Source organism: Micrasema longulum, unplaced genomic scaffold (assembly GCF_059751315.1).
Source record: "Micrasema longulum isolate JH-2025_06_02 unplaced genomic scaffold, ASM5975131v1 h1tg000384l, whole genome shotgun sequence".
Lineage (NCBI taxonomy): Eukaryota > Metazoa > Arthropoda > Insecta > Trichoptera > Brachycentridae > Micrasema > Micrasema longulum.
This window is the reverse complement of record NW_028277585.1, coordinates 1-58633: the sequence shown is the minus strand read 5'-3', so window position 1 is coordinate 58633 and position 58633 is coordinate 1. Positions and strand designations below refer to the sequence as shown.

The window sequence follows — 58633 nt, the reverse complement described above, 5'->3', positions numbered from 1 at the left end:
CAGTTGTTTTCGATCACATTACCTCACATATATACTTTAAGCCTCCACGGTAATATTGTTTGTTCATCGACAATATTGTACAAAGTGGTTTTACAACCATTACACATTATACTTTTTTTTATCGGTTGAAATAATGTCTTTCGTAAATTAGGAAATACAAAAACAATTAAATTACTTATTTCAAAAGTTACAATCAATGTACTGACTTTCTCAATATAGGTATGTAAAATAAACTTATTGTTTTCCTTATGTGTAAGCGCATTTGTTTAATAGTCTAATCTTAACTTAAAGTAAATAATTATCATATCTTTGAATTACTGTTGTTCAGTAAAACTGAAGAAAAACAATCTTTAAAAAAAAAATATGATGTGTGTAATCAAATTATTACAGGCCTTTGATAAAATTAATAAATCTGCAATAGCAAAAACACATATTATGTTTGCATTGATTAATTACTCATAAATATAAATTAAAATGAATTCTACCTATAGATGAAAAAAGTATAAAAATTAACTAAATAAATCCTATATTCACCAAATTTCTTAAAGTACGCTATTTATTTCCCGGCTAAATGAAATGTTTCTATGATTTTTGTGAAAGCTTTACAAGCATATTGTATACAAGTTCACGTTAGCTCTGTATTTAAAATAAAATATATTGTAATTGTTAATAATATACATGGATTGTACGTTAGTGAATGTCCTTTGGACATATCAAAGGTACTAGTTGGTGATGGTGGAAGTCCCTGGTACGGTTGTTTATTGCCAACAGAATAGCCATCATCACCGGGATACCGACATCCCATCCAGAATGGGCCGGATAGAATTTGTTTCTCATTTTCTACTCTCATATGTAAATCGTTGAACTTCCAGAAACCTTTGCCCTTAAAAAAATATGTTTTCCCTGTAAAAAATAAAAAACATATGTAAATACATAACTATCCATCATACGAAATTATTTGTTTGTTTTATAATAAAGGCAGACCGTCAAACCATTTATTAAAGTTTTTGTCTGCCTAATGTGTCAAATGTACTTGGTGATAAAGATAGTCAAATACAAGCTTTCAAAAAATATATATTATGTGCCATTAGGTTTATATAGATGTACGGTTGGAAGTTAATGACAATTATTTTGCAGAATGTTATTTGAATATTTATTTACATATACATAATATAAATACATGTCATATTTATATAATACTGTACCTTCAAGGATTAAACCACGGGAGTCACATTGAACGAAATGTTCAGGAAACAATATTTTGTGATAGTGCGATTTTCAAAACATTAAAACCCTTGAACCAAGTGAGATAATTTCAATCTATAAAGAACTTTCAATGCAAAATAATAAGAGTATATATTAAAAAGGCATATCTGGGACAACTGATGTTTTTGCATTGTCATAAAAAAAACATTTTTATAACTAACGTGGACTTCTGTGTTTTATTTTCATGAATTTACTCATGTAGAATAGCTTATTGCGAAAATTTCTGCAATTTTGACTTCACAATGGCATAAAGTAGACTCCCGTGTTTTATCTTCTAAAGTACAGATATCACCAGAGCAAAAGTTGGGGCAATGTGTAAAAATTCCAACTACTAACAATTATGATAATCAATAATGACATCATTACCTACCCACCAACTAACTTCATAGATTAATTTGGTTTTGAGTTGTATGGATATTATTCAATACAATATGAAAGCAATTGACCAATAAACAAAGTTTAACTTAATTGAAACTACAATTTTATTACATCTTTTCAAAAGCAATACGAATTTTCATTTAGTTAAAATAAAGATAATTTTATTTGTATTTTTTTTAATATTGATAATATAATTAAACGATTGATTTTTGTTGTTTTTCTATACTATCTTCTTTTAAATTCTTCTAATGTTACTTTCCAAAAAGAGACTAGCTCTTGTGCTTGGAGAGTGATTTACACTTTTATATTTAAATAGTCATTTGAAGTTTTAAGATTTTTAATATAAATGGGAAAAAAATTAAAATTATACCCAATAATAAGAAAAACAGGAAATAATAATACAGTGATACTAATTAAAATAGAAAGCTGTTTTTACTCGGGTACAAAAAATTTCTGTCAATTGAATTTGAATTTATTTACTGATATATTAATTTTAATAGTTTTTAGTTCATTAGGGAGATTACTGTAATTTTTTTACTCCTTTGAAAACAAAACTATTTTGACTTGTGTGGAATTTAGGAATTTAGATATTATTTTGATTTAATTACCATCTTTCCATTGAAAAACAGAATCAATGTTGTTTCCAACTCCTTTCCACATGGACATGTCTCGAGGATAATCCAATTCAACTTTGCCAACATCTTCATCGTATCTGCAAAAAAAAAAAAATACCCATAAAATCAAAAGATAAGAACAAATCAAATTTTGATATAATATTTTAATTTGAGCCTTGATACAATATGCTATATACTATTTGAATATCAGAGTAACGATTTGCGACCCTCTTATAGGGACGTCCTTTCGCTCTATTGTATAGAGGGTTGAAATTTGATCATTTGTACTAATAAAATTATAAAATAAGACAGGAGTCCACTACAGGAAATACTGTTTATTTGATATTTTATAACTTTTTTGTTATTATTTATCAATTTTTCTAATTCTCAGATTTCAAAGTTGTCCAATTTTAATGTTATATTTTCAACATGTAAAACCTTTAATATCTTTATTTTTTATCAGATGGTTTGCAAATTCAGAAAAATTATCCTAATTTAGGCACCTTAAGTGTTCTTCTACTCAAATATTAATCTTTCTTTTAGTTTTTCCAATGTATTATTATATTATTATATTATAATTGAATCGTAATCATTAGAATTTAATGTATATATGTATTATGCCATATTTATTAAATTATTTAGGGACTATCATTGTGATTTTTCAACAATGTATCTAATTATTAGTTGTGTAGAATGCAGGTTTTATATTTGATGGAAGTGAATTAGATAATTGTTTAGAAAAATTGACATTTATAAAAATAATATGTCTCCATTATTGTGGGTTAGTTTTATTTATTAGAGGAGTAGAATATAAATATTTATTTATGGTTTTTTGCTTTTGATTTACTATGTCTATTATTAGCAATCTGTTTTATTGTATTGAGTTATTTTTAAACATTGTTATCAGATAGTTTCTAAATATCATATGTAGCAAACAAAAAACTCATTGAGGCTCGATTTCTAAGTTCTAAGACACTAGAAAGCAAATATAATATCTGTCCCCCTTTTCGTAATAGTTTTCATAACTGTATCTGGAGATAGGCGGTGAGTACATTAATTATAGTTCTAGAACTTTTAAAATAAAAAAATAGACTACGATGAAGAAATAAAAAGTAAGAATCAAAACGTTTCATGATGTAGATTTGCCAAAGATATAATTAAATATTGATTACAATAACATATTGCTGTGGGAATATCGAGTTAAAAATAAATATTTAAAAAAAATTCTGGACACACTTTAATGAATCCGAATGGGCACTATAATTATAGTGTTATTATACTGTTTTTGTTTGTGGGCCAATATACCTTGTGTTATGTATAAATGTTTTTAAACTAAATACATCTAATTATGTATCTATTTATGCTAATTATAGAAAGCGTAGTTAGTAATACAAAACAAGGAATATTAACTCACTTCCAATACATTGTTTCATTGTAAAAGTATGTTTTGCCATTATGTCCCCAAACCATGGCCGCATTCAAATGTTCCAGGGTGTGTGGGAGACCTAAGTTACTTAAACTCTTTGGATATCCATCTTCTAGGTTGCTGGCGTTGAAGACGTAATATTCTTTTCCTGAAAAAAATATCAATGGTTAAAATTTTACAGGTTTGCGTCGGAAGTAAAATCAATATGCAAGATATAATTTGAAATGACTATTTGGTAATTTAAAGCCTGACGTATAACCTTTCTCAACCACAACTATATTCAATTTTCACAGTTATTTATAGCTAGTAAAGTGTCTACCAAATTCAAAACTACAGTTTTGATAAAGTTATTTTAAAAGGATGCGTAAGCTATTTACATATTTTATAAACTTACCAATAAAGAACACAATTTTTCTGTCAGGTCTTTCATATACAGCATCAACATGGGTTAGACTCCCTGGTAATCCACTCCACATTCGGTTAATAAAGGTTGGGAAGCCTTCCATTACTCCCATGTCACCAATTCTCCATAAATACTGGAAAGTATTACAATAAAGAAACATTTGCATATTCAAACAAACTACATACATCACATAATAAGAATAAAAATATTTTAATCAAACGAATACTGCAAGTCAAATTGAAAACAATTATTTGTTTGTCTTTGACTCTGAATTTGTAATTATTATTTATTTTATTTTTTTTTTACACTTTATATACATATAATTTGTCTACCTCGGGAGCAAAATAACGTGGGACGGTCGGTCTAAGAGCGAGGCCGACAGCCGTATACATCAAGCTAGACTTACATTTAATAAAAGGTCAAAAATAATAGAATCAAATAATATAGACCTAAAACTAAGAATACTCCTAATCAAGACCTATGTATGGAGTATCTTGATGTATGGGCTGGTAGACATGGTGCCTATCCGAAAGAGATAAACGGAGACTAGAGGCTTTTGAGATGTGGTCCTATAGAAGACTACTAGGAATTTCCTGGAGAGACCACATAACAAATGAGGAGGTTCTCCAAAGAATCGAAGGTAGAAGGCACCTGCTCAGGACCTTGTCCGAAAAGCGAGCGAGATGGATCGGCCATGTAATACGTCAAGAAGGCCTCCTGCATGTCATAATGGAGGGGATGACCGAGGGGACAAATTCTAGGGGACGCCCACGCCGAGAGTACCTGGAGGACCTATTAGAGGACGTGAGCTGCTCATCATATGTTGACTTTAAAAGAGCCGCACAAGACAGGGAGGAATGGAGGAGAAGAATGATAGTAATTGCTGTCAGCCAATCCTAAGGTTGAGACCAGAGAAGAAAGAAAGGCCGGCAAATTGCCTTAAGGCAATTTCTTCCTACCTACCCAAACCGTTCAGTTTGAGAAAATTATAAGTACATTTGGTGTTTTCTGATTAAACAAATACTATATAATATAATTTTTGGATATATTATGTTTATTGCCTAATTAGGGTTTTATATCCCGTTACAAGAAAATCAAAAACAATATTATCATGTTAGATTTATTTATTTATTTATTTATTTATTATCATTATATTACATACACAAAATTATAATTTATGTAAAGTTGCTTTGACTGTTTAACTAGGGCTATTTACCCCGTTCTAAAACAGTCAAAAAAAATATAAAAAACAGTAATCAATTTATAGAAACAGTTATAAAGATACAGGACAAAGTGAAAAACAAAGTAAAAAATGGAGTAAAAACATGGTAAAAATGTAGTAAAAACATAGTAAAATTGTAGTAAAAACATAGTAAAAACATAGTAAAATTGTAGTAAAAACATAGTAAAAATGTAGTAAAAACATAGTAAAAAATGTAGTAAAAAAAAACGTAGCAAAAAAAATAAATTATTAAAACAAAGTAATAAATGCAGTAAAAACATAAAAACAGAATACATAGTAAGAAACATATTTAAAGTCATAATAAAAAAATGAATGTATGTTGTATAGCAAAAAGCGTATTTAAAGAAAGAAAAAAAAAAAACAGCATATTAAAGAATAAAGTAAAAGATGTGATAAAAATTAAAAAAAAATAAATACATAGTTAAAACAAGTTAAAAAGTCATGAGGATCTTAAAAGTTAAATCAGCAAAAAAATTAAATCAGCAAAAAACTAAAAATATATATTAACAATTTAAATTAAAACATGTGTTGGCCATCTAACAGCCGCCATTAACCCCTCAGACTCCCTGCGACCAATTTCTCCAAGGAAAGTAGCCAGCAACCTCTTTAGCTTGTGGTTCTTGCAACATTTCCATGACTCTGGCATTATATTATAAAGCTTTTGTCCTATGTAGGAGTATTGTCTCTGTGCCAAGGAAGTTCTAACTATTTGTCGAGAAATCAGATCGTTACTGGAACTCCGAGTCTCATATTGATAGGCAACTGATGGATGTATATCTCTGTTAATGTGAGTGACCACCACTGCTCTCAGTAAATATTGCTGTCTTATATCAAGCACTGCAAACTCCTTGAATAAAGAATCACTCTGATATCTAAAAGGCTTTTTTAGAATGGTTCTTATCAATGACTTCTGTGCTTTTGCTGCTGGGTCCAACTCTGTCTTGGTACAGCTACCCCAAGCAATTACACCGTACGTCATGATAGAGTTTGCCAGTGCAAAGTAGAAGGATTTTAAGTCTCTTTAATTTATATTATTCATTAACAATTCTTGATGAAATCCCATTATAATTGTACAATAACTTAAATTTTCGTATTCTATAACATTGTCCCTTTCATTTGCACAGAAACATTTTTGTAATGTTTTGGAATTTTTTGAAATGTACTTATTTTATTTTTTTATTAATATAATTACAAAATTGATACATGTTTTTTTAACTATAAAATCTACTTTTAATAATTTTCTTTAATGTTAAAGCTGTTACTTTCCGATTTACTTACGATAATATTTTGTTTTGTATAAATACTAATAACTCTGTATAATGTTTACCAGTCTGAAAATGCTTGCTAGAGCATGAAAACGCCAATTAGTCAACAAAATTAGTGGAAGTATACCAAGTATTTTAATTTATAACTGCCTAGGTAATTGATATTATCACTTGTCTGAATTTTACGGTAATTTGAAATATTGCTACTCACTTGTGATTTGAAAATGAAAACTTCCCCTCTGATTAATGCAACAGCATCATAGTTGGTGTTGCAAGAGTCAGGTTTTGGTGCTTTGGTTTCTCCAGTTGGAGTAACTTCAGTGGACGGTCGCTTCTCAGGCCTCCAAGCTTTGTCAGGATTGAAATACGGCTTCTTAGGAGAGTGGGGTTTTCTGGGAATTTCTGGCTTACTGGGGTGGTGAGGATATTCCGTAGAAGTTGTGTGAGGGACGTGTGGTCTTGCTGATGGATGGGGGTGGTGCGGTTTGGACTCTGGATAATATTTATGAGTTCTTCTGTCGGGGTTCTCCTCGGGAACTCTTGCGGGAATTCGTGGCCTCGGTGTTGCATAGCTCGGTCGTCTATCTGGATAGTTTCTAGGAGGAGTATACTCGGGTCTTCTAGCAGGAACGATAGGTCGTTTTTCAGGGTAATCTGGTCTAGGATCCGGGTTTTCTGGGTACTGCGGTCGTTGATCGGGGTATTGTGGCCTTCGCCCCGGATGTTCGGGCCGGCGGTTGGGTGGCCTTTCGGTGTAGGTCGGCCTTCGGGGCGCTGGAGTAGGTCTGTATCGCGGGTAGCTGGAGTCAGGGTATCTCTCTGGATAATGAACAGGGTACCGAGGCCTGTCCGGGTAAATGTCTGGTCTTTCAGTTGTGTATACTCTCGGGGCTTCAGTCGGTAGGTTGGGTGGAATTTTACCCCACATTCTGCCTTCTTTGATTCCTGTCAAATAATATACAAATGATAACAAGTCTGATATCATATTTTGTTTTAAATAGATATTCACATTTATATCAAATAACAAAGTGGTAAACAGGTTGAGAAATTCAATTAAGAGGTTCACCAATTAGAAGCACATTAATAAGTTTTGGTCTTTCGCATTATGATTAAAAGAATAATATTTTTTTGAATTGTTGAAACGAGTTTTTTTTCTAAATATTCGGGGAATAAGTAGGGTACCAGTAAGGTCTAATATTTAGAAATGATCAGTAAAAGATGCCAGCTTTCAAACATTGTTAAAACTAGACATACGAACGAAGATGTATAATTACTCATCGCTTAGTAGTTAAATTAAGGGAAAAATCTAAAAAAAGTTGTCGCGGTTTAGAGTAGGTAGCGTTCACATGAGGACGATACAATATTGTTTTGTCACAGATTGTGTCTATTGTCCTCGTTGTTACAACAATTTGGAAGACAGGACAATAGACCGAAACATTTTCCCAGACATAGACGGTAGGATATAACCACAGGACAATGGATCGTGTGATTGCGCACGGACAGGGCAGTAGGACAATAGTCATTTGCTCGACGTTTGCTTGTCGCTCGGGCGCTTTTTTCTGTTGTAAATGTACGTAGAAAAAATGCCTTTTTATTATTTTATTCGTCCTCCTTATTGTATCTCTATGCAATCCCAGCTTTAGAAATATGCCCCTGTGGACAGGACAGCGGAATGCTGAAGATCTGCTGCCATTTTGATATAATTATTCATCATGAGATGATTGTGAACTTATTGTTTTTTCTTTTGGTTGTAGGTGACTTAGAGTAACTCACCATACATGTTTTGAATACCGAGTCTATCATCTTCAGGCAATTGGAAGTTGGGTTTAAGTCCTTGATACCAGGGGTACATGAGAGCTCCTTCTACAGAGCTATGACTGAGGCCCAGAGAGTGCCCGAACTCGTGAGCCGCGACTGCGAATAATGATGTACCTGAAATTATATTTACTGCATTAATAATTATATTAAATTATATTTACTACAATAATAATAATTTGTATCGGGTTCTGGTCCCGTGGCAAGTGTCTTAGACTCACGGATCAAAAGTCCGCGGTTCGAACCCCACCCTAACAAAACTTGATTTTATAATAGTGAGTTATTTAAAACTCGTTGAAAATGGCCTTTAAAATTAAATATTTGGGTAAATTATAAGAATGCAAGCATTTATTTTTATCAAAAAAAAAATACAAATGCTTCAAAACATAAAAAAAATATAAAAAAATTAAGTCTCAATCATCTGAATCTTTAGTACCCGCGTACCCGGCAGTACTGGTTGAAATAGATTTATTCATCTCTGTTCAAAATATCTTGATTAAATCCCCAGCGGATCAAATCCAGTAGGTATCCATGTTTACAAATATTTGGATGTACTCAAATATTTGTTCTTAGGTATTTATTTTATAAGTGCCATGTGATCATAGTTTTTTTTGTTTTATGTACTTACGTCACAGTGATCACGGTTATGACATTTTTTTTTCGTTTTTGTTTATCAGCGAACAAAAAACGATAGAACATTGAGAAACATTATTTAATTATTTTTATTATTTTTTTTATATGGAGGTATATTGAAAAATGCTATTTTCAGTACATTTTCAAGCGAAAAGATACTCTATTTTAAATAAGTGCGAAGGTTTTCACGGTCACTGTTATCAATATGTTTTTTTTGGTGATAACGTGTGTGCTGGATTTGTTCCGACGTTTCGGCTACCATTGCAGGAGCCACCTAAAAAAAGCTTAATCTCAATGAGGGGCTTAAATTAAACTCAACATGGTTCCTAGCACTACATACTACAAAAATGAATAGAAATGTGCCTACTGCCGACTGCGACGCGGTACAAATTACTAGTACTTAAACACACACTTTTTTCTACAAAACACTCAGTTTACCCTGAAGATGGCTCCTGCAATGGTAGCCGAAACGTCGGAACAAATCCAACACACATGGTATCACCTAAAAACGAAACACGTTGATACTATAATTTCTACGTGTTAATGTTCCTATTTAGTATTAACTCATTTATAAAAAAAATATGTTATGTTAACGTATATTTATACAGATAAGTATTTTTTTCTACGTTTTATGTATTAAGAATTTACGCATAGAAAAACCTTATTGAAAAACGCTTTTTTCTGTGGATACGTTAAGTATTTACAAATATAAAAGCGCTATCTTCTGTAAATATGTTAACCACACATACGTTTTTCTGTTGATACGCTAGCGAATTTAAACATAGAAAAGTATTCTTTCAAAGTTTTATGTATTTAGTATTTACACATAGTTTTATTTACACATAATTTTTCACAAAAACTTTGTTTTCTGTAGATGTGTTACGTATTTATCAATAAAAAACGCTATTTTCTATAGATGTGTTACGTATTCAAAGACAATCATGATTTCACAGAATAAAACGTAATTTTCTGTAAACGCCACTACTTATTTGCACACAGTAAAGCGCAAATTTATGTAGATATCATGTCATGTACACATAAAAATATCATTATGCTTAGATACGTTAACGAATTTATATGTACCTACATAAAAAAACGACATTTTCTAAATGTTTTATATACTATCGTATACATTATCCATTAGATTCGTTTTTGAATTCCTGAAGCTTATTTACACAAACTTCGTAGATTAAAACCAAACATATTTCGACATTATTCGTATTATAAATTCGTAATGATGTAGAGGGGAATGTATTGCTTCTGACCTAATGTTGATAAACAAAATACTATAGACAGGTTCGTTTTGAAATTCCACTGCAAACGTTGGGGAAACATTTTTAGAACTAAATCTCCAAAATTTTATTATTAGAATTATGGAACAACACAAAATGAATTATTGATGTAAAAGAGAAATTGGAACGCTGGGATTTTTGCTAGATTTTTTTCACAATTACGAGGGAGTTTCACTGTAGATCTACTATAAAAGGATCAAAAACGATTTTGGTAAAAAAAACAACAATTGTTGTTAAGAGATTTAGCGTTTTCAACTATTTTGCAAACACGCGTATAACTTTGTGAGCGGATTTCGTGGTTATTTTAGTAACGAATTGGGTTGGGTCACGTGTTAATCGCGTTCTTAGTTCTGTCTATTTTTGTATTATATGGTTTCAGGAACTACTTCCTAAGCTTCTACAAGCTTCGATTTTTACGTATTAATTCGTCAATAAGTTAATTTCCACATTACAACCGATATGGAGGATATTTTAGAGAAGGAAATATGGAAGTCTAGGCATTTACAGGGCTTATGGCTCGTTTCCATTGATTGATTTAATTTAAGTTGAGAAGCTGAAACCTTTAAAAAAAATTGAATTACTTGAGTTCTTATTACTTACTAAAATATTTGAATTTTCAGACCATTTCCTAAAAGTCGTATATAACTTGTGCTGGAAAAATTTAAATTGAGTTGTGGTAGAGTTGGATTTGAACCCGAGACCTTTGGTCCGTGAGTCCACAATACTAACACGGGACCACTATCCGGTTCATATCTTTGTTGTTGTGGTTTCACTTTACTCACATATATTACGCACTAACCCTACGCACTCACAGTTCACATAATTACCCTACTCAATCACACATTCACACCTCACACTAACAACACACTCTTGCATCTCGCTCGCAATTCACCCTTAACTTAACTACCCAGCCTACTTGATGTAATCATCATCATCTAACCCTGATGAAATCCGCACCTGATGGTGCAAAGGGGACTGCATTGGTGAAGTAAATGCAACGTATCTGTATCATCTGTTTCGGGAAGATAATATGATCAGTCTTACGCTTCAGGTCCAGGGACAGTAAAATTTCCCAAAGTAAAACCATTTTATAAACAAATATTTATGTCGACCCTCCAAGGAATTGAACCCGGGACCTCTAGCATGATAGGCAAACGCGCTAACCATTACACTACGAGGCGGAGTTTTTTTCACTTGATTTCCTTTTTCAGGTTGTTTACCTGAGAATGACCATCGAGTCAAAAATACTTGTCCGGAATTTAGGTTCTCTTTCGCACACAGAACTGTACTCTTCATTCGCCTGGACACAGATAAATTTGGTGTAGAAAAAAAAATAAAGATCACTATCTGCAATGAATGACATATTTATTTAAATTGTGTAATGATGTCATTTAAATAAAAAACAAGACAAAGAATTTAGGAGAAAAAATCCTTATAATATACCTACAATACAGTATATTATTATGATTCTGTGATTATACATATTACAATATCTACCTATACTGCCTTCCATACTAATATTATAAATACAAAAGTGTGCTTGTTTGTGTTTCCTTCACGTCTAAACGGAGCGACCGATTGACATAATTTTTTGCACAGGGATAGATAGGGATAGTAAAATAGGATACTTATTTTTCAACCAAAATTAAAAATAATTACAATGAAAAAATACAATAATTATCAACAATGAACGCCATTATTTGAAAATGAGTAGGCGGTAAGGTAGGATGTCAAAAATAATAAATTTGAAATTAATTATTTTAATTTCTATAATTGACTTACTTTATCTATGGTTAGTTTTGTTTGCTTTTAGTTTTGGTTTGTATTAGGTTGATCTATTATGTTCCATGTATTTTAAAAATGTATAAAGTTTATCTGTTTTTTCCTCAATAATAATGCGTAACCTAGAGAGAAGCCCTATTACTATGTTTCATGGAACGCAAGCGATGTTGGTTTGTTGGTTAGCAACCAATTGGTGGCCATTTTGTTTTGTTTGACAACATAAACATAACGGTTCGATTGGATGCTTTTGTAGCTGTGCTTGGCTTTGTAAATAACTTGGATATTTACGTTGTAATAAATTATAAACGACTATGGTGAATTACAGTATGTTTGGTTGCAGCAGTACGAGCGTTAAAAGTGTTAAAGGAATCAGTTTTCACAGGTAATTGATTCAGAATATTTTCTGATGATTTACATTGATTTTTGGCATTTATTGTCCCGACACGAGTATTATGTTGCTTAAAAACTTTCTTTATATCAACATATTTACTACATATACTATTTTTTCTCAATTTAGGAGATAAATTTGTGAATTAAAGTATGTTTATTGTTGATAATGACAGTTGATTATGGGCAATGTGTTAGGGCCGCACTAGGCATCCATATAAAGTTTGAGTTTTTATCGAGTAGAGGTCGATTGAAATTTTACTCGAAAATAGCGACGTTAACCTTGAAATCACACCTAAAATGACGTGTCCAAATTTCAGGCCGCTACGACTCGCCATTTCGGAGATGTGACGGACAAACAAACAAACTCCGCGGCCTCCGTGGTGTAGTGGTCAAGACGCTTGACTCACGCACGGAAGGTTCCGGGTTCGATTCCCGGTGAGAACACAAAAATTAAAATGTGATTTTTCTCAAGCCTGGGTGCTCTGTGATGTAATTCACCACTGTAATTAGGCCTCCTGGCCTGTTGTGGTGCAAAAAAAAAATGTAAAAAAAATGTAAAAATGTAAACTCAACACAGGATTTTGGTTCAATTAAGTTGGGATTTATGTCTCAATAAATATAATATAAATATATTGTGAATAAAATGAATAAATAAATAAAAAAATAAACACAAACATGTATTTTCAGTTTTATAAAATAAATATAAGCGAATTATAGATAAATATATTAGAATAACCCTGCAATGACAAACGGTACATATTTAAAAGTAATTACAATGCAAATTAATATCCATTTGGTGATTCTCGACCTGAGTACGGCCCATTGTTTTGCTGCGAACTGTAGCTAACTTAATACCCAATAGTCATATAATGGTTTTCCTACGTTTGGGCTCCTCTCTAGGTTACGCATTATTACTCTGAGGTTTTTTCTGTCTTGTCTGTAATATTGTTTTGCTCCCATTTAACATATGTAAACACTGTTTGTATTACCTAGTATTACCAAGAATGGTAATGGCCATAATAAAGGAAAAAAAAGAAGAAAAAAAAAGGATTTCGCATTTGTGAAAAACGGATCATCGTATTTCTTTCATAGCGATAGTTGAAAGACCGAGCTACTTTTAATCCCGATAAAATATATAATTCCACCGGGAAAATGCTTATTGATAAACGAAAACTCTTATTGATAAATGACACATCCAATTCATTACCTAAATAATTTCTCCTAATACCACGTGAGCGAAACCTCGGGTAAAAGCTAGTACATATACTCGTAAAAAGAAAACAATATTACAAAATAAAAAAAAATGTGCAGTTCTGATAAAATAGTGTTAGAGATAGAATGATAAATAAAATTGAATTGAATTGAAAATGGTCTAATAACATTGAGGTATATAACTAGAGTAAGCATGAGCATTCGGAATATGGTCCCTCAACCCGCGGCCAATTAGCATATGTTTGATAGAACGGATTTTAGTCTGTTGCGAACATTCCCCGGCTACTTTTCTCCTCGCAATTACTAAAATGCCTATATGTACGCTTAGATACTGCACAAATCGATCTGGAAAAGCGAAGATTTAAACTTTCACCGGTAAGCAATGTTTCTTATCCTAATCAATACTTGTTTAAAATAGCTATTTCAATGTCAAAAAACGTCTTATTTATATGTTACCAATTCGTGAGTTATCTCTTGTCTCTGTCCTGATCAGTCATTCAGGGGTATAGTGAAACGACAAACAAAAGTGACGCGTATGGGGAAGGGAGCGATATACTGAATAGGACTTACAGTAGACCGATGTAAACAGTCCGTGCTTTTTACTGTTCTACGTGTTTTGCTTGCCAAAGTCGGCGTGATATGACGTGATGACACTTGCTCCCTCTGCTGGTCATTCCCTTTCCTTTAGGGACGACTTTTTAGCTCGGATTTGTATGGAGTGTCATCTCTATATATTACCTATATCTTAATGTCTTATAATAATATTATATTATGAAAGTAATATGGTAGGAATAAGTATTGGTATATGATTATCTTTTCCATTAGTTTTGTTAATTTCTTTTGACACTCGGATTTTCAGCATTAGTTATAAAAATGATTGCTACTTTCCTCTTGGAAAAAGACGGATAAATATCGCAACCCCAGAAGTGCACTGTGGTATGTCTAAATAGATCATTTTGCAAGAGAGCAAAAAAAAACTTTTAAAAATTATTAAATGATCGTAAAGTGTATATTGACACTATAATGACAGTATTTTTGTGGTATTTGCTCATTTGACTGTTAACTCTTGTGTCTATGATGAAACACGAATCTACATCGGATACAAGACTTGATATCTCTCTTATTTATTTAAATGATGAAGTTGTATTTTTTGTAATCATCAAATGGACGTTTTCTTTTGAGAAGCAACTTTTGAGAAGCACAGACGAGGCCAAAACATTTTGGAAGTATGAAACGCTGACTTATGAATTAACTCAGGCTCTCTCGGGACATGGATGCATGAGGGAATATCTGCATCGCTTTAGACTGCGAGACGATAGTTCCTGTCCACGTGATGGCATCACTGAGCAGACTGTAGAACATCTTCTTATATACTGTCCAATGTTTGATAGGCCGAGGTGGGAGCTTGCGAAAAATAATTATACGAATGAAAGTGATGCCAATACCACATTAAATCTGTATTACTGAATAAGAAAGAGCACGAAAATAAAACTATAGCAAGAAAGACAAAGGCGCTGTTCTGTGGCCGGTGCTTGTGTGAAAGAGACAAAAACAAAAGGAGAAATTCGTTCAATCAGTCAGTTGGTTATTGGCAATATGCGGGAGTGCGTCTTAGTTATATGACCGGCGTATTTATGATTTTTAATTTATTTTGCTACAGGAGGCCTTAATTATATAATATTTTTTTAAAAATTATGGAAAATGCATTATTCAACAGTATGCCTTTATTTTTATTTTAAATGTCTGAACTTCGGAATATTCTGTCATTTACATGAAGTAACACAATGTTACATCACCGCATGTAAAGGAATTTTTTAGCACAGCCTTTTAAGGGTCAAAATATAAGAATAACACTGTAGCATAATAATTCATGCAGTGTTCTTTACGATATTTTACTTAATTGATTGCAAAGTTTGTGGTATATTAAAACAGTTGCAAAGCACACTGTTGGATGCTCGATACCTTCGACCTCGGGACTGTAAAACAAGGCCTGCCCTTTCGCGATACGCGTGTTCGAAGAAAACAGGGAACGTTTGATTTTAGGTAAACTAATTGACGTTATGGTTTTCAGTGTCAATCCTGGAATTAATGAAAGGAGTAAGGACTTACGGTTTCCTCCCTTTGGCACTGGTCCAGAAAGACACCGTTATCGTTTGCACTGGTCACTTTGCACGTTTTCTTATATGTTGGTGATTCGAAATCACTGTCACGCTCGCGGTACGGTTTTCGTTGTTGTTCGCGGTACGGTTATTTGTTGTGTTGTCAAGCGTTGCTTTCTTGACTCGCCGTCAGGGAGAAGTAGGTATATTGGGATTCAAAACAAGGACCACCGGAATCAAAGGAAGGAATGGCTTGACACTTGAATAAAAGAAAATGAATCCGAAACATACTCCCCCGCGCTGCGGAATATGACGGCATATTCCCAGTAAATGGTTCTGTTTTGGTTAACGGTTAAAGAAATATGCCGACCGATGTGATGTATGATATGATGAAGGTTTGAATATTACGATTGTCACTACGTGAATATGGATAATAAGTGATGATGGGTGATTATAAACAATGTCTAACGAGGGATGATTATGAATGAGAACTCGATACTCATTCATCCGGAATAGGGCATAACTTTAAAAGTGGTCTTTTGAATAAACCACTTTCTGTTTGCACTGATACGATAAGATGTTTTTGAGGCAATACAGCTGGATGTTTTGCGTCGTATGATAAATCTGAAGATTTTATTCTCCCACCGACCCGATATATACCTTCATTGTCAACAAAGGGATTTAATATTCTCATTGATTTCGGTAAATCTTTTCCCAGTTTCAGAATCTGAATTTCCCAAATGAAGGCGGTGTTTTGAACAGATTTTACAACATACATCAAAGCCTTATGCATTTCCTGATCTGTAGGTTGACGAAGTGCTTTATCCTTTATAAGAGAAGAATTTATGAAACGTAATATGTATACTACGATACGTTGTATTTTTCTAAGTGAAGAATAACGTGTGATTAGCACTTCTAATGGACGCTGACATGAGTCGTTAACAAGTACGTTAGGTCGTTTTTCTAATTCAATATTTCTTGCTACGTCATTAGATTTACCAATTATCAAATTCGGTTAATCGTTAAGCTCCAATTTCAGCCATGAGGGGCCCATCCACCAAAGTGGATGATGTATCAGGTCATCGGGCAACAAGCCTCGACTAGCACAATCAGCTGGGTTTTGACTGGTAGGCACGTGCCTCCATTCAGCACACGGCAGCTTACGTTGAATGTTGGAAATTCGATTTCCAACAAAAACCTTATATCGGGTTGATTGTGATTGAATCCAAGATAATACGATAGTTGAATCTGACCATGCATATACTTTTGTTATATTGCTGATTTCTGAATGTGTTTTAAGAATGTAATGCATCAGATCAGCTAATAATGAAGCTGCACTGAGTTCTAAACGCGGTAACGTCATGCGCTTTACGGGCTATACTCGAGATTTGGCGCATACAAGTGCCACCTGGTGATGATGATTGGCTGTCGAGCTGCGTAAGTAAACAACTGCGGCATAACCAGATTCACTGGCATCACAGAATCCATGAACTTGATATTCATGAGATCCGTTGTTAGTTATACGTCGGTTTACTTTAATTTGTGTAAGATTAGGTAATTGCGTAGTGTACCTTACCCATAGGTTATGTATGTCACTTGGGACGGGGTCATCACAAGAGACCCCGAGCAGCCAAAGTCGTTGTATTAATAACTTGGCCAAGAATGTTAGAGGCGATAAAAATCCTAGGGGGTCGAATATACGGGCTAGTTCTGAAAGCATAGTCCTTTTTGTGCATGATCGGTTAAGTGGATTGATGTGATAAATAAATTGATCTTCTGCAGAATTCCATTCAAGTCCTAAAATTTTGATAAAATCACGATTAGAATCGAATTGTAGTGACGAAGCTCTGTGTTCTTCGGGTATAGCATTCAGAAACTGTGGTTCATTACTTGACCATTTTCTCAACTCAAATCCTCCAGAAGACATGATACCGTTTAATTGTGTCTGGAGACTCCGAGCTGATTCTAGCGAATCACAGCCCGATACTACGTCATCAACATACAGGTCTCTCATTATTACGCTAGATGCAAGGGGAAACGAATTTCTCTCATCTTGTGCTAATTGATGCATAGTTCTAATAGCAAGAAAAGGAGCCGAAGAAATTCCAAAAACAATTCGGTTGAGTCGATATTCTCGAATGGGTTCATTAGAAGAGCAACGGAATAGAATACGTTGATAATCTTGATGACCTTTAGTCATTTTTATTTGGCGATACATTTGACGTATGTCCGCCGTAAAGACGATTGCATGAAGACGAAATCTCAAAAGAATTTCTACGATATCTGTTTGTAGTTTACACCCTGTCAACAAGGTGTTGTTTAATGAAGAACCTCGCTCATCCTTGGCCGAAGCATCAAAAACGACGCGAAGTTTTGTCGTAAGACTTTCGGGTTTCACGACTGCGTGGTGAGGAATATAATATGCAGATGAGGATTGACATTCACCGGGAGGAATGGGCTCCATATGATTGCTTGATAAATATTCCATGATATGATCATTGTATTCCTTATAAAAAATATGATTTTTTAATAGGCGCTTTTCAAGATGATAGAATCGCCGCAGGGCAATTGAATAAGAATTGACGAACGATGGTGTCTCTGAATTGCGGAAAGGTAAATTCACTACATAACGCCCATCGGACTCTCTGGAGTGAGTGTTCTGGTACATCTCTTCACATCGTTGATCGTCCATAGAGAAATTTGATGACTCAATGTTAGGTATGTTTTCAATCTCCCAAAGTTGTTGCACAGCACAATCCAGTCGGGTGTCATCAATTACAGACAATGAATGTGACAGTAAATTGATTTGATTGCTCGAGTTAGCAGACAAGACTCTTCCCATCAAAATCCAACCGAATACGGTATTTACGGCTGTCGGAACCACTTCATCTCCTTCTAATTTGCCTGAAAGAAGAAACTTGGGAAACAACTCACCGCCTATTAAAATATCAATGGGACGAGGTTGGTTATAACGATTATCAGCTAACACAATATTTGATAGGTGACGATATTGACTAGTGATTTGGTGGGTTGGCATGTCACCGCAAATACGCTCTAGTGTGACAGCTTCGGTAAAATATACTGGATCTGGTTTACCCACTGGACGTAGTTCAATGCTTACTTTATGAGAAGATGTAGTAGGTACCTGACCAATGCCTGACATTGGGGTATCTACCTTACACCGTTTTAAACCTAATCTGTTTACGCAGCGATTTGAAATTATGTTGATTTGACTACCAGGATCGAGTAAAATACGAACGACTTGATAGTTGCCATAATAATCCCTTACTTCAACTTCAGCTGTCGCTAAGAGGACAAAAGAAGGTGTAGGGCGTGATGCCGAATGCATATTGCTAAGAGTAGTAGCTGGAATGATATAATTATTTTTAGAAGTGGAAGCGATAACTTCTGGTGAATTATGAACTTCAGAGACGTTTGAAGAACACAAGTTTGTATTATGACGAGAATTGCATTTTTTGCAATTGAAAGTTGATTTGCAATTTGATAAGTTATGATTTGATCTCAGGCAGTTTACGCACAGTTTTAGTTGCTTAACGACATTCCAACGTTCTTTCGTGGGTTTCTCCTTAAACCGTTCGCATGAATATATAAAGTGATTTTCCGAACACAAAGGACACGTTTGTGTATTCGCCAATAAAGTTGATGAGTATTTCGGTTTGATAAACAGAGTCTTCTTGGCGATGACGTCAGGAGAACGATCTCTGGAAAGACGCGATCTCTCCAAAGCCTGACATCTTTCTACAAGAAACTCTTGTAATGTTGAAAAAACTGGAAAATCTACCCCTTTAATGGATAATTCAAATGCTTCGCGTGAATTTTTATCGAGTTTAGTCAAAAGAGTGTGAAAGAGAATAAAATCCCAGTCAGATGTCGGAAGTCCTAATCCCTTTAGGATAGAAATATTTTCCATAAAAATGTCTAGAATTTTTCTTAACGCCTGAGGAGTATTAGTAGTAATTTGTTTATGATATAAAATCTCTTCCCAACATAAAAATGCAAGATGTCGTTTATTATTATATCGCGCTATTAACGCATCAAATGCGTCACGATAATTATTAGCCGTGATTGGATATGCTCGCATAATGTTTACAGGCTCCCCTGATAGTGACGATATTAAATATTGGAACTTTTCCACGTTCGATAAGTCGTTTCTACTGTGCACTAGACTTAAAAATAAATCATAAAACGCAGGAAACTCTTTTATTTGACCTGTAAATAGAGGTAATTTTATTAATGGCAATTTTGCGTAGTGCTTCTTTTCACACGTTTCGGACTGGACTTCTTTCTTCAATGGCGGTAAAACCAGTCGCTTGATGCTGAAAATCTCACACACGATTTCATCCATTTGTTCCTGAATCTCATTGTTCTCCCTTACGGCAGCTTCATCTTCAGAAATTTCAGACAAAATTTTTATTTGTGTTTCGTTAAACATATCCATTATAGGATCTAGCCGCTCGCACCACGATAAAAAACGTGGAATGTTTTCTGGATCGGACATAGCGTTTTTTCCCGATCGTAAAGCATCCTTCAATCTTTTTAGCGCGTGATTTCGCCTAGTTGTATAAACATTTACGCTAACACTCATGATTCTAAGTTAAAATAAGTGAAAATGATTTATAAGTTGCTAATGCTAAATGCTAAATGCTACTGCTAAAAATTATTGTTTGCTTTGCGGGACAGTACACGCGCTTATTATTGACGCGCGAAGAAGGTAGTTTAAAAGTTTTGATGCAAATAAAAAAAAGAGTATGACGAAAAGGCTCACAGAGATTTATGTAAAAGAATGTTGTTAATGTTTTTACGATGATTATAGGTTAATAATATATTATATATAAATATAAATTAATGATATGTTATGATACGATGAGAATTTAATCGTTAACCAATGCAGGTTTATTTTCATCGACAACGTGTCGCGAAAGGGCAAAATGTCCGAATATATTAATTATCCGGTTCGCAAGATAGACCAAATGTTGGATGCTCGATACCTTCGACCTCGGGACTGTAAAACAAGGCCTGCCCTCTCGCGATACGCGTGTTCGAAGAAAACAGGGAACGTTTGATTTTAGGTAAACTAATTGACGTTATGGTTTTCAGTGTCAATCCTGGAATTAATGAAAGGAGTAAGGACTTACGGTTTCCTCCCTTTGGCACTGGTCCAGAAAGACACCGTTATCGTTTGCACTGGTCACTTTGCACGTTTTCTTATATGTTGGTGATTCGAAATCACTGTCACGCTCGCGGTACGGTTTTCGTTGTTGTTCGCGGTACGGTTATTTGTTGTGTTGTCAAGCGTTGCTTTCTTGACTCGCCGTCAGGGAGAAGTAGGTATATTGGGATTCAAAACAAGGACCACCGGAATCAAAGGAAGGAATGGCTTGACACTTGAATAAAAGAAAATGAATCCGAAACACACACTGTTTCCTGGGTACATTATGAAAAGTATAATACAATAAGGATTTCCACAGTTATGAAATGAGAAGTGGAGGTCATTTCAGGCTTCCTAAGGTAATACTGACTAGATCTCAACACCGCCTTTACTATAAAGGTTTACAAATGTTTATTGAGTTGCCAGAAAGTCTCAGGAAAGCTGGAAGTATCTCAATTTTTCAAGTGAAATGTTATTTGCATATAAGGGATATAGATAATTAATTTGCGTATTATGCATGTAGACTTTTAGATATATTTAATTAAGGAATATTTATTTTCGGTATATTGAGTTTAATTATTAATTTATCTTATTGTTGTCCTTGTTAATCTGTAAATTTACCATCAAATGAAATAAACAAAACATATTACAAAAATTATATTTTTTAACTACGATATATGAAAAACAAAAATAAATGAAAAAAAAATAAAAAAAACAAAATTTTAATCAAACATAAAAAAATATGTAAAAAAAACAAAAAAAAAAAATAATTAAATTAAATTTAAAAAAAAAATTGCTTTCATAATATTAAAAATATTGGGTTTTGTAAAGGAGTAGTAATTTTACAAAACCAAAAGGGGGTTAGCTCTACGCAAAACTAATCCACAGGAGTCATTTAAAAAAAATTAATTGCTTCAAAATAGCCGAAACTACTAAAAAATGTCTAAATATGTACTGACAGCGACTAGTTACATTAAATTGATTCTCATATATGAGTTATTTTGGACCAGGACAAATTTGTGTCCCCAGGGAGCAAAGGGTTGTAGACTACTACAACTTTAATTATAAGACGCTTGACTCACGCACGGAAGGTTCCGGGTTCGATTTCAGTGAGAGCGCAAAAATTATATATGATTTTTTTAAAGCCTGGGCGTTTTGTGCTGTAATCCACTACTGTGATCGAGATAGGGTGTTTTAGAGCAAAAAAAAAAAAAAAGTATGTAATATTAATAACTCAAAACAGTCAAATTTAGACATACGACAGTGTACCTGTGGGGGTGCGAAATGCAATCTTTCGCTCGACGATTGAGTATTCAAAGTTCAATCAATCTATCAGATTACTTATTTATGGAGCGCCGGCGTTCGTAAAGATGCGCTAATTTCATTATTTTCCGAAGCGAATATAATAGGAAATTCCTTTGAAAATTCGATCCGTCGAAAGAAATTAATTCCTTTGTAAGCTGTGAGGGCGTGACTTGACAAATCTGTCGACCCTTAGTTCAAAATAAAATAGATTCAGCAACTGCACCGCGTTCTTTGTATTATTAGAAAAATTATAGGCCTGAGAAATCTCCCAAATATCACCTCAAATTACATTTTCAGAGGGTAAAATATACATTTTTATTTATCCATAAATAAAAATGTATATATAATCAGGGGGGCGATAGGGACCGAGAGATCTTTACAGTGACGGCATGGTTAAAGATAAATTCTCCCGTATCTTTTGTCGGCCCGTGGTGTCGTGGTCAGCGCATTTGCCTACCATGCAAGAGGTCTCGGATTCAATGTTCCTCATGGCTGACATGAAATATTAATTGAAAAGGGTGTTTTTATACTAGAACATTTTCTAATATCTGGACTGGCATAAGCGTAAGACTGATCATCTTAGCTTCATGGAGAACAACAAGATTAGATACGCTTCGGTTGGTGAACCGATGCAGTGCCCTATGCATTATTAGTCGACGCGGAAAGGGAATGATGATGATCATAAAGTGATTATAGTAAATTTTGATACAATAGTTTGATTTATTTTGCTGCCCTTTAATAATAAGGAATATTTTTGTGTTTTTTTTAATATTTTTTATTTCCTTTTTTAATTACTATAAAAAATACCATATTATCTTTTAAAGAATATTTTATTTTTTCTTTCTTATGTTATACAAAAATATTATAATTGTCCATTATTTATTATAGGAGCAAAAATTCAATAACATTTTCTTGTATTCCCACGAACCGGCCATGCCTTTGTGGGATTTTTTTGTTTAATATTTTTATATTAATATGTATTTCATTGATATGTAATTATGCTTTTTTTTAATACTCCATTTTATTATTATGTTTATTGTAAAAAAACAAAAAAAAATAAAAAAAATGTTCCAACTTTTCTCCAACAAATATAGGAATAATGATTTTCCGTTTTTCGGCCATCATCTTCATTCGGAAAAAAAGACTTGATTATGGTTCCCAGGCACCTATATTCAGAATAATCAGACTTGTTAACGAAAATTAGGATTTGAATTATTTTGGTTATAAATTGAATAACTTTACTTATCGATTAAAAAAATAATGATAATATTCAATAAATTCCTTACACCTTTAAGATCAGCCTGGATCACATAATGTTTGTGCATTACATATATTTGTCTTAGCTTTTATATTTATTGTTTCATTTTTAGTTTTATGCTACTGTACACAATAATTCATAAAAAATGTTATGTTTAAAATGGACTGAATGATACTAAATAACAATAAAATAAAAAAAGTAAAATTTTCGATTTCATCAATTTGTTTAAAAATCTCATTTACAATATGTAGGTTTAAAATCTAGGAAACTCGCGTCGTTCTGGTCCGTTCCAAAGTTAAAAAGCTAGCGAAAAAGGCACTGCAATTTTGTTTGTGTTTATGTATGTGATGTTGACCACGCGTTCAAAATGGCGGAACAGCAAAATACAGGAGAAATTACAGAAAGCGATAACAGCAAACAATGGCCGCTTCCTGTTGGCCAACAGCCATGGGAGATAAACAGTCAGAGGAAATGATAAGCCAGGAATATTATTACGAATCCTAACAGAAAAAATGGGCGAAAGCACGTTTCAAAATTATTACAATCTGCATTGTGCATTGAAAATGGTTTTAATGTTAAAAGTACATCTAAATAAATCTCCGTATGGATACATCATAAATTAGATTTAATAAGAACACTCTAAAAAGGACTATTAGTTCATTAATAATGGTGTGAAGAATGAAGAGAAAAAAAAAAGAAATCATGAAAGGATATGTAAGGTTCTTTTTCTGAATTATTTCAAAATTAATAAATTTTGTTATTGTTTTACGGTTTCTAAATAAATTTATTAACATTATTGTATTAAAAGAATAAGTCTCACAACATTAAGTTATATAACTAGTGTAAACACGAGCGTTCGACATATTATATTCCCTCAACCTACGGCTAATTGGTATATGTTTGATAGAACGGACTTTAGTCTGTTGCGAGCATTCGCCGGCTATTTTTCTCCTCGCAATTACTAAAATGCCTATATTCATAAAATAAATAAAACAAATTTGTTTTTAACCACTAATTTTTAATTTTCACCGACCGGTTTCAAAGCAAACAAGCTTCTTTGTCAAGGTTTACGTAATTAATGAATTGATTCCTTTTTATTTTATTTCCATCATGTTCATTAAATACTAAATATTAAATACCAAATATTTTTTAATACTAAATATTCACTAAATATTTTTTACTACTAAATATTCACTTAATATTTAGTGAACATGATAGAAATAAAATAAAAAGGAATCAATTCATTAGTTACGTAAACCTTGACAAAAAAGCTTGTTTGCTTTGAAACCGGTCGGTGAAAAATAAAAATTAGTGGTTAAAAACAAAGTTGTTTTATTTATTTTATTATAATGAATAACCACAAAGTTAGTGCCATAAATATAAACTTTATGCCTATATGTACGCTAAGATACTGCACAAATTGATCTGGAAAAGCTGGAAAAAATGGTATAACCTTTCACCGGTAAGTAATGTTTTTATCTTAATCAATACTCGTTTAAAATAGCTATTTTTATGTTAAAAAACGTATTATTAATAAGTTACCAGCATTCTCCTGTCTCTGTCCTGCTCAGTTGGTCGGGTGTATAATGAAACGATACAAAAAAGTGACGCGTATGCGGAAGGGAGTGACATATTTTTTATAACCTTCAGAAAACCGATGTATACAGTCTGTGCTTTTTACTATACTACTTGTTTTGCTTGTCAAAGTCGACGTGATATGACGTGACGATACTTGCTCCCTCCGCTGGTCATTCTTTTCCTTTGGGACGACTTTTATGCTAGGATTTGTATGGAGTGTTATCTTTATCTAGTATATCTCAATGTCTCACAATAGGTTAAATAAATATAATTCTTTTCATGTTGTATTTTTTAAAAATCTCCCGAAATGAATTACGGCTTCTAAAAAGGTTTCAGGTTAAAAAACTTACTAAAATGAGTAAAAGGAATCGGAAAAATCCATTTCGAAGTATTCTGAAAGATCTTAAAAAAGGATCGCTAAAATTGAAGAAACTTTCCGAAAAACTCTGCGGAAAACTTCTGAAAGAATTCCAAAAAATCCAAATGGTTAAAAGGTATCATAGTTCAACAATAAAACCGTGAAATAGGTCACTTTTAGCGATTTGGCGTAGAAATATATTAGCACTATATATGCTAAGATTAACAAAATAAATAATTGTCACAATTGATGCCATTTTACATTGGTATGATGACAGTCGGGTTCTAAATACGCAAATGCATATATTTTTGTAGGGGCAATTTAGTTGTAATTGAACCGGGCTGTGGTCCCGTGGCTAGTGTCGTAGACTCAAGATCAGAGGTCCAAGGTTCAACTACAACTATACCACAACTTGATTTTCATTTTCTTATAGAAATTTATTTGTAACACGGTGAAAATGCCCCCCAAAATTGAAATACTTGGGTAAATCATAAAAACACAAATATTTATTTTTTACATTAAAAAAAATAAAAAAATAATAACAACTATTTACATATTATGTAAGTGATTTGATCTGATTTGATCCTCTGGCCGATTTTTTTAGCGTCGAAATATTGTTTTTGAAAAATGTATTGTTGCATCGAAATGGTGAAGTCAATATAATTTACTATTAAGTTTTTTTTAAATTGACAAAACGTTGCTTTATCTAATCATTTTTCATGCAACTTTTTTGACGAAAATGATTCATCTCTATTGAGATTACATTCATTCGGAAGGTCTGTTGTCGAACGACAGCCTTCTCCTGGTAATTTTTCTGAGGTTTCCTCGTCACTGGAACAAATACGGAGAAGGCCACAGCCGAAATATGCCACCTGATTGTTACATATTATAAACATATAAAATTTATAAAGTTTTTCAATTAAATAAATTTAACATATTACAACAGAGATGAATAACATTTTAAAGAAGGCAATATAGATGTCTAGGCATCTACAGGGCTTATGACCTGTCATTAGCTGGTTTAAGTGGCCACTTTACACACTGTGTAACATTCACCATTCTGCCCATATTTGAACATCTATATTACTTCAATTCTTTCATCTGTTGATGTTTGTGAAGTTAAAGAGCTTAAACCTTTATTTATGTGAGTGAGATTCATCTAATTGAATTATTTCACCTACATACTAGGCAACGCCGAAATTTTTATTTTTTTAATTTCTATACTTATTCATGGACCAGGTGGATTTATCAACAATATTTTGAGTTTGTCCAAACTTTTGCAAACAAGGACTGGACTCAACTAAGACACTTTAAAATGTTCTTCATCTCTGTTGTAATATGCTTATGTTAACAGCTCCCCAGGGTGTTGAATCCAGTCCTTGTCTGCAAAAATTTGGACAAACTCAAAATATTGTTGATAAATAAATTTAACAGACAATTATTTACTATTCCTTTGAAGTAAATGTAAACCTCGTAAATTATAAGCTGGGCAAAAAATAAAACAACCCCCATAAAAAATATTTGAAAAATATAGAAGCTTACCTTCATCAGTTTCCTTGGCATCGCTGAGGAGCCAAACTTCTTCGTCGTCGAAATGGGCGTCTCCACCCCTTCCGCCCCCAGGGAAGAACGCGTGAGCAAGGATCTGTCCGCGCCCATCAAATGGGTAGTTGTCGTCGTGGTATCTCCTACGATACAATTAAAACACTATTAAGATTATGATAAAATTATAAATAAACTTATCAATGAAACTTCTTGGTTTAGTTTTACTTTTTATTATTTTGACCAACGAGCGCTTTCGCCTAAGTAGGCATCTTCAAGACTGGTAATAAGACAAGAAATATCAACAAAAAACATCAATGTTATTAAAACACTATTGTCAAACTTCAAACTCAAAACAACTTTTATCGTAAAGGTTTGGAACTGTTTATTGAGTTGCCAACAACTCTCGGGGACGCTGAAAGCGTCTTCACTTTTTGACCGCGATGAATAAGTAATATATTATGTAGAATTATAGATACATAGATAATATAGAATTTATTTATTTACACTTTTTATCAAAATACAATTTCATGTTCACTTTGCCCAACTAACAAGGATACATACCCCGTTCCAAGCTAGGCAATTACATTTTTATATATTATAATAGCTAACGAATTAATAGAGAGCACAGACATATAAAATATAAACCTATTCGTATACACATTTTGATACATATACATACACACATACACATATATACACACATATTAAAACATGTGAGTCAAGGTCCTGTAAAAAAAATAAATATATATATATATATACACACATACATACACCCATGCGCATACATAGACGTAGACAATTTATTTATGCGAAACTTCATGGTTTCCATCTATAAATATATTTTTAAAAATTATTCCTTATTTTTATATTTTATTTTCGACATCCAGTAAGAATCTCCAATCCGTGGCATGCATCAACTTTTCTGACTCCCTACGACCAATGTCATGAAATACAAATGGTGGCAATGATTTGAATGAAATAATGATGATTTGTGTGTTTTTGTAAATAAAGTTACTGTAAAACATAATTATGTATAGTCAAATGTAATGGCCAGCTGCGTATAATTGCTTAGATAGACGATTCGCCCCTGCCACATGTGTGTATAAAATAGTTAAATATACAAGTTTTTTTATTGACATCGATTCTCTACAAAATGTCGGCAAGAAAAATATGAAATCTGACATTAGCCTTTTTAGATCAAGCCACAGAGTTATTGTTTTTATATCAACATTTACTTTGTGGAAAAACATTTTAAATATCTTATTTAAAATAAAACACTTTGTATAGAAGCCACACCCGAGTATAATATTAGAACACAACTAGTTTCAGATGTTCCGAATAACCCATTATCAGGTGCAAATATCATATTCTATTACAAATAAAGACACAATAATGAGTAATTTAGAAAATATGAAAAAAAAAAAAAATCTAAAAAACTTTCAATGATAACATAGTATTTCAAAATTCTTCACCCCGGCTTCCAATATTCACCATAAATAGAAAAACCCTCCCTGCCTCCACCACATCCTGCCTTACGCCATTCATCAAACCCTATCAGTACCTAAGTACTATGCTGTATAATAACTTTGATTTGGTTGATATTTACACCTGATGATGGGTAATTCGGAATACCTAACTGGCTGTGTTCTCATATTAAACCCTTAAAAGGGATATAAGTATATATATATAATTAACATATTACAACAGAGATGAAGAACATTGAAGAGAAGGTAATATAGAAGTCTAGGCATCTACAGGGCTTATGACCTGTCAATGGCTGGTTTGAGTGGCCACTTTACACACTGTGTAACATTCACCATTCTGCCTATATTTGAACATCTATATTCCTTCAATTCTTTCATTTTTTTCAATTTCTATACTTCTTCATGGACCACGTAATTTATCAACAATATTTTGACTTTGTCCAAATTTTTGTAGACAAGAACTGGATTCAATTCCATGGGGAGCTGTTTATAATAACATATTACAACAGAGATGAAGAACATTTTAGAGAAGGTAATATAGAAGTCTAGGCATCTACAGGGCTTATGACCTGTCAATGGCTGGTTTGAGTGGCCACTTTACACACTGTGTAACATTCACCATTCTGCCTTTATTTGAACATCTATATTCCTTCAATTCTTTCATCTGTTGATGTTTGTGAAGTTAAATATAGATGTTCAAATATAGGCAGAATGGTGAATGTTACACAGTGTGTAAAGTAGCCACTTAAACCAGCCATTGACAGGTCATAAGCCCTGTAGATGCCTAGACTTCTATATTACCTTCTCTTAAATGTTCTTCATCTCTGTTGTAATATGTTAATATAAACAGCTCCCCAGGGAGTTAAATCCAGTTCTTGTCTACAAAAATTTGGACAAACTCAAAATATTGTTTATAAATATATAAGATGTAGGCTGACGCCACCAATAACAGTGGAACGCTTTCAGTTAATTATTTTTTTATTCAAAAAACATATAGTCGTACATGATAAGTATTAAAAACAAATATTTTCTAACATAAAAAGACCCATTAAGTTTTGTTAAGGTCTCTTTTTAAGTTAAAATTTTTGGGATCATCGATGGACCTCCAGATTTAAAGGAGTTTTTTACACAAGTAAACCCATCCAGCATTGTTTTTTTCAGTATACTTCTTTTACACGGTACTGCGTGGAATGCATCCCCCGTGTAAAAGGAGGCTCCAGTGTATTTTGCTATAGTTTCGGCAATATTCTTCTGGCAAGCACGCAGAGCTGTGTTCTTGGATCCGGAAAAGAACTCTACTTTAAGGAAAATATTTTCTGGAATTTTGCGTGACAAGTTGAGCTGACTACATTCGACAGACATCGATAAATCTTTTATGTCTCCTTGTAATCGAGGGTCTGATAGGATATATGATACATTTTATGACGTCATATGATACTCTCTCGCTTGTTAGTGTGATGGTGTTCTGTTACAACTAGGTACCTACTTCATTAGCATAAATTGCACGTACATACATACATAATATTTTTATTTTATTTATTAAATATGCGCCTTAAGCCAATGAGACTATAGAAAATAGTAAAAAAATAAATTGTTGCGTCATATTATCATCGCTACCTGCATCGTTTTAAGCTCTCCGAGATCGACAGCTGCCCATGCGACGATGAAACTCCTCAAGATGTCCTTTACCTGTTGATGCATTGCCCCTTTTTCAGTTTTTAAAGACAACAGTTGGAGGCGCGATGCAGAAGCCTGGGTGAAGATCTTTGCGACATCCCATTGGTGATAGATAATACAGAACTCATACGAGAGGTAGTATCATATATGATCAATCAATTGGTAAAATAAACCAAAGTAGGAAACAAAATGCCGAACACTCTTTTAGTGGAATGGAAGGCCTGTTGACAATTGTCAGCAGACCGGCTTCTCCTGAAGAGTTTTAAGTGGTTTCCTCTCCACATGAGCAAATGCTGAGAAGTACCTAATGGGCCCACATTAGAATATCCTTTCTGATCCCAACAGTTTAGCTAAAATAAAGTAATATAATAGCTGAACAATCTTCTTTTTGAAATATAAACCTTGTATATTATAAGCAAGGTAAAAAATAATGCGTCTTCCACATAAAAAAGTACAATATCAAAATAATCATCGCTACATTTGTATTTTTTTTAATTACTTCGTGCGTGACGTCACTAGTTCTCTTCGGTGAGTTGTCCTGATCGGTGGGTTAGCTTCCCGGAAACTGTAAATCTATCACAGCACGACATCATTGCTTGATTTAGAAGAACTTGTCACGTCATTTAAAGTAGTTTATTTTTATTTAAAAAATAAATATTTTTCATACATTTTAGAGAAACTTCGCAGTACAATTAAATGCTCTAATCTCTATCGCGCGAAAGAAAACATTTTTCATATACAATTTCTCGTAGCACTGAACTTCCTCATCACAACACTTGTATACAAAAAGTAAATTGTTTCTCTTAAATTATAAATTTCAAAAGTTTCTAAATTTAATGAATTTATTTAAAGAATCACTTTGTAAAGAGCTTTTGAGGTATTATATTATGAAAATGGCGCTATATCAGTTATCCGTAATAATAATAATAATAAAGAAACAATGTACAAGAAACTTAGCAAAAATAACATAAAATCAGGTAGCAAAGACAAACAAGGGTAATAAAATAATGGTATACAATATATTCAAGAACATGATCAACATCAAAGATCAAAGACTTCGAGCTAAGCCATGCCAATCTTTCTTTATCCCACACTGCGTTAATGGCACAGAGATCTAAGGAAAGCGGGAACATCCCACCCAAAGAATTCCAAGTTGTGCGACGAATGGACTAATCTACACATTCTGGACATTGCGGTATAAAAACAAAAGTTACAAAGATCTCTTAAATATTCGAACGCACAGTACTATAGCAGCTGTACTGTACTGTCATCGCTCTAATTTTCTTGCCTCCTCTTTCACAGTAGTATCCGCTCGATTGTGGAATAATCTACCCACTAATGTTAGAGATGCCTCTTCTTTATTTACATTTAAATCAATATTAAAATGTCAATATCTAAATATTGAAATTGTTCCTTTATCCTTCTTCTTTCCTTCCCATTCCCTCTCCACTCTTCAAAGTATAGTGTTAATTTTTTTATATATTTTTATTTTTTTAATATTCATTTTTAATTTTTGTATAAAATTGTTAGATTCAATACGTCCATGTTTTTATAATTTTCTCAAACTAAACGGTTTGGGTAGGTAGGAAGAAATTTTCTTAAAGGCAATATGCCCGCCCTTATATGTATATATATTGTATATGTATATAAAGTGTCAAATAAATAAATATACAAACGTAATTTTTTAAAGCAAACAAAGATGATGATTATTAATATCAAAATTTATTTCAACAGGGAGGGAAAACATTTTTGAGAAGGGAATATGAAAGTCTAGGCATTTACAGGGCTTATGACTTGTCATTGGCTGGTTTAAGTGGCCACTGTGAGTTTAGGAAATGTGGATGTTCAAACATGGGTGGAATGGTGAATGTTACACAGTGTGTAAAGTGGCCACTTAAACCAGCCAATGACAGGTCATACGCCCTGTAAATGCCTAGACTTTCATTCTACCTTCTCAAAAATGTTTTCCTTCGCTGTTGAAATAAATTTAAATGTGAATAACTCCCTAGGGAGAAAATCCAGCCAGTCTGCGAGCATTTGGACATACTCAAACATTGATGATGATTATTACTACTACTACTACTACTACCATCACGCCATTTCCCCGTAAGGGTAGGCAGAGAGAATGGACCGCCACACACGTCTATCCTGGCATACATTCCTAGCTTCCTCCACATTCATACATGCCCTTCGGTTCTGTCTGCTTTTGACATGACCAGACTTAAGATTTTGGTTTATATGATCATGCCACGTCTTCCTTGGTCTCGTCCTCGTCTCACGTTGCCGTTCATTTTCGCCATATGTACTTGTTTTACCATTATTTCGTCGTCCATTCGTTCCACTTGACCAAACCATCTCAGATACCCTTTCTTAATCTTATCTATTATACTTGACTCAGATTTACACTTTCGCCTGATTTCATCATTCGTAACCCTGTCATACATTGATTTCCCACACATTCGTCGCATTTCAACCGCGTTCACTCGGCTTTCATCCTTCTTCTGCCAGTTCCATGTTTCACTTCTATACATAAGTGTTGGGACTAAAACTCCGCTGTGCACTGCCAGTTTAGCTTCGATTGACATATTTTTATTAGAAATTACTGTGTTTAGTGCTCCGTTCATTTTGTTGCCCGCATTCACTCTTCTTTCAACATCTTTTTCTACTCTTCCATCTCTTGAAAACATGTTTCCCAGATACACAAATTCTTCTACTTGCTCGAGACATTATGATTATTATTAGAGATATCTTGGATCCTACGAAAATATAAATAACGGAACATAACGGATATATGACGTTGTTCGTTCCATAACTGATGGGTAGAATAAATATATATATATATCTCATGATGCGATGATTGTCAAAGTTGTTACCCTCATCGTCATGTTTAACTTCGACAGTATAAATATTTGACGACCATTCGCTGAGCGAAGGAGCGCGCGTTGATCGACTTTTGGCATTCCTTCAGAGGACTTTTATTGCGATTCGCGAGGCGTTCGCACTCGTTCCCGACACAAATAGTTTAAGAAATACTTTGTCAAACGATCGCCTGTAAATTGCTCGTAAGTTCGATAATTCTAAACCGATAACGACCGCGGTCGTAAACCGGGGACATCACCCGAGGACCAATGGGCTCGTGTTTTGATACCTATTCCTATGTTGGCCACGGATTATTCTAGATTTCTTCATTCCGCCGTGCTACACAACTATCTCCGCGCCCCGAATCAACGCCCCTCACAAAAATCTCTCAAACCTCACTTAAAATTTAAGCGCTTCCCCTTATACAAAACGCCATTTTGGTTTCGTGGTTGTTTTTTGCTCCCCTGTCATTCGCGAGCCCTCGCGGGGCGGTGCGGCCCAGAGGGTCAATCAGTATTCCGTCGACGTTTTAGACATCCGTTAGGGCGAGACCAGCTTATGTCTCGGGACTTACAGAAGACCCCTCCCCCCAAAGCACCAGTAAAGAAAAACTATAAATATGGCTCTAGGAATTGCCGGGACGCGAAAATCGGAAAACGAATAAAAAGGATTTGTGTATAGTTAGATTCTGAATTACGCCAATGTGCGATAATAGAAACTTATCGACAAGTTTCGGTTTTAGCTAAGACGGGGAAAGTATATCATTTTCAGTAATAAAATATAACGTGTTCGAGGCAATATACGGCATTGTGAACAGTAAAAAAATACTTACAAGGTGTGTCAATAAAATATTTCGAGAGAATTACTGTATAATTAAGGTCTGGGGAAGAAACATGTTTGTAAAAGTTTTACTGTGGGAAAATACGGTCCGGTAAATATCCATAAAAGTATACGTTTGCCTAATGGCGATAGTTTTACTAACCCCAAATTTATTAATATTACTTCTGGGGTGCTATATTGAATTCCCTCTACCCCTAGAGAGTGATTAATTTTGAGATTTTTATTTTTTGCCTGCGTTTACACTTTGCATCATATTTGGCAACACATTTTTTTTTATTTAAAAAATAATCATTCTTAAGTTAGCTTATATTACAATACATGGTATATAAACTAATATTTACACTTATTTAACTTACATATCTATTTACACAATTTTACAGTACACATCACATTTCTTCTTAAATTCATTAAACCTTTTTTTTATTCTGCATACATTCAGGCATCTCTTTACACATTTTCAAACCTTTATGCGTAATACAATTTGTAGATTTTGTTTTTTTTTTTAAAATGGCAGCCTTATTCTATCCTTATTTCTAGTAATATAATTATTAAAATTTTTGTTAATTGAATCGCCATACTTCATTATAAATTATTATGAAAATAAAACTTTGTTATTAGTGTTACACAATTTTTATTATTTTACAAGAACACTACTACATGTACTTTAGATAACTATCCATTTATATGCTAACATCTTAGATAAGTGGAATAAAAACCCCCCCGTTCCTAAGTTTCACTGACTAATTTCTTTATTTTTTGTTTAAATTCTATGACATTGTGAACAATATTCTGTGTTTACTATATTAGTTTTATATCACCTGTCGATGGGAGCAGTTTTCTCCCAAAACTGTTGTAGTGTTCTTGTAAAAGAATAAAAATTGTGTAACACTAATAACAAAGTTTTATTTTCATAATAATTTATCAAAATTTTTATTGAGGACTATCTTATAAATGAAGAATTTGAGTATTTGATTGTTCAAAAATTTAAATATAAAAACAAGCATACTATATATCAGTCTCTTTTTTATTGCTATTCAATTAAGACATTCTCTCGTTTTTTCTATTTTATTATATCTACTGTTCTTTATCACTATTTTCATGGCTCTGTTTTGAAGTATTTTCAATTTATTTAAATTTCCGTCATTGGCTAAAAATAAGACCGTTGAGCAGTTATCTATATAAGGAATGATTATTGTTTTATATGTGAGTTCTGCAGTATTTCTATCTAATTTATTTCTCAATCTAGCTAGAAAGAATATTTTTTCAAAAACATACTCAAAGTTAGCATTCATAGTTGATTTCGTGTCTAATATTATTTCATCCACGTTGTCAATAGTTTCACCATCTATATATACATTAATCATTACATACCAGGCTTGATTTCTTTGATAACGAGTTGTCTTCTTTTATACGATCACTGAATCAAATTAGAATATAAACACCTCTCTCCCGCTTCCACTCCCACCAAGTCTACTATATACCATTGTGTCTTTCTACTTTCCTTTAAAACAACTTTCTATGTATGAATATGTCCTTAAAAATGCCTATTGGGCGTAAATTAAAAAAAAAAGTAGATTATGCTTCGTTTTTTTCTTCCTATTTCGAGGTATTTAGTTTTTCCAACATTCAGTTTTAGCTTGTTGATTTTAAGCCATTTTGATATGCTGTTTAAGTCGTCATTTGATTTGTTGATGGTTTCTGCATAATCTTTACCTGCTGTATAGATTAATGTGTCATTGGCAAATAATTGCAATTAATGATTAAATATCAAATAAATATGACACGTGGAATCCAACATGTATTCTAGATTTAGTACACGCACAGGCCATGCCTATGTAGGATTTTTGTTTTTGTAAATAAAGTGATATGTTATGTAATAAAAAATTTAAATAAAATAAATAAATAAACACGGTGATTTTTATTTAGAACATAATTGTGATCTTAAACGTTACACACAACAATTAAATTGAATTGACTAAACCGTATTAGTGTTTTTCCGTTTTTAAAACAGTTTTTTTTATTAGTTTATTATTTTTAAAATCCCGTTAGGGTTACATAATATATATATTATAAGGTTCAGTCATGTTATGTTTCGTCTGATTAGTGTATTTATCATGTGCTTTTTCAGGTTCATTTTTAATTTGTCATAGTGCAATTGTTCGACTGGTAAGGTAAGTCATTATATTGTTTATATATTTATTTTTTATTTATTTCATTTTAAAATACGCCCAAGGGGTATTTACAAAATATATATATCCGTAAGTACAAACATAGTAAGTAATAGTTTTAAATATAAACAATACTTTTTTTTTGTTTACATGTAGAAACAAAAAAGCATGCTGCAATGCAAAATAAAAAATGAAACTTTGCCAATAAAAAAGACACTATAAAAAATATGGATATAAGAAAAATGTTAGAATTAAAAAGCAAATTGTAAATAACTTGTAAAGAAATTAAACAAAAAAAATTCCATTAGAAAATTAATGTCAAAAACAAATAATAAAAATAAGTTTACAGTAAGTATATATAAGTTTAAGTTTAAGACCATTGTTTGGTATTTTTGTCAGTTTTACGTTTGTCTTTGCTTTTTTAACGTAGTAGTGTTGTTTTTATCTTTTATTATATTTGTGTATGTCAGCATTTTTGGTTATTGTAATATCACAGTCTTGTATGTTTTCCTGTGCAATTTTATGTACAATTTTCACCGTTTCAACGAATTGTCAAAATTGGTGAAATTCATAATTAAATTCATCTTTGTGCTATAAAAAAAACAAATATACGCATTATTCAAAAAGAATTAGCATGATAAATAAATAATAAAATTATATACGATTGAAAACTATCTTGTAAAGTTTTGCGATACGATTTTGTAATACGTTTCTTTGTTCTTTGCTTTTATTTGTCTTACTTTAGTTCCAAATTCAAGATGTAGATAAATTCTAACCAACTTAGTGGATTTACAAGGATTTCTGTTAATTAAAACTAGTAACTACTTCGACCTCTTCTCGTAAACCATAAAACATTTCATTTTCATTCGCTCTTCGAAAATATTACGTTCTATTTCGAACTAACCTAATAACATTTAGGGGACTTATCACATTATAGTGTGATATGGGAAACGAGGCTGAAGAAGAAGTGTGAAATTAAATCACACTTATTTTAAAGAAGGAGATATGGAAGTCTAGACATGGCTTATGATCTGCCATTGGCTGTTTTAAATGCTCACTTCACTGTAACATTCACAATTTTTCCTATCCTATGTTCGAACATCCATATTTCTGCAATTCTTCCATCTGTTTAGTAAAATTAAAGAGCTAAAACCTTTATTGTTCTGAAGATATTCATCTGATTGAATTATTTATTTCACATACTAGGCAGCGCCTAAAAAAAACCAATTTTTAATCTACTTCTTGGACCAGTTGATTTTTTATTTTTTTATTATTTTTGTACATAAATCATATAACACAAAGTATTTAACAAGTATAATTACATTCCCAGGAGTTACAACAACTCAATTCGAGACATAAATAATATTAACATTTAGAAAATAACACATAATGAGAACAACAAAGAAACAAAGCAAGTTTGGCACCTTTATAACTAAATATAGCCCAACAATATTTATACCAAAAACCTTTTCCTTCACAAGCAGAATAAATATATAAAAAAACGCTTTTAAGAATAAAAAAAAATTGTGAATCTACTAAGGGAGATAAGGTCATTAACATCACATGCCATGCAGATAATGCTGCCATAGTGATGATGAGAACATATCCATCTCAGTTAGTAAACATCTGGATGCCTAAGAAATGTCGTATAGTACAATGAACACATGATTATTGAAAACATAATTCGGATATACAAAACGTGTGTCAGACCAAACCATGATGTTTACAACTAAGGTGAGGATAGATAGAGAGAAAATAAAAAATACGAAAAACAAAGTAGAAAAACTAAATTTAAAATTTAATTACAATATATTGAGTTTGTCCAAATGATTCACAAATTACAACAGAGATGGAGAACATTTTAGAGAAGGAAGTCTAGGTGTCCTTATAATGCCTAGACCAAGGGTGGCATACGGTCTGATCGCGATCCACGGGTCGATCGTAGCCATTAGTAATGTCGATCGCGACAAGGAAAATGAAAAAATAAACAAGGTTTGAAATAGTCGAAAACATTTCAGATGAAACTAGCTACTTACGATTTTTTAGTTATATTGCACATATAACACAAAATTAATTTATAAAATAAATGTCAATTGAAGTCCGAGGTTCGATTCCGAGCAGGGTCAATGTAAATCATTTGTTTAAAATGTGATTTTGCATTACAACATTGGACTGGTACAGCGGCATATAAACTTGGAGTGATACAGAGTGACATCACACATGCACATTTTTTTTGGCTTTGTTTTTAGTAATGCATATAGAAAATTACAATTGGTTCATTTGTGACGTATTTTTGTTGTAATTAAATTTCTCTTGAAATTAAAAAAAAAATATATATTTAAAATTTGACAGGTGATTTTAACAGTTTCAAGACAAGGATGTGGAGTGTAAGATTATCTAGCTGTCATAAAACAAATTGAACGTAGTTATGCATAAAGCAGCCAGCCATAGAAAAGTGAAACTGAGATAATAGCACCTTTGTGAAATGAGAGAAAAAACAAATCTACACAGCAGTTGGAATGTTTTTGACTTTAACAAATGATAAACACTGAATATATTTTTTGTATATTACAAACAAGAATCTAATTATATATTTGACCAGTTTCAGTATTTTTTAAAATTCGTTAAGATTTTTCTATTGCTGTGGGTGTTTTCTGCAAATTGTGAAATGCCGTTTTTGTGATGGACACCATTTTCAGAAGGTGATTAAAACAATTTTTTGTATGAAAGCGGTCTGGCTGTTTTTAGCAGAACATAGAATTGACCTTACTGCACCCGATAACATCAATGTTAAAGTTAATGTTAAGAAAAACTTAAATATTTTGGAAGTGGTATTTCAATCGTGATTAGAATGTACATAAAAATGGGGACGTCTGTGACATTAATGGAATCTTTATATCAGAAATTGGTAAGATTTTAAATATTTTAAACAAATAGATTTAAAAAAAAAAAACGTTTTTTTTTTTTTTTTTTCAAGAATTAACGGTACAAGTACCTTTTACATTACATACATACATAAGTATTTACAGTGGAGTATATACAGTAACAACTTTTTCAATGCTTACTTAGAAAGAACCTAATTAAAATATTGATTCCACACTAAAATGTTTTACAAGTAATTGTTTATAAGCTGGAAATTTCAATAAAAATATGTCACCTAAATCCGAATGTTTATTACCCAGCGCATGTAGACGATTCAGTACTGAATTGCTAGAATATATTGAGATATGATTGTTGCAGTGATAAAGTTGAACTAGCCTTGTCACTCTAACTGGTACTTTAAAACCAATAAGGGCCAAAATTTCAGTGCTGTCCGAAACTGAATTAACGATTTTAAATAGAACTAATAAACCATTAATAGTTCTCCTGTCCATTAATTTAATCAAATTTAATATATTTAATAATTAATCATATTTACGAAATTCTTTACGTATTCCTAATTTAAAATTAACATATCTCAAAAACTTATTCTGAACTCTTTCGATGGTAATTTGGTGAGAGGCATAATAAGGGCTCCATATTGTAGAATTATACTCCAAGATGCCTCTCACCAAGGAGGTGTATAAAAATGTAAATAACCACATTTGAACAAACACTCCTAAAATAACGACTATTAGTTAGTTATAAATAACTTCTAAAGTAGTTGTTACAAATACAGCAATGGCAGAAAATGGAAATCGAGTATTGGTGTTCGAACCTTGGACCTCTGATCCGCTGAACCACGATATCACCACGTGCCCATAACCCAGTTTATTATTTGTGCTCTGAATTTAAATTGTAAATGTAAATAAACTGTGATTGAATTCTGCACAAGTTTTGCGATGTAGCTGCGTAAAAATCTGATGGAATCATAAATCAAAGAAATAAATAAAACCCACTCCTACCCCGTGAGGACCAGTTGAGGGGGCATACGGGGGGTGTTCTAAAAGTTAAACACAAAGCTAGGAAGCTCCGTCCTAAGAAAGAGCTTTCGGAAAATCACCGAAGCTTTTTCGGTCTCATTACTCATGTTGACCGCCTTGAACGTGATCAAAAATACAACCCTTGTTTCTACGGAGAAAGGAATGACTAAGAGGCATGATTATATTTTCTATCTAACTTAACAGATCATTTTTTATTTAAACTTAGGAGTGTTTTAAAAAAATACTACACGTAATGCCGCGTGTTTTCTAATAATTATTATCGTCATTTCTCTATCGACACCTAATGGTGCATAGGACATGCATTGTCACGTTAATCGTAAAGTATCTATATCATATTTGTTACATGGAAGGTAAAGTAATAAGTCTTACGCTTACCAGTCCAGGGACAGTGCAATATTGCAGTGTTGAATCACCATTAAAATCAATACTTCTCGTCTATTCTGTCAGAAATCAAACCCGGAACCTGAAGAACAGTAAACAAATACGCCAACCACACTACGAGGCCGACTTATCCCCCCTCGATTTTATTTTTCAGGATTTTTACCTGAGAGTAGCCATTGAGTCGGCTCGTCCAGAATCACAGTTAGTCTATTTCACACAGAACTGTATTCTTCATTCGTCTGCACACGGTATAATAATAAAGAATTATTGCTTTATAAATTATCTAACACAAGGCTGCTTAAATTATTATTTTTCCATTTACCTATATTTCATGTTATACTTTTTTTTAAATATTATAGTTTATATTTTTATATGATTAAATATGCTTTCACTTTTGATTGCAATTTGTTCTAACTTATTCATTGCTTTCAAATATATATATTTTAATAGAAAAAATAAATGTTTGCGTTCTATGATTTACCCAAATATTTCAATTAGATATTAATTTCAATTTCAATTTTAATAAGTAAATAACTCTCATTTAAAAATAGTCAAAACATTTTAGTTCAAACGTTTTTTTATGGAATCATGCTTTTATTTTTAAGAATAACATTTCAGTTGAAATATTTTATTTATTTTTGTTTAATAAAATAAATATTGGCGTTCTTATGATTTACCCAAATATTTAATTTTGTGGGCCATTTTCAACGAAATGTAAATAACTCACTATTAGAAAATGGGAATCAAGTTTGGGTAGAGTAGGATTCGAACCACGGACCTTTATTCCGTGAGTCTGAGACACTAGCCACAAGACCACAACCCGATTTATACTACTTTTTTTTTGTGAAATTTTAATGTTAATATTGGCCATTCAACGGCAGTTGACGGACGTCTTTCTTTTCAACGCTCTACATTTTGATGCATTATTTTTTTATTTATAACAACACATATTTATTTAGAATACAAACATATCTGGAGATCAGATGATTATACACAGAAACTATGAAAAAAAAGTCTATAAAAATAGTAAGGCATGCCATCTAATAACATGTATTTACATAATTGCGATAAAATAAAGCGACGACGGTTTAAATTGTATGAAAAATAAAATGGTAATGTAACAATGTTATCCAAATAAATTGAAATAAAAGAAATAGAAACAAAACAAGGAGATAGTGTGGAGGAAAAAAAAGGAAAGTGATGAGGAGTGGCGGAGGATGAATGAAGGAAAGTAGGAGTAAGAAATTGCATTTGATTTGATGATGAGAAATAAAGAGCAAAGAAAGAAGAAAAAAAAAAGATAAAACGTATATTCTTTGTTATTCTGAATCAAGCTTGATAGATTTTTTACGTACCTATTATATGATGTGTTAAATATATCTAGACAATTAAAATTCTTGTTAAATGTTTCAAACATATATTTAAATTTAAATTAATTTATTTAATATGTTTTATACATTACAAAAATATATTCAAGGCATACACAACACGAAGAAAATAAAAATAAGCGGTACAATTTAAATCTAATAAAATGGTATAAGTAAAAGGAGGCTTTCCTCTCTGAACTTTCTTTCAGTAACGCTAAGATGTTGGTATCCGAAGAGATACAGTTGTGTAAAGACCTCTTCCTACTGGCATTACCATTGGCAGGCTGGTTCTGCAAGCAGGAAGATAAAACAGCTTAAGCCGCCTACGGCTAAGGTAGTCATTAGGAACATAAAGAAAAATACTCTCCATTACACTTAAGTTGATCGTAATATCACAGATCAATCGGAAAAGATACATATTTCTTAATTTCTCCAAACTACTGTTGCCAAGCATTCCCAGTACGAAGTTTGAAGGATACAATCACGGATGGTATCTGTACTCCCATAAATAGAGATGCATCAGAAATTTCTTCTGAACCATCTTCTTGTTCCAACTATGTTCCTTATTACACAATGTAAACAATAAAAACAGTATCAATGTCATGTGTTTTTGGTGAATAGTTTGAATTGAAATACGTCTTATTTTAAAAGAATTAAAACAAAAGTCTCGTGGAATTCGAATAGAGAGTTGTCTTGAAACAGGATAGTGCGAATAAAAAGCAACATACACGCAATTACACAAAAGCTAACAGCGCATATCTCGTAACCGCATTTAACCCAAAATGCAACAAACTAATATGGCAACGTTTTATTCGCAAAATAAAAAATACAAAGCCGTTTTGGCCGGAGTCGCTAGCAACAGCCGCAGCCGGCTGCAAAGTTTGGTCATTACGCCCCGTCCCCAGAGAGTAGAACCTAATGGATCATTAGCATTAGCAACGTGAATCATGATGAAATGTGAATAGCATTAATAAAAACGGTAACTTAAGTTGCTAAATTAAACAATTTATAAATGTTATTAAATCATCCTCATCATCATTCCCTTTCATAAGGCATTGGTACACCAATTGCAGCGTGTCCTTATAGTTTTTGTTACATACAGGTAAGATGATCAGTCTTACGCTTCATGTACCAGTTTAGGGACTTTGAAATATTCTAGTGTAAAAACATATTTTTTTATTCCGTTTGTTAATAGATAGAAATTAATATCCTCGTGGTCGAATGGCCAGCGCGTTTGCTTACCACGCAAGAGGTCTCGGGTTCGATTCCTGACATGAGTGGTCACAGAAATATAGAGCTTAAAAAAAAACAACACAATTTTTTTTAATGTATTACTTTTAAGGACATATTTTATAAAGGAAAAAACGAGTTTTGAATAAATAGGTTGATTTTTTTTCTGAGATTTAGATATGAACTATAAAATTTAAAACTAACTTTTTTTTTTTTCAAATTTGGAAAAATGACTTTTGGATGTTTACTCCTCAAATATCTATGTTTTTAAGAAAAAAGTCATATTATTATGTTCCAATATACAGGGTGTTCTTTAAACCCTGTCACATCCGAAACCATAATGATCAGTATGGGCAAGAAGACATATTAGCATATTAAAAAAAATATTTAGAACAAAGAAAAATTTTAAAAGTAAAATATTAAAAAACACAAATGGTTGCTTACTTCTGCAGGGGAGAAGTGTGGGGAGCACGGCGCAGTATCAGATACTACCCTCCTCCTCCTCGTTTCTCCCCTGCAGAAGTGAGCAATCATTTGCTTTTTTTGAAATTTTATTCGTTCTAGAAAATTATTTTAATTTGCCAATATGTCTTCTTGCTCATACTGATCAACGTGGTTTCGGATGTGACAGGGTTTAATGAACATCCTGTATATATGTATCCAACTGATGTATTTCTTGCAATTTTTTTTTTTTTTCTTTTACTATGTTTTGTTTTTTAATGCAGTGATTTGAAATAGCGTTTTACATACTATGCTATTTGGTTAGCACGCTATTATGATTGTTTTTCTACTAGAGAGTTTTGAGAGCACGGTTTTAGGACTGTTTACACATAGAAGTACAAAGGTGCATTTTCGTACATCACACGTGTATTTTTAAGCAGCATTTAAAAATAAATTACGCTCAGTTTAACGTGGCGTAAAACTAACATTCATGTTTGTTGACGGAGATGAGAGTTAATTATGAAGCTGCTTAAGATATTTAATCGATAGGGTATTTTTACAAATCGAGAATAAAATACGCTCAGTTCAACGTGGTGTCATGTTTGTTGACGGAGGTGAGAGAGGTGTTAATTATGAAACTGTTTGGGATATTTAATCAAATGTGAATTCGCACAATTCTCGAAAAACGTTGAAAATATATTGAACATTCATAGCGGATTTTCACGATTCTAATGACATAAGTATCAATGCGCAAAAATATTCATTGATAATTTTCAGACAGGGTAAGAGAACATTTTAGAGAAGGGAATATGGAAGTCTAGGTATTTACAGAGCTTGTGACTTGTCATTGGCTGGTTAAGGAAGCCACTTTACACACTGTGTAACATTCACCATTTTGTCTATGTTTGAACATACATAGTTCTTCGATTCTTCCATTTGTTAATTTTAGTGAAGTTAAAGAGCTGAAACCTTTACTGTTGTGAAGAGATTCATCCCACTGAATTATTTCACATACTAGGCAACGCCTGAAAACGATTTCCAAATGGTTTTGAGTGGCCATAGGTCACAATAACCAAAACGCCCGTATGTATTATTTATGTTATACCGAAAATAAATTATTTTTTCAATTAATTCATTGAATTATTAAATTAATTCAATTAGTAATCATTCGATCATTAAATTTATTCTATTGTTTTCATATCTATCGACGCTCTTGAAAAGAATATACAATATGCAGGAGACTGCTGCGAGACATTGCATAGATTTATACCTTATACATATTAAAAAAAACAAATGGTTGCGTACTTCTGCAGGAGAGAAGTTAGGGGGGCGCCGCCTCGCAGTTTTCGGTATATCGGACTCCCCCCTCCCTCTCTTCGTTTCTCCCCTGCAGAAGTAAGCAACCATTTGTTTTTTTAAATATGTTATTTTTGTTAATTTTATTCGTTCTAAAAAAGTAATTAAATGTGCCAATATGTTATCTTGCTCATACTGATCATCGTGGTTTCGGATGTGACAGGGTTTAAAGAACACCCTGTATAGTACTATTGAACGTGTTGTCCAGATGTTTATTCAAATTAAAAATTTTATTTTAATTTTTAGTATGCTTTAAAAATAGGAATGCTTCTACTTTCTATTATGTTGAACCCCAACTCAACACAGGGCTTTTGGCCTCGTAGAGTAAGGGGCACGTTATTATTATTTTTTTGTAATATGTATTTTTATATGAATAAATAATAAAAAGTATATATGTATACATATATATATATATATATATATATATATATATATATATATATGTATACATGTATATTTATACGGAGATATCCTGAATCAGGTAGAAGAATTTGTGTACCTGGGAAGTATGTTTACTAGGGACGGAAAGGCCGATAAAGATATTGAAAGGAGGGTGAGTGCCGGGAACAGGGTGAACGGTGCACTAAAATCTACTTTGGCAAACAAATGTTTATCGCAGGAGGCTAAACTAGCAGTTCACAACGGAGTTCTAGTTCCAACTCTAATGTATGGGAGCGAAGTATGGAATTGGAAAAATAATGATGAAAGTAGGTTGAATGCTGTCGAAATGCGATCCCTCAGGCGAATGTGTGGTAAAACGATGTATGATAGGTGCACAAATGTCGAGATCCGTGAAGTGTGTAAGGCTGAGACATGCATTATTGACAGAATCAAGAAAGGGGTGCTGCGTTGGTTTGGCGAATGGACAGCGAAAGAATGACTAAAAGGATCTACGATGCAAATGTTGATGGATGCAGAAAACGAGGAAGACCGAGAAAGACATGGCACGATCAAGTCCATCAAATACTTGAAGATGGACATGTCAAAAGTAGGAATAATCGGCGTGCGTGCATAAGAAGATGTATGAATGTAGAGGAAGCGAGGTCTGTATGCCAAGATAGAGTGTTATGGCGTTCTATCCTCTCTGCCTACCCCTACGGGGAAACGGCGTGATGGTTTGTTGTTGTTGTTGTATATTTTTTATTATTTATTCATATAAAAATACATATATATATATATATATATATATAAATTAAGCAATAAAAAGGTGTCATTACGCTTCCGATGTCATCTCACGTTTCATGATACATGTTATCTCAGTTCAGATTAGTAATTCTGTTTTGAAATTACCCGCAAAGCTGAATTTCTCGTGTAAGTTGATTCCGTGAAAAGTTTACAAGAAAGTTCGTACTTATCTGAAACTAATTTCACAATATTGGTTTCAGGAAAAGGCTTGCAACTCTATTTTTACACCCCGCGAAACGGAACTCGGAAAGTTTGAATTGAAGGGTTTTATTATTCAAGGATTTATGCACCTGTGCACTCTGCAAAGGAGAACAGTTTGCACAAAAACTTGAAGAAACACAATCATGTTTCTTTGTTGCAATATATTTCTCATGATCACACCTTTGTGAAATCCTGCTTTGTCTACAAACATTTATACATACTCAAAATATTGTTGATGAACTAACAGGCCCCAAAAAGTCTAATTTTTTTAAGTATTTTCAGACGTTGCAATGTAGGTAAAATAATTCAGCCAAAAATTCTCACCCGCATTAAAAAAAGGTTTCAACTCCGTAACTTCAAAATCAACAAATAAATGAGTTGAGGAGATGACGATGTTTAAACAAAGGCAGAATGGTGAATGTTACACAGTGTGTAAAGTGACCTCTTAAACCTGCCATCGACAGGTCATCAGCCATGTAAATGCCTAGACTTCCAAATCCCTATTTTAAATATGTTTTTCCAGTCTGTCGCAATAAATTTCAAAATATCGAAAGATTTGGCACAAGATCTTAGACCATTTTTGACCCTTGTAATGCGAGCTTTAAGTTGATACCAATAGTTATCGTTCATATCGTTCATATCTATATCGACCATCGACATGCAAGTCGTAAAATAGTAACAATGTAACGCTCTAATATCGCGTATCGCTATCGGCCTCCGATGGTTCGGCCTATATAAGTCGTAAATAATTCTCATAAAACGAGCAATATAGCTCTATGATTGACAAATATTACACCATTAAAGAAACGACAAAAGGATTTTATGATATTGTAATGGTAAAGCGTATTAATATGTATTTAATAACAATAAACTTTAATGGGAACCCATGAAATAATAATAATTACGTTAATCAATATACCTAATACAGAATGTATTTATTTAGTTCAATTATATTACATCATATTGTTCTGTATCATCTGTTTATAATTTGCACTATGCATCCTTTTTTATTTATTTATTTGAGATATAAGTCCCAACTTTATGGGACCAAAGTCCTTGTCGAGTTGGGACAAATACTGAACTTAAAGTGTTTAAGTTTGTTTAAGTAGTTTTAAAATATCAATACTCGATAAAAAAACTTTTTTGTTTCAGAAAGACAAAAGTGTTTCTTATAGTGTTTTTTCTCATCACTTAATGTTGACAAGAAACAAGCATTTATAATATCAGATCCAGGGTCTACAGTACTCTACAGTAAGAGAATTACAGACAAAGAAGTGATAAAGTTCTCCTGTACAAAACACTTAAAACTCTGCCAGTTTGAGGATTACTGTGGCTTTGCATAATTTTAAAACAATTAAATAATAATAATTTCAAAATTCCTTTCAAACATAACCATAAATAGCGCTTCACGTATTATGATGGTTTAGTAGTACCAAAAATGCGTTATAAGTATGGAAATAGAACGCTTAATTACTTAGTACCTTATATTTTTAATTTATTGCCAAAAGAACTAAAATTTAACACACAAAGTAACAAGAGCAAAATAAGAAAGTGGCTTCTCGATTAAAAGTTTATATATGAATAGTTATTGAACTAGCTTATGTATACATATTTTTTATTTTATTTATTTTCGTTCTTTAATTTAAAAAAAATAATTATTTGTATCTATATTACTAATCTTTCCGACTTCTAATCATAGGTATCTGTATATTCATTGTTTCATAAATTTTCGTAATATTATATAAGTTAGTATTAATATCAATCTCCACCAACAAGACACAGAAAGTGGCTTGGTGGGATTTTAGTTACTGTAAAAATCTTTTTATAAAAAATAAAAATGTTGAAAGCGTAAAAATGTATACTTATGTAAAAAAATAAAAATTAAAAAAATCATTTTAATACTCCTTGCATTCTTAACTGCTCGATATTCAAACATCCTGACTTACCTAGAAACTGCGAGTATTTTTTTTGAATGCTTGCCAAGCAGCATTTTCTGGATTGAATAGTATTTCAAACTTTACATCATACATAAATGGTCGTATTTGTGAACCCACAATATTCCTTCTTTAATTTTTGCATCACTAATTTAAGGAAAGTTCTGTTTGAGGTACATGAAATCCGGAGTATTAAAACAGGATAAAAAACTGCATTATTACCTATTGATCAGTAGCGTGCCTAGGGTTTACGAGTAAGGCAAGCCCATATATATATTTTTAATTCACATGTGGTGTAATTTCCTGACGGCCTTATAGTATAGTGGTCAGCGCATTACCATGCAAAAGGTCTCGGGTTCGATTCCCGACATGGTTGATTTGAAATATTTATTTAAAAATGTGTTTTTACACTAGAATGTGTAATAGTCCTGTCATAGTGGACTGGTACTTGAAGCGTAAGACTGATGATCTTACCTTCATGTAGCAAAAATGATCAAGATACACTGCGATTGCAGTGCTCTATGCACCATTAGTTGCGGAAAAGGAATGATGATGAATTCACTTGTGTGAAAACATGATGTATGCTTTCTTCACTACAGTTGTACAGTCTACAAAGCATCAAAAAGGTATATTATGACAAATAACAATATTTTTTTAAAATATGCATAGGATAATCTTTCTGAGTTTGTTTAAATAAATGAAATAAAGAAAACACATTTTTTTTTTTTTAATAGTCATTTCTCAGATATCAACCATTACCAATAAGTAACATTAATAAAATATCGCATGCGTAGAGTTCAATAATAGTCATCGAAACCCATAGATACATAAGTTTAATAAAGATAAATTATAATTGATATAGAATATTGGAAAAGGAAAAGGAAAGTAGATAGGCAAATAAAAAAGAAACGTCGGCCATCTCCGAATTCTTTTTATATATGACGTTTGCACAAAATTAAGTTAACTATCATAAATCTTAACCAGTACGGGTTTTTAATCAATTAAGATAAAAATAACCGTTTAAAATTATCGAATTCCGTAAAAAAAAAGCATAATAAACAAACGTAAAGTTTGATCGATACGAAATACAAAAGGCGCTCTCTGCCAACTTTACCTTAAAGAAGCTGGCTTCAGATTCCCATATAAAACCCAACATATACAGACAAACATTTTATGAGTTTACTGTTTGCATCACATGCGAATTGCACCGCGAAATAAGCCCCATAAGAACCCCACGTGCGTGAGCGAGATAAAAAGACATAGTGTCGTTCGCGCACGCGGATCTCATACGGTTCGGATCTCGGGATGCAAACAGTACTTACGTCGAACAGATCGCTAATTCTCAATTGGCGCGAAATTTAAACAACGAAATGAATTATTTTTAAGCGTTTGGTCCAAATTTGGTAATTTTGAAATAAAATTAATAGGCAAGCCCGGCTTATGGGCTTCTATGGAAATACCGCCACTGCTATTGATACTCGTGAGACAAAAATTATATTGACCAGTTGAGTGATATTATTGAGAAACTTCGCTGGTCTGTCTTTCAACCTTATCTTTAATATTATTTAATCACTTTTGACTATAACAAAATACAACAGGGATGGAGAATACCTTAAATAAGGGAATATGGACATTTAGGCATTTACAGGGCTTATGACCTGTCATTGGCTGGTTTAAGTGGTCACTTTACACACTGTGTAACATTCACCATTCTGCCTATGTTTGAACATCCGTATTTCTTCATTTCTTCCATTTGTTGATTTTAGTGAAGTTAAAGAGCTTTTGACTATGTTCCTATAAAATAAATAACTCGTTTAATTCTAAATAACTGTAATTAAATAGTATTAAAACGGGATAATCTAATGTTAAATAATGTATTTATTTAAACAATATACATACAAAAATAATTTCAAAAACATACCATTGTTATAAAATCCAGACGCTTTCTAATGACACTATTATGAATGTTTGTTTTTAACAAAAATCATCGCTATCCCCCGAAACGATGCGATAGACCCAGCATCCCTAATGTCTTTTGGCAACTCATTCAACATCTTAAGTCCTTTATGATACAGATTGTTTTGATTTCCCTGGATTCTTGTTTTGGGGAGTCTGAAATCTTCACCTAGCCTCGTAGGATAGCGATGAATTTCATTATTTCGCTGAACATCACAAAACTCGTATTCGGGCAATAATTTATTATTTTATTTAAATATTAACACTTAAGTATTAAAAATGAGCTCTTTGCTTTACCGAAAGGATGTTCAGTACCGTCACTGAATATTGTCCTCATTCCCCTATTCTGAGCTTTCTGTAAAACATTATATTAATTTTCAGCGCCCAGGAAAAGAACACTAGAACAATAATTGAAATGCGGCCAAACAATTGCTTTAAAAAATAGATTACTTGTATTTAAAATGAGATTTTTTCTTGTCCTATTTAAATCCAACCTTTTAAAAATTTTTGTTGTTGGTATATTCAAAATGTGATGCAAAATTTTAGCTTATTATCTATATATTAAATAATAAATATTGTATTTATTTTCCTTCATCTATATTTTCCCCGTGAATGTTTAATTTATTGCATCTTTAATTTTTTTATTGCTTACTATCATGAATTTACTTTTAGGAACATTACCATACCATTGAGGCGACTAGTGGAGTCCCGCAAGGATCCCATTTGGGTCCGATACTTTTTAATACTTTTTAACATTTTTATCAACGATATTGTTGACATATTTAATGGTGTCGAAGTTTTGTTGTTTGCTGACGACATGAAAATTTTTAGAGTAATTAACACTATTGATGATTGTATTACTATCCAACATAACTTAAATAAACTATTTTCGTGGTGCTCAACAAATAAACTCCAACTAAATGTAAAGAAATGCCAAATCATGAGATTTCACAGGACTAAGTTTCCAATAATGTTTAATTATTCTATTGGCAATTCTGAACTTGTATCCGTTTCCGAAATACGTGATTTAGGTGTTATTTTCGATACCAAATTATCATTTATTGGTCACATTAATAGCATTAGTAATAGATCTCTAAGAATGTTGGGTTTCATTATCAGAACCACTAAATATTTCAAAGATATTGGTGCACTTAAAATAATGTACACGTCACTTGTAAGAAGCATTTTGGAGTACAACTCTACAATCTGGGCTCCTCATTATTCTAGGCACCAATATTGTATTGAAAAGGTCCAAAATAAGTTTTTACGATTTATAAATTTTAAATTAGGTATTAGTATTGAATTTTTAAATTATGATTTGTTACTGTTTATTTTGAAATTATTAAGACTAAGTGACAGGAGAATAATAACTGATTTATTAAATTTATATAAAATAATCCATTCCATGTTTGACACCCCTGCACTTTTATCACTAATTAGTTTTAATGTACCGAAAAGGACAACTCGGCAAACCTACCAATACTGTGGCAACAATACTTCTACATCATATGGTAAAAATGCAGTCATCAATAGACTTCACTATCTAGGCAATAAGTACCAGGACATTGGTGACTCATTTCACATGAAATTTATTACATATAGAACGGCTCTTCTTCTTTATTTTATTGGTAATAGTTCTAGGTAACTATTTGTTACTTTTATTAAAAATTTGTTTTTGTTTTTTTTTCTTTTTTCGTTTCTTTTCTTAATTAATTTATAAGTAAAAAATATTTCTCTTTATCATTTTTTTTACATCATTATATACTTTTATACATAAACATATACTATTTACCTAAATATTAGTTTTCAATAATAATACATATATATATATATATTTTTAATGTTATTCAAAATTTACTTCTTAGTTATTTTTTTAACTGGTTCAAAGTATCTCTAATACCAAATTATCTTTTTTTATCGATAATTCTATAACTGGTAATATTTTATTCTTTTATATAGTTTATATTTCTTAGACTTTCTAAATTAATAATATTGTTTTAAATGCTCTGTATTACTTATAACTATGTTTACATGTATGTATATTTAATTGTATTTGTAACTAATATGTAAAAGGCACTAAGTGCCGTTTATTTCAATAAAATAAAATAAAATTTAATTTTACCTCATTTTTTAAATATTAATACCAGTTCATATTCTGTTAGAAGGAATAATATGATAAAAAATGGTGGACTTACTTTGCGAATGAAATCACAATGTCCGCCTTGTCCGAGTTGATCTCTCTAAAGGTCAGTTTGGAGTTGTCTGACCACACCGAGAGGGCTCGAGAAAGTTCTGCTCTCACTCCACCAACATCCAGGTTCTGCGGTTTTCTCTGCAGGCTGAAAAAAATAACAAAAAAGCTATTTAAATACGTTTGACAGGATAAATTATACTAAACTTTTATTTTATCGTAGGGCACTTGCATTGGTACCTACTCTATATACAGCGAATCTTAAAAAAATGAAGGTAAAGTTAATAGTCATACGCTTCAAGTGTCAGTCCAGGAACAATGAAATATTTCTGAGGGGGATCCTTAAGCCCACCATCCACCCGCAGCTGTTATATAGTTCTGAGAGACTCTCTGTTAGCTGCGCATAGAGGAAAGTTATTATGAATATTCCTAAAGAATACACACTCCATGCAGATTAAGGAGAGGAAAAAGGATGTGTGGACAATAATATATATATAATATCAAAATATATATTTCCACAGACTATTTACACAAATAAACGTAAACAAATGAGGCCCTCGGTATCAAAGATGGCCAAACGCTAAAATAGTATCAAAAGCGGCCAACTGCATTACATTTTTACATCTTACATTTTTTTTTTGCACCACAACAGGCTAGAAGGCCTAATTACAGTGGTGAATTACATCACAGAGCACCCAGGCATGAGAAAAATCAAATTTTATTTTTTTGTGTTCTCACCGGGAATCGAACCCGGAACCTTCCGTGCGTGAATCAAGCGTCTTGACCACTACACCACGGAGGCCGCATATTTAATACTTAATAAAAAACGCGTTTCTTGTTATGTTATGGAGGTCATCACCATCATTAAAGTTGACAGGGCCGAACACCGTTTTGGCCCGCAACGCGTAACCCGATGCAACGTCAGCTCGGACAAGTAATTGAGCGTCGTGCAGCGAAAGAATATGCACATTTTATCTTGGCATTTCGTGTCGCCCGTCCACCAGCTCCTCGCCAGTGTTCGCTATTGTAAATTCCTTCTGTACAAAATTGTAAGGATGTAACTCGTGTGGATCTACTCAATAAATAACTTCAATTGTAATCCATCTTTCGCATTTAACCTCAAATCCATTCACGTGCACACATCCATACAATGTTAACCTTTTGGCCCTTTTCACACATGCCACGCCAATCCACCCGGCCCAGTAATTTTACCGGGTACATCCTACAAACGCATACAAAATGTGTCACCTTATGCAGGGTGTACCCGGAAAATTACCGGGCCGGGTGGATTGGCGGCGCATGTGTGAAATGGCCCGTAGATTAATTGTACCAAATATTATCAAATAAAAAATATTTTTTGTAATTATTTATATAAATAAGTGCTATTAGAGATTTTCGAAATTCAAAAATCAAAAATAGGTACGCGATTGTTTAAATTTGTTGCAACACAGAGGGAAAACATGTTTGAGAAGGGAATATAGAAGTCTAGGCATTTACAGGGCTTATGACCTGCCATTGGCTGGTTTAAGTGGCCACTTAAAACAAAGTGACACAGCAAACACAACTAACACAACAAATGGTGTAACAAATTAACAGTCTAATAACACATGGTCTAATAATAAAGATAATTCAAATTTTTCCAATTATTAAATAGAAAATAAACGTTCCTTCGATTTAAAAAATAAAGTAAAAATAATTCGTATTGCGCCTAAAGGCCATGAACTTACTAGAAATTCTCAAAATTAATAGATTAAAAAATAAACCCGACGCAGAATTAGTTAATGAACAGATAACACACGTGCATTTTCTATTACCATACCCGTTGTAATATATTTTTACTAATGACTTTTTATTCTTTATTTTTCAGAAATCATAATTGACGAAAATCACACTCACGGGGATCACACACAAGGATGGGACACTAAAAATAAAAATAAAAATAATATACTTAAACCCATTAAAATAGCATTATATCAACTCATTAGTTAAGCCGAAAAAAAATTGTTAATGATCCGTAACATAAAAATTATTTAATTCAATTTATTTTCATATAATTTTGAATTCTCTATCCTTACCTCTGTTTTGTATAAAAACATTGAACTCATTTATCAAGATACCAGTCTCGAAGATGTCGCGAAAGCGACGAAACCGGTCACTAGATATTCCAAATTTGTGGATTATAGTATTACTCGTCTTTAATTTCTATAAAAAAAGATAACACAACAAACATAATTTTACACTGATATTTACAATGAGAGAACGGCTTTGAACAAAGAAGGACTCACTGGGTGATCATTGGCAGAGGATCCGAATGCCACCCCCGTAAGGGAAGTACATAACAAGTGAACGTGTGCGTTTCGCTCGGAAGGAAGCACAGCCCCAACTATATCAGAAAATCAAATGAAAAATTGCTATCTAAAACAACCTTATTAACACAAATTTCATGTCGATCTTCCCAAGAATTGAACCCAGTATCTCAAATATGTTAAACGAAGGTACTTTACGAGGTACTTTACGAGGCGGACTTTTCTCCATTCGATTTTCTTTTACAGGATTTTTACCTGAGAGTAGCCACCGAGTTTTATTTCATTCGCCGAACTGTATTCTTTATCCGCCCGGACATGATATTTTCATCTAATAAATTGTCTAATTCAAATGATTTATTTCTGTACTATTTTGGTAAAAATGTTCTCGGCACGAGATAACAGTCAGAACACATTTATTTTTAGGTATTATACTGGCATATTTTGTATTATACACCATAAAATGATGTTATTATAATATTTTAGAAACGAAAAATAAATAAAAAAATAGACGTAGTACATACATATAGACATGCCCAGAGCCCTCAAAAATGTTGACACTAAACTCATGCCTAAACGCTCAGTCATGCCCGACGCGTATTTAGTCATTTTTCAACCGTCAGCCAAGCCAGGCGGTTACGTTTAAAATTGAAACCGAAATACCTGCTTGTGTCATGAAAGCGTGTAAAAACTATTCGGATAAACATTGTAAAAATGATTGTGTAAATTTTTATTGGCAAATATTTGTTCATGAGTGATTAACGATGCTTAAAACAATTCATATTCAAACATAAATATTTTTTTGTGAACGCCTTGCGGCGCAATTACGAAGCTCTTCTTAGTTACAGGGAAGCACTGATAGGAATACGTTTTTAATGTATAACGAACGTGAGTTAATATTATTTTAGCATTCCCCAAAATCCCATGAAAATAAATAAATGGGTCGAAATTATATGAAATTTAATGAAATAATCTGATTAGGATCCACCAAAAATGAATGTTGATCGTATAATGCATCCCCGGTATTAACAAACAAACTTAGCAACTGTGTGTACGTTTTTATGTCACTACTTATAATAATATTTTGATCTATAGGGCGGGTCTATTTATTAGTACGTTAATGGATCTCGATAAAAATATCATCGGCGCGAGATACCACAGTAAGTACACTCTCATTTTTATGTTTTACAATACAAAAAACGCGGTCACACCATAAAATAACGTTATTATTGTATTTTAGATAGATTATTAAAAAAATTGAATAGACGTAATAATGTATATCGTTATCGTTACATAAATATTCGTACATGCAGTACACACAAGACACACTCGTAGGTTTATTTCTCTGGAATGCAAACAGTTCATTAAGACAAAATAAACACTGTCCGTGTGAGTACACTGAGTAAACAAGAATTATGGAAATTCCTAAAAAGGAAACGGTCACTCAGCATTGTCGTCACACTGGAAAGTTATGGTGCGAAAAAATAAAACATGGCGCCCCTCTAATGACAGTTTCCAGAAAATGGCCGCCTGAAACGCGAGCAATTGATACGGCTACAAGCATAACGGCCCCGTTTGCGAATTGCGAGCACAATGGCACATTTGACAATGACTCTTATTGCTTCTTGCGAAACGGCATAAAATCAAATCTTCAAAACTAATTGTGGATGACTATGTAACACGAGGCTAACGAACGGGCCCTCATTAAAAAGCATTTCGCTGTTGTATGAAAACAAGTAATGAAGTATAATTTTACGTTATTAATATCGCGTAAAACGGTGAAATAAACGTGAAGTAATATTTATTGCCGAAGTATCGCATGTCAATTTTAATTACGCATTACAAATGAAGCATAATTTTCAAAATCGGCCACCTCAAATTTTCATGAAAAAGATTTATAAAGCACATTTTACTATGAACAAAAAAATTTATAAAAGAAAAAAGTTTATTTTATAACTAAAAAGAGGATTCTTTAGAACAATACTCAATAATAAACTTTGAACGTAAATGTTGTTATTATACTCGTAATAAAATCTAATGTCTTGTAATAATAAATTACTATCCAAAAATTTATCGATTTTATAATCTCGGTTTCTTCATATAAAAATTGATTTCATAGTTAAGAATTTTGAAAGACTACTGTCTGTATTGAATTGACTGACTAAGCTAAATTTATTAAATTATACATTTATTTATTAATTGAGTTTAAATTCACTAAATTGAAATACATGTTAAATATTCAAGACTGAATTACTGATTCTTGGTTATAAAGAGATAGTAAAACATTTATTTATTGAAGAATTAAATAAAATAAACATTATCGATATTAGTTTTAACTTAATAACATTGAGGGTCTTTTTGAGAAAATAATATAGAAATCTAAGTATTTTTTTAGGGCAGTCATTGGCTGGTTTACGTTATCACTTAACACACTGTGTAACATAAATTATTCTGCCCATTTTGAAACATTCACATTCATTCAATTTTTATGAAGTTAAAGGGCCGAAAATTTTATTGCCGAGTGTAGGATTCTACCGCATTATTTAATCTACGAGGAAATGCCTGAAAAAATATAAATAATATTTTATACTGAAAATTAATATGTACTTTAACTTTTCAAAAATGTATGTACGAGTACATAAATATGTTTTTTTATGATATACGTGGTTTGTTTTGTAAATGTACGATTCGATACAACACATAATATATCTAGACGTCTTCATATATTTTATTTTACCTTTAAATTCTAATGTAGCCTATCCATAATTTGATAATGATCATTATGATTCTAGTAACTTGATATTACGGTTCAAAACTATTATGGTGATGTATTTTAGTTTACTTACTGTACCAATGATTTTTGTTAAATGAATTCACTAAAACTGACGACAAACAAATAAACCGTCAGATCGTTTTACTGTGGGGGTAGGCAGAGAAGATATTTGTTTATTTATTTTAAATTCGGCTTAAGACAATTACAACAGTAACAAAGACAACTATCTAGCAAAGACAAATAAGGGCAATACAATAATGGTGTACAATATATTCATACACGAAAAACATATCAAACTACGAGCTAAACCATGCCAATCCATCTTCATCCCACACTTTTTTAGTGGCAAAGAGATCTACAAAAAGCTGGAAGGTCTATCCCAAAGAATTCCAAGTTGTGTGATAAATTGGCTAATCTACACATTCTGGACGTTGGGGCATAAAAACAAAATTTGCTCTTAGAAGATTTAATAAATACCAGATTTTGACTTCTGGTGACATGCTTGGGAATATGAAAAGAAACTGATTGCGTCAGAGATGGGACATCACTTATAGCATTAAGTCAGTTTTATGTCAGTTTTACGTTTTTCCAGTGAAGACAGATAAAGAGATTGCTCTATTTCAAAATATTAATAATTACCCCTTTACAGTCCGAGAAACCATGCCACTTTTCTTCGACAATTGTGTTGGACAGACTCTATAATGCCGTATCACTCTGTCTCTGCATACAGATCTCGCTTTCTTTACATTTATACATCTTCTCATGCACGCACGCCGATTATTCCGACTTTTGACACGCCCATCTTTAAGTATTTATTCGATTTGGTTCTGCCATGTATTTCTTGATCGTTTTTTTATGTGTCCATCCCCACTTATAATCAATCGGTTTTTTAGAGGATTTTTCCTGAGAGTAGCCATCGAGTCGAAAACACTCGTTCAGAGTTCTGGTTCTATTTCAAATGCAAACCTTTAACTCTTGTGTGGCTGTGATGTCACACTAGTCGACAGAGGACACAGGACTTGATATATCTCGCTTGTTTTTTTAAATTATGGATTCGTATTTTTTGTAATCTTCAAATGGACACTTTCCCATCCGATTTGAAAATTAAAATTTGTAACTATGTCAAATGTTAATACAAAAAATATTTATCATTGCTACGCGAAGAATGAATGTCCACTAATTCAGCAACACATCTATACAGATACCTTATACAAGAGTGAGCATGAAGATAGAAGTCATGACAAGGAAGACAGAGACGCTGTTCTGTGGCGGGTGTTGTCTAAAATATATTCAGTCTTCAGCCCGTAACATGAAAGGGATATTTGTGATTTA

General features: G+C 32.6%; 1 protein-coding gene across 1 annotated transcript; it reads right to left on the bottom strand.

The window, feature by feature from the left end:
• Nucleotides 1-588: 588 nt before the first annotated feature.
• On the bottom strand, nucleotides 589-52394 carry LOC148281996 (matrix metalloproteinase-2-like; the record flags this gene model as incomplete). Its single annotated transcript, XM_088225764.1, has 8 exons — nucleotides 589-903; nucleotides 2253-2356; nucleotides 3673-3832; nucleotides 4079-4220; nucleotides 6807-7540; nucleotides 8369-8527; nucleotides 27030-27175; nucleotides 52230-52394. Coding segments are annotated over 8 exons (1888 nt in total), but the record flags the coding sequence as incomplete, so codon positions are not given.
• Nucleotides 52395-58633: the final 6239 nt, after the last annotated feature.